Source organism: Mauremys mutica, chromosome 3 (genome assembly GCF_020497125.1).
Source record: "Mauremys mutica isolate MM-2020 ecotype Southern chromosome 3, ASM2049712v1, whole genome shotgun sequence".
In the NCBI taxonomy this organism is placed as follows: Eukaryota; Metazoa; Chordata; order Testudines; family Geoemydidae; genus Mauremys; species Mauremys mutica.
Window position 1 is genome coordinate 212,171,244 of NC_059074.1, and position 72,089 is coordinate 212,243,332.

The 72,089-nt window shown below is 44.5% G+C and overlaps 1 protein-coding gene and 2 long non-coding RNA genes across 3 annotated transcripts; 2 read left to right on the top strand and 1 right to left on the bottom strand.

The window, feature by feature from the left end:
• Positions 1-6,934: 6,934 nt before the first annotated feature.
• Positions 6,935-10,910, bottom strand: LOC123366489. Its single transcript, XR_006578106.1, has 3 exons — positions 10,694-10,910; positions 9,346-9,466; positions 6,935-7,524 (listed from the first exon to the last, which is right to left on the bottom strand). It is a non-coding gene; the product is annotated as an uncharacterized LOC123366489 (long non-coding RNA).
• A 16,051-nt stretch (positions 10,911-26,961) lies between these two features.
• Positions 26,962-32,185, top strand: LOC123366488. The gene is made up of 3 exons (XR_006578105.1): positions 26,962-27,107; positions 30,204-30,308; positions 32,118-32,185. It is a non-coding gene; the product is annotated as an uncharacterized LOC123366488 (long non-coding RNA).
• A 9,000-nt stretch (positions 32,186-41,185) lies between these two features.
• Positions 41,186-56,686, top strand: LOC123366487 (centromere protein F-like). The gene is made up of 7 exons (XM_045010006.1): positions 41,186-41,205; positions 44,944-45,076; positions 47,260-47,438; positions 49,458-49,539; positions 50,332-50,415; positions 51,262-51,446; positions 56,379-56,686. Exons 2-7 carry the CDS (start codon positions 45,070-45,072, stop codon positions 56,580-56,582), a joined length of 741 nt encoding a protein of 246 aa, XP_044865941.1. The 5' UTR covers positions 41,186-41,205; positions 44,944-45,069; the 3' UTR covers positions 56,583-56,686.
• Positions 56,687-72,089: the final 15,403 nt, after the last annotated feature.

Genomic DNA, 72,089 nt, shown 5'->3' on the forward strand with positions numbered 1-72,089 from the left:
CACATATCTACACCAGCGACACCATCACAGGACCTAACCAGATCAGCCACACCATCACCGGTTCATTCACCTGCACGTCCACCAATGTAATATATGCCATCATATGCCAGCAATGCCCCTCTGCTATGTACATCGGCCAAACTGGACAGTCTCTAAGGAAAAGGATAAATGGACACAAATCAGACATTAGGAATGGCAATATACAAAAACCTGTAGGAGAACACTTCAACCTCCCCGGCCACACAATAGCAGATCTTAAGGTGGCCATCCTGCAGCAAAAAAACATTAGGACCAGACTTCAAAGAGAAACTGCTGCGCTCCAGTTCATCTGCAATTTGACACCATCAGCTCAGGATTAAACAAAGACTGTGAATGGCTTGCCAATTACAGAACCAGTTTCTCCTCCCTTGGTTTTCACACCTCAACTGCTAGAACAGGGCCTCATCCTCCCTGATTGATCTAACCTCGTTATCTCTAGCTTGCTTCTTGCTTGCTTATATATACCTGCCCCTGGAAATTTCCACTACTTGCATCCGAAGAAGTGGGTATTCACCCACGAAAGCTCATGCTGCAAAACGTCTGTTAGTCTATAAGGTGCCACAGGATTCTTTGCTGCTTCTTCAGGGACAGTGTTTCTGATTCAAGAAGGATTATGGCCTATGAACTATGGGAGGAATGCCGTACTTCCGCAGTTTTAAGGAGACAGCCTTTGGCTTCAAAAGTTTGTGACCCAAACCAATTTATTATTCCTGCTTCTTGAATATTTGTATTTGTTCATTATTTTTTTTTTGGCCAGGGGAGGAAGGGTGGCAGATGGATGGTACTGTAGCTATTTATTGGTGCATACTGGCCATACATTTTACCCTGCAAGGGCATCCACCTATTAACCACTTGTGAAAGGGACCCAAGGTTAATGTCACAGGTGACAGATAACCAGGAGACCTCAGATCAGTCTGTGACAAACATAACAATAATCTCAAGGGCTAAAAGCTCAGTGGAAGCGGAGTCTCTCCTTTATAGTGCCGATTTAAAGGGGAAGCAAGTGGAAGCTTGTTCATGGTATGGGAGAGGTACCAAGCGGTGACTCTCTGATCCCAGGTGATAAACTCCTCCCAGCAAAGTACCGACTCGGGGGCTACAAGGCAGAGCTGCGGAGGAGGAAGAAATAGACGGGGTCCCCGGGATGTGGGAGCTCGCTACACTCAAACTTTCCCAAGCCTGGCCTGAGGGCTCTCTGCTCGCTACAGTGATATTTCGTCCCCTTCAAAAGTTCCCTTGGGGAAGCTGTGGGAGGAAGGGGCCCTGGCGAAGACCAGGAGCAGGTCTTGTGTCTCGGTGGTGGGGGTGGCTGTTGGCTTTTCCTCCACCCCATTGCGCTCCCCCGGGGGCTCCCAAGTCAGCGCCCACCAGTTTGGGATTTATCTTTCCTAGGCGGACCTCTTCCCTTAACCTCCTTCTCCCCGCTTCATCCCTGCAGCATCTGCCTCAGCCTGGTCCTTGCGCTGCCGAAAGACTGGCAGCCACACACCGAAAGAGGCTGATGCACACACCTGGCGCCTGAGCGAGTCACTCACACAGCGTGATAACAGACACCCAGTGATCTCACACACGGCGATCTCATGGGGTTACACACACATGGTGATCTCTCACACACACAGACAGCGATCTCACACAGGATGATTATACACAGATGGAGATCTCACACACACACACACACACACGGTGATCTCACACAAATAGGGTGATCTTACACACGCAGCCAGGCTCATGATCACACACAACAGACAGGCTGATCGCACACATGGCAATCCCACACACACAGCGATCACACGCACACACAGAGCGATCTCTCTCTCTTACAGGGCGATCACACACACACACACACGCTCGTACACACCCCTCCAGGGACAGGGAGAACGCCAGGCTCCGCTCCGCGCGGGATCTGAGCGCAGCAGCAGCAAACCCGCCCTGGGTCTGGGCCTTTCTTCTCTCTCTTTTTCCATGTAGTCAAACAGCAGCTCCCCAAGCCCTGAACAAAACGCCTGCCCATGAAGCGAGGAGGGCGCCGGGGCTGTGAATAAGAAGTGAGTACTGGCACAATGGCGTGTGTTTCTAGATCGCAGTCTGGCTGAATGCTGCATGCTCCCTTGCTTTCCCAATGCCTCCTCGCAGGAGGGACCCAGGGCTGCTCAGTCCCCTTCTTTGCCCCCTTCTTTCCTGCGCCTCTGTCCCGGATTTTGCAGGCTCGGTTAAACACCCCCCTGGCTTTTGTTTCTATCACTTCTCCTTTGTCTAAGGTGGGTGTAGCTCCCCCTGTCCGGGAGGGTGAGGCTGGGCTCCGGACCATTTCTCCAGCCAAACCCCGCTCTGCAAGGATGCCTTTTGCAAGCGCTTTAAACCCAGGGCATCTTGGCGAGCTGGCTGCTGGGGAGAGGGGGAGAGGAAAGGGGCCAGGGCTCGTTCTGGCTGGAGCATCCCCTGGGTGGATCAGTTTAGCACGCCTCGCAGCCATCCTGTTCTCCTTTGTTAGTGCAGTCAGTGGGCTGCAGGGGGAGTGTCGCAGGAGAACTGGGGGGGCAGGTCTGCCCTTCTTCATGGTGCTAGGATGCGTGTGTGTCTGTCTGCACATGTCGAAGCCAGGCAGAAAGAGGAGCATTTTCCTCGTCTTCAGCATGAGGCTTGGTGTAGCTTGAGGTGCTTCCAGTTTTGGGTTTGGAGACAGAAGGTTGTGATAATATAATAGGAAAAATTCCGACTGGCAAGGGGAGCTCTGACTGTAAGGAAAATGTGACACCCCCCCCCCCCATCACAAAGCATGTCAACCCGAGGAGAGAGTGCAGCTGGAAGGAGCAGTTATTAAATCAGGTGTCCTTCACAAACTTAGCCACACACACCGATTTTTGTCCAGGGGCACATCAATAGCCTCATAGGGTGTTCCATGCCCACTACACTCGAAGGGTATTTGCATGCTGGTCTGGTGCTTCCGGTCAGTTAGAACCAGATTCTAGTTTTCTAGTAGCTGAACAGTAACTATATCACAGCTGTGCACTGACCTGACTGAACCCCGAGGTTCAGGTCCAGTGTATTAATCTCCTAGGTCTGCCTTTCTTCTGACCTGTATTGCACGATTCTGTTCGAATGTGAGCTCCTCTAACCCTGTAGGTTAACCTCCAGCGGGTACTGGAGTTCCTATCCCTGTGGAAAATGACATTCCCTCCCTCCCTCCTCTGGGGCATGCCCAGCTTCCAGAGACCTGGGAGAGAGACTTTTGAATCTACATTTAGAAGTAGGCCTTCCCCACAACAGTTGAAAGTGGTGTTGCAGCCATTCAAAATATATTAATAATTTTACATATTGTATTGTTGTTGCAATCTTCCCTCGGGAGACCTTGAAGTGTACTTGATGTGGATTATTCTTATATAATTACTAGTGTAGTTACTTGTAATCACATTTGTTATGGGGCTACTTGATAACACACGCAGGTGATCATTACTGTCCCAGTGGGTTTCTTGTAGCAGTAAAAAATCAAATATCCTATAACAAAATGATTGACTTTTCCAACACACATGCACATGTGTTCCTGGTATTTCCTAAAAGGGTTTAGCCAACGCTTTCAAACTGCATGTTAGAACTACGCTTGCAGAGTATTTATAGAGGCGATATATCTATAGTAAACAATGCAAGTGTGTGTATGCATGAGTGTACATATAAATAGCATGTTATTAGTCCTAGCAGTAACTGAAACCCGTCATTCTGTAGTAATATAACATGGTGTACAAGTGAAATGCATTTATAACACAACTATCTATGAACTCTATTTTGAATTAGTAGGATCTCTGTAACCTTCTGGCAAGAAGGATGTACAGCTAAATACACCTCTAGCCAACACTGTGGACGTTAACATTCTTTTTCTGTTTTATTAGTGGCGGCACCTGACTTGCTGGATCCCAAATCTGCCACTCAGAACTCCAAACCACGACTATCATTGTCTACAAAACCCACAGTGCTCTCGTCCCGAGAGGAATGTGATTCGGCTACTAATGTTAGGAAAGGGAAGACAGTCTCAACGATCTTTCTGGTGGTTGTTGTATATTTAATAATTGGAGCTACTGTCTTCAAACCCTGGAGCAGGCACATGAAACTTCCCAAAGAGCCACCATTGTGATTCAGAAGCAGACGTTTGTATCTGAGCGTTCCTGTGTGAACGCATCGGAGCTCGATGAAGTAATTCAGGTCATTCATGCAAAAAAGTAACTTGCTCCTATGTGTTAGAAGGATGAATTCTTCTATAGCAATAGTTCTGTAATAACTGGGACACCACGGTCTTAGCATTTGAGCTGCAAATCTAGCAAGATGGCTAACTTAAGACAGAAAGGTTGGCAATAGCATTTGCAAACGAGGCTTCAGCTGAAAAGTCATTGCTAATGTTTTTATGTTCCGTATGCATTATAGACAACTTTTAAATGGAATGCTCCTGTGCCAATTAAATGACTATTGATTAGCAATATGTCTAATTTAATAGTTCACAAAGGAATGGGTGTATTGGTTGAGCCTTATATGCTTTGTCAATATTGGGAAAGCAGAAAAAGAAAGTTGAGATTTATCATTACTTTGGCAAACAATTCTCTCTTTATCTGGACATTTATTTCCACAGTTTTTTTGTTTTAAATACAGCAAAATAATATTAGCTAGCTATTTCCATTACAAATCTTGATATTTTTTTTTTAAATTCAACATCGAAAGGCTAAATCCTCAGCTGGTATAAATCAGCATCACTCTGTTGGAGTCAGCTTATACTACCTGATGATCTGGCTCATCATATTCTCAGGTGTTTCAATTGGCACCGTGAACTCAGGGGCTGTACCTTATGACTGGAGCATTGCAAATTTAATACTTCTATTTTAGAAAGGGGAAAAAAAGGATCTGGGAAAGTACTGGCCCATTAGTTTGGCCTCAATTGTATGTAAGGTCTTAGAACATATTTTGAAAGTAGTTAAAGACATAGAAGTAAAAAAGGCAATTGGGATAAAATACATGTTTTTACAAAAAGTAGATCGCTGAGAAGGTAACTGATTTTCTAGACAAAGGAAATGCATTAGATGTAATTTACCTGGATTTCAGTAAGGCATTTGACCCAGTTCCACAGGAGAAGATGGGGATTAATACAAGAATCAAAAGGTGGGTAGGGAACCAGGTAAAAGGGAGACTACAAATGGTCATACTGAAGGTGAACTGTCAGGCTGGAGGAGGTTACTCGTTGAGTTCCTCAGGAATCATTCTTGGAACCAATCTTATTTAACATTTTTGTTAATGACCTTGGCACAAAAAGTGGGAATGAGCTAGTAAAATTTGTGGATGACAGAAAATTGGGAAGTATTGCCAATACAGAGAGGACTGGAACGTCATACAAGAAAATTTGGATGACTTTGAAAATTGGAGTAATAGACATGGGATGAAATGTAATAGTACAAAGTGCAAGGTCATGCACTTAGGGACTAACAGCTAGAATTTTTTGTATAAACTGGGGACATATCAGTAGGAAGCAACAGAAGAGAAGAAAGAAAGGGATGACTATGTGCTGTCAATATGATGCAACTTAAAAAAGGCTAATGCAATTCTAGGCTGCATCAGGCGAGGTATGTCCAGTAGAGTTAGGGAAGTGTTAGTACTGTTATACAAGGCACTGATGAGACAACATCTGGAATCCTGTGTGCGGTTTTGGTCTCCCATGTTTAAGAAAGATGAAATCAACGTGGCACAGGTTCAGAGAAGAGTTACTAGGATGACCAGAGGCCTGGAGAAGCTACCTTACAAGAACAGACTTAAGGAGCTTGGCTTGTGTAACCTAACCAAATGAAGGCCGAGGGGAGATCCGATTGCTCTCTATTAGTAAATCAGAGGGATAAACACCCGGGAGGGAGAGCAGTTATTTAAGAGCAGTTAAAGTGGGTTTTTTTACATGGTTAAAGCAAGATTTGTTTTATTCTTTGGGTGGTAAAAATTGTGTCTGAATTCCATTTATGTATATAACATATTAACCAACTGTGGCGGGGGTTTTTTTTTTGTTTTTGTTTTGGTAGCACTGGGGAATCTGTCCCTCTTGTGGGATTTGCAGAATCTAAGGTTTTTGCGGATGGGAGTGGGATAAATATAAAAGAAACAATGCAGGAGCAGGTGGAAGTAGATATTGCAGGGCAGGATGGGATGGGAGTGGGATTAAATAAAGAGTCCCATGTAGGGCTTTACATCAGATGAGTGGAGCTTTGGAACATCTTTCCCAAGGGGCGTAGTGGGGGACAAAAATCCTAACTCGTTTCAAGAGTGAGGTTACTGAATTCATGGAGGAGATGGGATGATGCGATTGCCTACAATGGCATCTGGCCCCTCCGCAACAGCTATTAGCAAATATCTCCAGCAGCACTAGATGGGGAGGGCTATGAGTTACTAGAGGGAATTCTTTCCTAGGTGTCTAACTCAGGGGTGGGCAAACTTTTTGGCCCAAGGGCCACATCGGGGATCAAAATTGTATGGAGGGCCAGGTAGGGAAGGCTGGCCTCCCCAAATAGCACGGCCCCTGCCCCATCCACTCCCTCCCACTTCCTTCCCCCTGACTGGCCGCCTCAGAATCACCGACCCCTCCAGCCCCCCTGCTCCCTGTCCCCTGACAGCCCCCTCGAGAGACCCACCACCCCTCGGGACTCCCCCCCATTTAAACCCCCTGCTCCTTGTCCCCTGACCCCCATCTACACCCCTGCCCGCTGACAAGCCCCCTGGACTCCCACAGCCGATCCAACCACTCCATCCCCTGACTGCCCCGACCTGTATCCACACCCCCGCCCGAACTGCCCCCTATTTCCCTTGGAGTCTCTGCCCCATCCAACTCCCTCTGCTCCCTGTTCCCTGACTGCCCCCCACCCCGTAACCTCCTGCCCCTTATCAAATCCCACATCCCCCTGCTCACCACAGCCAGTCACGCCGCTGCAATGCTCCCCGACAGGAGCAGCGGGCCGGAGCAGTAGGGACGTGGCTGCTGGGGAGGGGAGACAGCAGGAGGGGAGCAGGGATTGGACAGGATGGGCCCATGGGCCATAGTTTGCCCACCCCCAGTCTAGCTGGTAAGTCTTGTCCACATGCTCAGGGCCTAAGCAATCACTATATTTGGGCTTGGAAAGGAATTTTCCCTTGTATCAGATTGGCAGAGCCCCTGAGTTATTTTTTTATTTTTTTTGCCTTCCTCTGAGTTATCCACAATGGGGTGTGGGGTTGTCATGGCAGATTGACTGTTCGCCTCTCTGGCCTTCTGAGTTTCTTTGCTTTCACATGGCCCTGCTGCTAGTCCCTGTTGCCCCTCTTCTTCTGCATCCCCCAGGCAATCTGCTCAGAGGTGTCCACGTTTCTGTGGCTGCTCCGTAGCTGTGCTTGCACAGCCTCTTCTTCCCAGAGGCCCAGGAGAGCCACTATCTCCAGTTTACTCCAAGCTGGAGCACATTCGGCTGGGCAGTTGCACACTGGAATGGAGAAATGCTAGGGAGACAGTCAAGAAAAAGGCATTTCAAAAAGTTGTGGAACTTTAATGGGGAAGGGGGCGTTCTGGTCTCAGTGGTCCCTGGACAATGGAGTTTGCAGTTGTGACTAGAGCAGTCAGCGTCAGGCACTGTGGGATAGCTGCTGGAGGATTGTTAGGACTGACAAAGGTAATGCAGCACCTATACTTGTGCAGCATTGACCTGGGTTCAACGCCGCTTGGGGAGGTGGTGTTACTGTGTTGCTGTAATGGGGCGCTTACATCAGTGGGCAAGACATTTAAGTGTAAACACATGCACAACTAGGTCGACACAAGACAGCTTACATCAGCCTAACTTTTTAGTGTATGCCAGGCCTAAGCGCTCATTTTCATTTGGTAGCACAATAGCTTCTCAACAAAGAAAAATCTATATCTGATTTCCTGGCAATTATTTGCAGTGCTTCCTAACTAATACACTTTTTTCTCTCTTAATAATCTCAAAAATCTGATAACTTTATTTGCCATTACATCAAAGTATAGTTCTGCTTGAAGAAACAGGTCATCCTACAGCTGCGTCAATATATGTAGTAGTTGAATTCATGTTTACATTTGAGTGCTTGCCCATGGTGGCAGAAACAGTGCTTACAAACTCAGCTATTTTGCTTTCCGAAAACTGTAAAACTTGTAAAGAGAAAAGCACAGCAGACACCTAAAATGAAGGTATAATTTTTCTCAGCAGAGAAAGCGAGGCATTCAGAGCGAACATGTGTTAATGTTTTGCATGCATAGCAACACATCAATGGAAAGACCTTTAACAAATTGTTTTTGTGTGATCATAAAAATAACATAGTAGGAGGCATCTTTCTGAAATGCATCTCAAGCGTGGGACCAGTAGGGTAAAAATTATCCCTGTAGGAGATGGAAGTCACTTGCCTATGTCTACACTAGCACTTTTGTCAGTAAAACTTCTGTTGGTCAGGGGGGTGAGGAAAAACACACCCCTGACCAACATAAGTTTTGCTGACAAAATTGCCGATGTGGATTGCGCTGCAGCGGCACAACTGTGCTGCTGTAAGGTCTCTGGTGTAGACAGACACAGCCTAAGGAATCACAATGTCAAATTAGAAGTTATGCTCCAGATAGAAATTGCTAATCATGGTTCCAGAGGCCAGAATGTGATGCAACATTGTAAGAGAGTAAAATTCTTTCTAGCCCTGTCTGAATTATTATGAAAGTGAGGAGTAATTTTTAAATCTATAGTCTTTATTGCATTCAACTAATAAAAATCAAAATTTTGAATCCTAAGCCTTTTAAAAATCAGTTGTAGTAATGTTCTCCTTGTGTTTCAGGTTCAGTGATATACACTTTGTATTAAGGAAAAAAGCAGATATAAAATGAGCTGGGTTGTGGAAGAATGGAAAGAAGGCCTTTCCACAAGGGCCCTTCAGAAGATTCCAGAGCTTGAAAGTCAACTAGGCAAGCTTAAAGAAGAATGACAGCAAAGACAGTTTCAGCTTGAATCGCTGGAGGCAGCTTTGCAAAAGCAGAAGCAGAAGGTAATAGTCTTAATGCACCATGTAACTTTTAATACAATTTTGTTCTGCTCATATCCATTCAAAGTGCTGCTGCAAAGATTCCCCTGCCTGCCACTTTGACCATGTCACTTCTCTCGGTGCCCCTCCATTCTCTAGTGCAACAAACAAGCTGCTTGTCTTCACTTCCTAGCTCCTTCATGGCCTACCCCAACGTAGACATCCTTTTTTTCATTCACTATTGAAATGTCAACTCTAGCCTCTGATTGGCCCATAACACATCCATTTGTTAAATTTTTAAACAAGTACCTTTGTGTTTTCTCCCATGCTGACTGTCGACTTATGCTTGGGAAGAGCCCCCCATAACCATCTGCAAAGTCCCCTCATCTTCTTTCAAAGCCCTCCTTACAACTCTCCTTTGCTGTGGTGCCTATAAAAAACTTGACATCAGTTAAGCAGTGGTCTCAGTACACAAGCTGCCTATCCTAGTGACCAATGTTGTCTCATTGTTTCCTTGTACGCTCCCTTTTTTTATTGTCTTGTACATAAATTGTAAGCTCTTTGGAGTAGGGATTGTCTTTTTATTCTATTTGTACAGCGCCTGACACAGTGGGGTGCTGGTCCACGACCAGGGCTCCTAGGTGCTCCGGTAATAGCAAACAGTCACCTATACTACGCGCCTAGAATGCTGTGCAAAGGTTAATCTTATGAGGCAAAATGGAAAAAGTAAAACATTTAAAAATATCTTTATGTAAATTGATCGTATAAGGTGCTTTGTAAAACAAATTATTTCTACAACTGGATATCTGCGAACACTCGTCACTTCACATAAAATATAATTTTTATAAACATTCCAAAATTGTCATGTTGATAATTTGTGCCCAGTTTCTCATATCAGATACTCATTGGTACTTTGTGAAGGATTAGCTCAACTGTTTTTGTACCCAACAACAGGCTCGTGCAGAATTTACACCAACTTATCTATATGAACGTGGTGGTTTTAAAATACTGGAGTACGCTCTGTTGTGATGGCCTGTTAAAAATTGCTGCTTTTATTTTCATAGATTCTTAGGCCAGAAGGGACCACTGTGATCATCCGTTCTGATCTTTTATATAAGTCACAGACCCTCCCAGAAATAATTCCTAGAGCAGATCTTTTAGAGAAATTTTGACTTAAACATTTAAAAATATTCTGTACAACAGTAATAATTCCCCACTTATGCATCATCAGCATAGTTTGAACCCCAAACCGTCGTCCTTGTAGCACAGACGGTTTATCGCTTGAGCTAAAAGGACTAACTCTTCGGTACAGAGCCTCCAATTTAATCAGGGCTTTAGTCACAAAAAAGCCATAACACCTAGATTTATAGCTGATAAGATTAATATCTGCATAACGTCATTGCTGCCATCAAACAATTGACATGTCAGTAAAATGTAGACTACTCACTAACAGTTTTTTGGTGCTAATACTCACTCTGTGAGCAGTGATTGACACCTGTGTAAAGTAGTGAAGGAAAATTACACTAGCCCAATATTCAGGCCTTGCTGTATATTCAGTCTTAAACTGTCACTGGCCTCTTGCTCTGGCAGTACTTTTTTGGGACCATTCGAAGTCCAATATCTCAAACGATCAGGGATAGGAATGTATGCCGTATACCTTGCAAAGTCCAATGCTACATAACGCAACACAGATCATGAGAGAGAGGATCTCAAGTGGCATTATTCTGATTCCTATCTTGCATCCCTCCTTCAAATCAGACATGGCTGTTCCAGCTGCTATCTTGAGGAAACACAACTTGAGCATTGGTCTGTAACACTAGTCATTCAGGAAATACTGGTTGCGAACACTGACAGATTTGAAGAGAGAGGAGCAAGATGATGATCAGAGTCATATGGCTTTTAAGTTTCGCTCTTCTGATGATGTGCAAGGGCTGTCAGCACTTTACTGGTCTGGAGAGGTGCTTTTTGTAACCAATAAAATCAAATTAGGTTGAAAATGAAAAAAATGAAGGAGCAACACTAAAAAGAGAAAACCAGAGCTTGATGGAATTGTGTGATGATCTTGAGAAAACGAAGCAGAAAATGTTACATGATCTTCAATAAAAGAATCACAAGTTAATTATTAAGCAGGACAACTAACTTCAAGCAAGAAACAAATTGAAAGACTAGAACGGAAACTTAAAAGGTGAGACCTTACTGTTCTCCTTTAACGTAAGTGTGGCTGTTATCCCATGTAAGTATTATTTTGCTTAGACATGTAAATGACTCTCAAATTACTGTCTTTGTCCACTTTATCTTACTTTAACTATACTCCATATTTAAATAGACGTTTGAGTTTGTGGCCCAAATTTTCAAACCTGGGTGCCTAAAACAAGGTTCCTGAGTCTCACATTGTTATACTTATAAGAAGCACAAGACATCTTTATAAGGAAGAAGGCATTTATCGAGAATACTAAATTAGCATATGCTTTTCAATCTCTCTCTCTCTCACACACATGTTTCTAGTTACCAGTCCAGAGTCTGGATCAATCTAGTGGCCAGCCAGATTGGTCGCAGAGGGGAGCAGGGCTCTGTCAGTTGCGATCTGATGCTCCAGGAGTGTGGCAAGATGAACCCCCAAAGTCTCATGGCCAAGCACCCTATTCTCAGAGTTCTTTTTCTTTGTTGAAGTCTATGGATTTTGCTGTGTCAGTTTGTGACCTGGTTACTTCTTATTTGGTGTGTCTTTTGATGTAAACATTCCAATACACCTCCGAGAGGGTCATCCTGTCCTGGTTCCCATTTAATCAGTTGTCCTTAGGGCTGCCAGCCTTTACCTCAGAGTTGTCAATTGGCCTTTCCTCAATCATGGCTACGCGTTGATGGTTCTTTGGCATCAACAAATCTCAAAGTGTCTTCGCTTCTCCTTTCTTGACCATCTGGTTAACAATGGCCTTCACACCTTATCTTTTCCTGATGCACACATTCCTTACTCACAGAAACAGATTGAGAATACAAACAGTAGTATTTTATATCCAGCAAAAAGGCACTGCAAATTAAACCTTGCTAAGTTTTACAATCAATAACCAAGACAATTTACACTGAGACCCAGGCCTTCAATGTTCCTCTAATCTACTTAACATACACACAATACAGAATCCTGTCTCTTACTAACTAAATTTGAAAACAAAGAGCTAAAGAGGGCCCACTTTGTAATGCATATTGGAAAACAGAATCTCATAGTCCCAGAGGGTCATTTTTTACAGCAATTTGCTGAAGGCTGTGGCAAAACTCAGCCACTTCAGAGAGGAGTTTCCCTGCCACACAAAGGAAAAGGAGCTGAGGCAGTGGTAGCAGAAGGTGAAGAAAAGAGAAAGTTTGGAGCCACCTGCATGACCTCTCTCATAGTGAGCTGGGTGCTCTATTCTGGACCTTACCTCCTCCCTTAAACTCTGTGGATACTCTGTGTGTCCTGGTGAGGAGAAAGAAATCCCTCCCTGGAGCAATGCATGAGCAAGAGGTATCTGGCCCTGACCAGGAAGGGGACAATAAGGAGGGATACAGCAAGGCAGGTGACAGCCAGGAGCTGTTCATACCTACCCATGACATGCACCAATATGTTTCCTCCTTGGATAACGGGAGATTATGGTAGGCGAAAGTGATTTATATCCCTTTAAATAAACTATTGTCTGCTGATTTGCCAAAAGTTAGGGCCTATGAATATGTGTGCGCTTACACTGTCAGTTCTTGCCAGACAGTGAGGTGGTGTTTCCCATATATCCACCACATACCCTCCGACTATGGCTGCAAACAGTCAGCCATTACTCCACATTCCCCACCTTGTCAGTCGTCCGTAATAGACTCTGGTTTGGGTTTTTACATTCTCAACCCTCCCAAATTGATCTGCCCCTCACCTAGTTTCTATCAGGTGCTGGACTCAAATCCAGATCCAGTGCCCACATTATAATCAGTGTCCTAAAAACGTCTCTTGAAAACATGATTTTTACTGATTTTACTGTTCTCGGCCTCAATAGCGGAGGCCGAGAACAGAAGCAAGTAAACACACGTCAGCTGGCGCTCCATCCGTTAGTATCTTGCAGTATTTTGAGGTACAGACAGAGCAGCCTGTTAATTTTTACACACAAAGCTTTCTGGTTTGTGGGCACAATTTCACAGAACTCATTGTCAGTGAGTAGTATGTGAGACTTGCCCAAACATTATGTTGAAGATACGCTTTGCTCAGCCCACCGTGATATGGCACATCCCCATGCCCCTTTGCCAGGACCTCTGAGGGGGATTCTTGCAGAAAGCAGCATGGCTGCATACTGCCATGGGCAGACCAAGGCCTCTTAAACAGCTCTTTCTTTGCCACTTTCAGACCATCAAGGAGCATGACTTCCTGAAACAAGTGCAGCTGTCTTTATGAAATACTATCCTTTTTCTATATCAGAAAGAACCCCACCTCCTCCCCAAGGCACTGGGTTAAGATACCCTGATCTACTCTCCATGTAAGGTCTAGCACTCATGATGGTTTAGTAATTTGGAGGCAATCCACATAGTTATGCTGTACAGGGTGGGAAAATCTGAGTAGTTGCAACAGTTATGTCAGGGAAGGCTGCCTCCCTTCCTCTCCACCTAACAGTTCTGTGTTTATCAGTAACCTTGAGAGTGGGGCTCTCCTCAAGAGTCTCCCTAACACCTGCACAACTGTCTGGTCACTGTCAGAGCCAAGAGGATGCGCACAGAGAAGGACATGCTCTGTGAGATTCTGGAGGTCTAAAAGTGAAATTCAAGGGCAATAAGGCAGTGGTGTGAACAGCTGCTGAAGGAGTAGAGGGAGGACAAAGATGCAAAAAGAAATGCTGCTGCTAATGATGATCCAGCTGCTCAAATGAATTGTTGATTAAGAATCTCACTGCATTAGTTCACCCACTCCAAAGCATGGATAAATATGGGGTGTTGGCAGGGATCATAGACACCTCATCCCCTTGTGCCAGTTCCCGCTGTACTCTACTCTCATGGACAACATGTCAGGGAACGAAGAACTTTGATTACACGTACAGTCATCTGTGATGCGCTGACATCCAGTCTGCATGTTGTACTTGTACCTAGTCAAGTTATATAGCTAGCAAAGTCAATTATCAGTTATCTTTTTTTTTGTATGTCTAGCATGCCATGGTGGTAATAAAGTACATACTTGAAAGTTGGTGCAACTTTATTGTGACTTTTTGGTATTGCAGTGCTAGAAAGTAATATAACCAGAAAGGCTTCCATATCTCTAAACAAAGTCAATGCATGTATATTACAGAAGTGCTAGCCTTTATTGAGTCTAGAAATACACCACCTGTACTGTGACAGCATTTCTATGACCATCAGTAATCTTCCACACTTCAACAAATGCCTGAAAAGTCATGAATGTCACAAATTCCACACCTGTTCTATTAATAGCTTCATAGAAACAGGGTTCGGCTATTACCTACTGTTGAAGTAAGGTTTTAAAGCTTCCTTTACTTGAACCGTGTTAGCAATGCAACTCTTAGCTAGCCTATTTTAGATCCAGCCCGTTCACCTCACTCATCCACCCTGGCAAGAGGGTCTCTCAGAGAGTGCTGCATGCTGTGCAGTGCATAAGAACTGAGAATGGTTTACTTGTTGATATGGAGCTTTAGCATGAGACCCCTCCACCTATCCTGTCGTCTTCCAACTCTGCCCACTTCACATTCCTTCTTCTGCAGCACAGATAAGAGTCAGATCTTTCCTTGTTTCTGTCTAGCTTGATAGTATATGGTTTCTTAAGCCAGAGAATTAAGGGTGGGACGTTTCCATAAATTATGATTGGCACAGAAATGTCATTAATTCCAGTTGGATGGAGTGGGGTGTCTGCTTTCAATATGTCAAAAAGCAGAGGGTTTCTAAAGCCCTGGTTGTCCTGAATTTCTCTGAACCAGCCAGTGTTTGTCAGTAGCGTGACCCTTATGATCTACCAAGGCCTGCATACATTATGAAAGTACTTTTTTTAATATGCTCAGAACCTGGGAAGGGTGGGCACAGAATGGGGATATTCCCCACCTATTACCCCAGCACATTTAGAGAAACCCAGCTTATTGAATCCACTTCTTTTTTTTTTTGCACAACGATCTAGCCTAACTACCCCGTACAGCAGGGTGTGCTTTATTGTCTTGCATACCTCAGTGCTAACTGTCCTTACCATTGATCTTTTTTTGTAACACCAAATTGATTACAATTAACAAATTGTTTGATATTGGGGACCCTGTGTCAGATTGCAAACTCCATGTTGAATGTGGGTCTTTTAGCCTCTGTTTTTTTAGCTCCATCTTGGACTAAAATTCCAAGTGGTAAGGGCCTGGGACTATCAATGATAGGCTGTTAAACTTTGATGATCATTTAAATGGAGCTCCCTGGGACAAAGCAAGGGCTACCATCCAGGCTAAACTATCTTTTCACCATATAAATTCTAGGAAAAGCAGCAAAGAGTCTTGTGGCACCTTATAGACGAACAGACGTTTTGGAGCATGAGCTTTCCTGGGTGAATACCCACTTCGTCGGATGCACCCACGAAAGCTCATGCACCAAAACGTCTGTTACTCTATAAGGTCCCACAAGACTCTTTGCTGCTTTTATAGATCCAGATAACACGGCTCCCCCTCTGATACTTAAATTCTAGGAGTGATGGTAACTAAGCAACAGAATCTGTGGTCAGGTACTTTCATTAGCTGATGAGGCTGATTGGGAGTCACCTGACAAAGAAGCGGGAGATACTAAAAGAGGGTTTCTGACGAATCCTGGGGAGGGGGGGCAAGGAGAGAAAGGACTACAGATACTCCATGATTCAGGGGAGAAACCATGTGCATGAGGGCAGAGAGAGGAAGAATCCTGAACTAGAGGACTCGGACCTAAGACCAAAGAATGCTCTAGGAGTGGTGAGGAAATTGAGGCAGGGAATTGTGTAAAGGGTTTTATTATTTTTTTGTTCAGATCTGTATACTTATTGTGCTTGCTAACAGAGTGTTTTTAGGAACCCTTGTAAAGTCAGTTGAACACAGATACACAACTACATATCATTGAAGAGGTGAACTGTGTACCTGGAGTGCCCACAATGTTGAAGCTCTGGGAAAAGGGTGTGTTTAAGTCTGTGGGGTCAGTGCTGGCCTGGGGGCTTAAGAGAGCTAGGTTGTGTGGTCCTGTAACTGGGAAGTGGAACTAGGAGCCTGTGCCCTGGGAGTGTACCAGCGAATCTAAGGGAAAAGGCCATTGCTGCAGCCTTTTCAGGCCAAGGGAAGCTTAAGAGCACAAATCAAGCACATTGGGACCCAAAGGCAGCAGTCTTGTGAATGTCCAGCAGAGGGAGCCTTATCAGAGCTGTGACTGATTTTAAGAGGGGATAATCGTTGTAATTGCTTTTAATCTGTATCCTTTTTGTGTCTAATTCTTTTAGTTATGAGTCTTCTGAAATATTAAACCTTCAGTGTAATTATAAAATATAAGCTAATTGTCTCTTTCATAGAAGAAAGAATTTAAACAACCAAGTATCGCTAGAAGTGAAAGTACAGGTTCCAATATTTGAAGGTGTCGTATTGTCATCTAGATATACTTTTAGTGATATATATTTATTATGCTAATTTTATATTCCTCGAGTAACCAAAATTGCCATTCAATGTGCATTTGGTGTTCTGAAAAATGCAGGATTGGGCCCTATTTGTTTCTGTAACTAATTCCTTGCTCTTCTAATTCTCTTTTAAACAGGTACAAATCTGAACTGGAGAGAAGTCAGCAAACATTGATTACAGGAGACTTATCACTCAGGAGGACACCACAGAAGAATTTTTCTGCTCCTTTAACACCAAATCAAAATCACAAAGGTGACTCCCCTTCCCCCCTAGTATGCAATTGAATAAAATGTAAATTCCTGTGAAAGTCCAGGTCACTCCTGAAAGCATAAAAGAAAACAAAAGGTGAATGAAGAAAACAGCTGACCGTGTGTTTGGCTTATAATCTGTTCATGTCTATAATTTTCCAATATTTGAAAATTAATTCCCATGAGTGACTATGTAGGAATTGAAGTGAGCATACTTTGTGAGTCCAAGACTATGCTTTGTCTTGATTCAGGGGAGGGTACAAATGCAGATACTAATATGGACGTAACACACGGACGTCCTAACTAATTATGTTCTATAACAAAATATTCAGATAAAGTTTTCATTCAAAATAATTGAAATTCAGTTTTGCCGGCTGGTGAATCGGGGGCTCGAGGGATTTAGTAGTAAGTGCTCAGAGTCGGAACTGCTTACCAGTGACAAGGTACCATCACACAATTTGCTTGAGTTTAGGGTTGTGAAATTCAGACTCTACAATACAAAACAAAACCCCACAGATTTCATGGACACCAAAAGAAGGTACTGCCAAAAGCGTGCATTTGGCTGCCTAGCTGGAGTTGGAGATCCCCAGTCCTTGTTCTCATTTGAAAGCTGAGATTTCAGATGCTTTTGGAAGAGGCAAAGCATTCTGGCTATGGTGTTCCTTGAGAAAGTGGCTGCTACAGTTATGTAGGAATTAAAGTGGAGAGAAGCAAGATGTGACTTTAGGCTGAGATTTTCAAATGTGTGGTGAGTCCCCTTAGCAAGAAGTTAGGTGTCCAACTCCCACTGATTTTTCTTTTGAGCTCCTTTGAATCTTAATGCCTGATTTTTAATTCATGCTACAAATGAATGTTAATGCCAGCGGAGCGATGGGAAAGAAATCTTCATTCAGGAGATATTACAATATACATTTGTACCCCTGGTATTGGTTCCTCAGTCTAGTGGTTGCAATTTCATTGTGGCACTGAGTTCCAGATCTCAGTTTTCAGTCTCTGAACTGTTCAGTTTTAGAAAGGGAAAGATTATGTATGAAATGAGGCAGATTATTAGCAAATATTCACTGTCAATTTGTAGATTTTAAGTTTGAAGAACTCCAAGAAAAATACAATAAAGAAGTTGAAGAAAGAAAAAAGCTGAGAAATAGCCAGATTAAAGTATGGGGCTAGAGTATCTCAGCATTAGAATCTCATTTAATGTGTGAAATGGAGAAAGGTGCAGTTCTTCAAAATTAGCCATATGATTTTTCAGGGAAAGTGGTAACATTAAATGTGCTCATTGTTCATACCATTGAGATTAAAGTGTAGATTTAAGAAGAGTAAGCAGGGGGTATGGTTAATTTCCTGACAGCATTTTTGAAAAGTTAGTACTAATTAGAATACACAAAAAGGACCTTTTAAACATATTGTTTTCATGTAAATAATCACACGACTGAGAATTTCTCAATACTTAGTTATAAAGAGGGATAGAATTTATATGGAATGTTTATGTTTTTTAATTTAAAATCTGAAAATGATCTCTTATGTTTTCTGTTTTAAAAGCAAAACAAACAAAAAACCTAACCTACTCACCTTGGGCACAGTTGTTTTACCACCTTAAGAATATTTATACTACTTCAACATGCTTACATCCTTTTTTTAGGAAACGTGTACTGAAAACCTACAAACAAAATTAATGAAATACATGTACAATCACTTTCTAGTAAATTTAGAAGTTGATTTACACGATAAACTCAGTGTAAATATCCAGGAATATTCCCATTACTGTTTTTCAGTAGGTGCTTCCTTTGTAGCACTTTTAAAGACTGATAGCGCTCTGTAGCGAGGCGAAGACTCACCGCTGTGGCACCTCCTGCTGTTCGTCTCTTTCCAGCCTTCGGAGCGCTCTCTGCCGGCGGATGTCTCGCCAGCCTCAGGCCCCATGTCCCTCCCAGACCCCGGTGCCCTTTTCCTCGGGGTTCTGCCCCAGCAATACCCCCACTCTCTCTGGGTCTCCCCTCCCAGGGGAGCTGCCAACCCTCTAAAACCACCTTGCCTCAGTGGTTACTGCCAGTCATCCTCTTGCCCTCACTCACTGGGACAGACCGCAGTCTTTAATGGCCACTCATTATTGGCAAGGGGTTAGGACCAGCTGCCTCTGCCTATTCCTGGGCTGCCCCTCTGCAGCACCAGGACCGCCATAGACCTCCATCAAGACCCGCAGCCTGGGGAGTTGCAAGGCTAGAGCTCCCCAGCTCCCCTTGCCCTTTCCCCCAGCTCTGCTCTGCTTCGGGTACCTTGCTTGCAGACAGCTCACCCCTCTCCCTCCAGGGCTGAAGAGAGAGTCCTTCAGGTGCTGGCTCACAGGCCTCTTATCAGGGCCAGCTGGGCCCTGATTGGGTTGGCCACAGCTGTGGCTGCTTCCTCAATCAGCTTGGCTTGGCTGTTTTGAAGCCCTGCTTTGCTGGAGGGGGGAAGCTGCTCCACTACTGATGTCAGGGATTCCATTCTTGTGAATTTGGGGGAGCAGTATTGGGGCCCTTAGGGCTTTAGTCAAAAACCCCATTCAAATGCTCGACATATTGGAAAACCAAGTTCAGTAAGTACCAATAGCAGCTTTCTTGTATTTTTAGAACAGAATGGTCTGATCCAGTCGGGCCACTGGTCCATCTAGCCCATTATCCTGGCTGCTGGAAAGAAAAGACACACAGCTGTCCTTCAGCCAGCAGTCAAGAAACCCTTTAAAGAGAGGTTTTACTTCAGCCCATTTTCTATGGGGACAAGAGGCAATTCCTAGTCACAGTGGCTTAAGATCAAAGAAGACAGATTTCAACAAGTTCCCTGAAAATTGTGGTAATTCTTCCGTCATCAAGCAGTTAAAAACACAGAACCAAGGCATCTTGCAAGTGTAGTTATGACTTTAAATCTATTTTGTAAATAAGAACGTCTTATTTTTTTTTAAGATAATTAAAACCCTCTGTGTTTAAGGACTTCATTGAAGACTGTTTTATATATAAAATGGGGGTAAAATACCTACTCAACGTGTAAGACTTTTGGAGATCTCTGGGTAAAAAACACGATATACATGTTTATTAATTATTTTCTTAGTTTATAAAGTTTTTCCAGTATGAAAAAATTAACTGAGCTAAGAAACTGACTTGTTTTATTGTGTTTTTGAATTTAATTCTTTGGCAGGTTCTGTAGAGTAATCTGTTCCATCAAGAAGTCATTTTTCATGGAGATCCTTGCCTGCTTAAACTAGAACCATAGTAGAATGAGCATCTGGAGCTTCTTCAACTGAGAAGTCTTCTGAGCTCAAGCTCTCTAGTGTAGCCACTCTAAGCCGATGGGATAGAGGTCTAGAGGTCTCCCGTTGGCTTAATTCCTCCGGGCCCCGCAAGCGATGGCAGCTGTCTCCTGCCGACACAGTGCTGTCCACTCCGATGCTTAACTCTGTAAGTTATGTCGCTCAGGTGGGTGACTAATTTCACACGACTGAGCAACAAACCTTATGTCGACTTAAGCCATAGTGTCAATGCAGCGGTGCAGGATACCCACTTGGAAGTCTTTGTAAACATTCAATAAACGCTATAGGAAGAACCTTCTCTTCAGCAGATAAGGTGACAGGTGACTTAAGGCCATTTCATGTCTTCTGCTCTGCCATTCTGTCTTTGCTCTTCAGATTTTCTGTCAGTAAATTTTGTTACCTTGTTGGAAGTGTTTGGGACAGTGTCTGTATCCTCCATTTTTTTTCAGTGAATGGATGGGTCTCCTTTCTTAGATTTCTGCTTTAATCCAATTAATCCAAAATCGTTGGCAAGTGGTCTTTGAAAAAGATCATTTTTAAATGGTAATGCTGTTCTGCAGGACAGTTATCTCAGTTCAAACACTCACCCTTTGCTTACTGTTTAAATGGGAAGAGTTTTCATTCAAGGCTTAGCTTATGTGCGTGGTCGCATTGTAAAGTTAATTGCAAACCTAAGATGAAGTTTCAGCTTTGGAAGCCTGAAGGGTTGGTTTGTTTGTTTGTTTGGGGGTTTTTTTGGGTGTTGGGGGGCGGGGGGGGGAGGAAGGGGATGGGGCAGGGAGAAGGGTCAGTGACCAAAAAAAGGAAAATTCTCAACTGCCATTGGCTGCCATCTGTTTGTTCGCAGATAGAGTACCAGTGGAATAGGTCCTCATAAAAGAATGATCAGATCATTCATTTCACATGCTAATAATCTGAAATTGATGATTACTGTTCTTCATGTGCAAAATTCCATTGAAGTCTGTGGAAAAGAAACTATAGATTCTGAGCCTCCCCAAACACACACACGAGTATCATGAGAAAAGCAGTTTTGATTTTTAGATAAGTGGTTTTAGTGATGTGAAAAAAAAGACCCTATATGATATTTACAAAAGGCACCTTCCAAAAAGGGAGACATGCATTGACTAAGTTAAATGAACACTATTGGGTTAAATTTGGCCCCAAATATAGGTTTCTAATAGCTTTTCTTCAGAAGCAGCTTTTTCAAAACTGAAGACCAAATAGAAACGTTTCAATAACGTTTTAGAAAATTCCAGTGGAGGTAGTTCTTATAAACAAAGAGCAGTGATTCTCAAGCTTTGGTACTGGTGACCCCTTTCACATAGCAAGCCCCCCGCCCCCGTATAAATTAAAAACATTTAAAATATATTTAACACCATTATAAATGCTGGAGGCAAAGCAGGGTTTGCGGTGAAGGCTGACAGCTTGAGACTCCCCCACATCATAGCCTCACGACCCCCTAAGGGGTCGCAACCCCCAGTTTGAGAACCCCTGACAAAGAACCTCTGCAAAATTTGTGGCCTAAACACTGCAGTGTTGTGCCAATGCATAAGAATCAGAAAATGAAGCTAGTAAAAAACAAAGTGAAACTGATCTACAGCCACTATCCAAGTTCAAAAAATAAATATGAATTGTGCCAACCAGACTTTTAAAGGCCTTTCAATTTTTCCAATTTGATAATAGATTTTTAAAATGTTTTTATATTGCTACATATTTAACCTGATAAGCAGTTTTAAAAGTTTTTTTCTAATTTGCATCTTATCAAGTGGCTAATTAGAATGTGTAGGCTGCTTTAAAGTACTAATACTGTAAGTACAGTGAAACCCCGTTATAACACGATGTTTGGGGTCCAAAGAATTCCACGGCGATAAATGCGGGGTTGCGGTATAGCGGGGTTTCAAGCCGGTCAGTTTAAGTCAGTGGTCCCCAACGCGGTGCATTGATGTGCGCCGCCTAGTGCCTACTGCCCCTAGTGCCTAGTGCCTGAGCAGGGGAGAGAAGCCGCGGCCCCGCGCCTGCCGGGGACAGAGAGCACCGGCGCCCACAGCCCAGGAGTTCTGTATCCCCAGCAGGCGCGGGGCTATGGCTTCTGTCCAAATGGATCATGAAATCTGGTCTTTTGTGTACTTTTATCCTATTCTATACAGATTTCATGGGGGAGACCAGTGTTTCTCAAATTGAGGGTCCTTACTTCTGTGCTGCCTTCAGAGCTGGGCTTCCAGCTAGCAGCTGCCACTCTCCGGCCTCCCAGCTTAAAGGCGGCGCCGTCAACACCAGCAGCACAGTGGTAAGAGTAGCAGCACCACAACCCGCCACCCCTCCACAGTAACTTTGTGACCCCTCCCCACACACCTTTTTGGATCAGGACCCCTACAATTACAACACTGTGACATTTCAGATTTAAATAGCTGAAATCATGACATCTATGGTTTTTAAAAGCCTATGACCGTAAAATTGACCCAAATGGACTGTAGGCCCCTACCAATAATATTCCCTAGAGGAAGATTGACACCTAGTGGCCAATTGTGACCTTAAAGGGACACTGTCATATAGTTTAATATTTTCAGCCTAAACTGCCATAAATTCAGGGGAAAGTTACTTGGATTCTAAACTATCGCAGGCTCAGTACTTGGGTAAACTCGAGTCAAGGATGAGAGTGCCTTACAATAAATTTGTAGTAATTAAAAATAACAAGTATTAAAAATACGGGAAATTCAAAGTTAAGTTAAACGTAAATTGCAACCCAACATTTATCAATTTGGAAATGTATAATTCAGGCTCTCAAACAACCTCAACTCTGCCTCTTCAGTGACTCTAGCCTCTAATCTTTCTTCCTGGAAAATGTGCTGTTTTCAAGTCCTTCACATAAGAGTTTGCGAGATAAGATCTCCAGACTGAACTGGTGTTTTGATCAAGGGCTTTTTGTACTGGCTCCAGGACAATTTGTAAAAGCCAGTGTATTATTGGTTTAATGAACAGACCACTGCTATCCCTTTGCAACTTTTTTCCCTTCGAGTGGTTATCCATTTCCACAGTTTGCTGACGGTGTTCAATGCACCCCACTCACCCATGTTCAGAGTCTCATGCACGTTGAGCGTCCTCATATCCTGCACCGAGGGCATAAAAGGGTGGAGCAGGCCAGCCACCACTCAGTTCCTCTCATGCCTCCTGGCTTTGAGATGAACATGGGCAGTGAGCAGTGCTAACAAAATACCTGGCTCTTTTTAAATCTGTGCAGCGTGTAGATAGAGAGAGCTAGTTGTTGCCCATTAGCATTTTGGTTTTTTAACCAGAATGGCTATTTCTTTCTGGTGTCAGGATGGCTTCTTTTAAGTCCCCTGGATTTACATACTGCCCATCAAACACGGGCACTATACCCTGTAATGTTTGGCATTTTCCAGGAACATTCCCCCAAACAAAATACATATTTGCAAGTCCTTCACTTGCAGGACCTGCAAATCTAGAGAAGCCCTGCTCCAGATGTACTTAATGGGTAAAGCAATGAGAGTAGCTTCAGGCCCTGGGTCAGATAACCATCCTGTAAATGCCTTCTCTGCTCCTTAGAGTGCTAGTACTGGGTCCCTCACTTCCTGGGCCTCATCAGCAACATCCTCTTTCAAAATCTGGCATGTTGAACAAGAAGCTTTCTGTGAAAAAGGTACAGGGCACGGAAGAGTCCACAGATGATCCCAGACTAAGATCTCCTCAAAGAGAAGGATGGAGAACTCCAAGCTTTTATGCAGACCCAGCTTATGCTTATGCTTTATCTTATGTCCGGACAAAGTGTCTTTTGGACACATGCTGTGTTCCTACTGACAGTTGTCACAGACTTGCATCTGAACCAAGGCCGGCTCTAGCATTTTTGCCGCCCCAAGCAGCAAAAAATAATAATAAAAAGAAGCCGCGTTCGCGATTGGTGGCAGCTCTACCGCCGCTTCTTCTACGGCGGAAATTCGGCAGCAGGTCCTTCGCTCCGAGAGGGAGTGACGGCCCCACTGCCGAATTGCCACCGAACTGCCGCACGTGCCACCCCTCTCTTCATTGGCTGCCCAGGCACCTGCCTGCTACACTGGTGCCTGGAGCCGGCCCTGACCTTGCCTACTTTTCAAATGTTAGGCTGTCTTTTATTTTGATCTTAACTCTGAATTACCTTGGTTTCTGATGCTTCATTTTGTTTGTTTTTGATAACTGCAGCATTACGAATTTAAAAAAAAACAAAACTTACATGTACTGTCAACTTTACTCACAGAGTTTAATGATTTGTTTTGTTTGGTTTCTGCCTGGGGATTTTCTTGATAATTTCTTTAAGACATTTTGAAATCTTTCCCATGCAAAGAAAGAAAGCTGGCAGAGAGCCCCCGGTGTTATGCAGAGAACAATGGGGGAGCTAAGAAACAGGGAACATTGTAGTACTTGAAGTATGATAGGGGTCCCTCAGGTTCTGTGGGTACCAGGAGAACTGGAGGTTCTGGTGGAGCTACTGAACTTTGCAGGCACTCTGAGTTGAGATTAGTGGAGAAACTCTGAGGGGTGCAGGAATGCCTGAGAACATGGGGAAGTTAGTCCAGCTGAGTGTTTTGGCCTCTGCCAATTGCTGCAGCTCCACAATTTCCATGTGTATTGGGTAGAACATTGTAACTCATGCAAGTCATGGATTCCATGATTCTTCATATTTCTCTTTAGCTTAACTCTTTTCCCATCCCCTTTCTGCCCCTCCATACACACTTAGATTAAAGAAGTTATGTTGCCGTGGGGAAAGGCACCACCACATATGTCTTCTGGAGGTGTGATGGTTGTCACCTACTCTTTGCTGTCAGGGATTTTATCTATGCATGCAGATTCTGCTGCCTACTTAAGAATGTTAGAAAATGCTGCTGCTTGTTAGAAAATTCTGCTGCTTCCTACATCCTATATACAGGATGCTGAAGATTATACCATCATATGAATGGGGGTTAAGAATTTGCCTCTGCAGAGGTACGGTAATGGCTGTTCTTTGCTACCTCTGTAAGGACCTCATTGAGAGAAGGTCTTGGCTGGGAGAGTAGGTTGAGGCCAGGGACAATGAGTCAGTCCAGGGTTATTACCATGTTTGTATACAGATGTTCAAGTAAGTGAATAATGAGAACTTTTCACCTGTGAATAGGCCCTCTCCACTTCACTGACTGATAGCAAAGTGCAGAGGAAAGATTGATTGGTTGCTACTTCTGATGTCACAATGATGCTACTTATGAATCACCTGAGTTACTGAGCAAATTGCAGAGGAAAGATTGATTGGTTGGTTCTTCTGATGTCACAATGATGCTATTTGTAAATCACCTGAGTTACTGGCATAGCTCTGTCACCATAACCTCTAGATGTGACTGTTGAGAGCTTTTCTTATTATAGTCTAGCTTCTTTACTTGAGTTTGAAATCCGATTGAATTGCAAATTATATTAGTAACTATGGAATATATGAAGAGTTTGGGGTCTTCTGTCATTGAAATAATCAAAGCCAAGAATAAGGTGAGAGAACAAGCAGTGAATTTTATTAATATTGTGATTTTGAAAAAAGAAATTTCTCTGGCAAAGTAAGAAACTATTTTATGCAAAAAATTAATGTAATCTAAAGTGTAACTCTGCTAAACTTGGAAAGTAGATTCATTTATTATACTGTGAAACAGGGATTTTTAGTTCCACTTTAAATGCAAATGTCAACATGTTGGGTGAAAACCAAATCCACTTCAATTTAGGCTTAAACAATTTATTTTAGCCTTTATTATATATGTTTTTAGACAATGCTACTATCACGTATGAATTACATAAACATGCAAAAAAAGATAAGTCAAGACAAGGAAGTGCTCAAGTTATCTTTCTTGGGGACAGGGTGACTCTTTTCAAATCTCTGCTATGCTTGGCTATTTTTCCTCTGTCTCTTCTCCACTATTATGTCAATCATCTAATTTTTTTTAATCCTCTGTTCTGTAACTTTGCGCAGACTCAGTAGAGGAAGCTACCTTATCCGTGTCTTTATCCATATATATTCTACTCTAACCCCCTAATTAAAAGAGTTGCCTGCATAAATCACAATAACTAACCCAGATTAATACATTTTTTGCTTATCCTGCTAAAACGTACTTCTATCTGTGTAGTTCCCAACGCAGCTATTCCTTGCTGTCACGCTCCCTGGCTGCATGCAGTTGTACTTATAGTACAACTGCAATTTTTATTCTTCGTACTCATCTGTTTCTGTGGCCTTGAGTTTTTACTTGTTAGCTGGTTGAATGGGCAGGTGGGGGATGAGGGATTGTACCTGACTTGTACAATTTTGCTGCTTGTTAGAAAATTCTGCTGCTTTCTACATCCTATATACAGGATGCTGAAGGTTATACCATCCTGTGAATGGGGGTTAAGAATTTTCCTCTGGAGAGGTACGGTAATGGCGGTTGTTTGCTACCTCTGTGAGGACCCCATTGAGAGAAGGTCTTGGCTGGGAGTAGGTTGAGGCCAGGGACATTGAGTCAATCCAGGGTTATTACCATGTTTGTATACAAATGTTCAAGTAATTTAACAATGAGAACTTTTGACCTGTGAATAGGCCCTCTCCACTTCACTGATTGATAGCCAAGTGCAGAGGAAAGATTGATTGGTTGCCACTTCTGATGTCACAATGATGCTACTTATGAATCACCTGAGTTACTGAGCAAATTGCACAGGAAAGATTGATTGGTCGGTACTTCTGATGTCACAATGATGCTATTTGTAAATCACCTGAGTTACTGGCATAGCTCTGTCACCATAACCTCTAGATGTGACTGTTGAGAGCTTTTCTTATTATAGTCTAGCTTCTTTACATGAGTTTGAAATCTGATTGAATTGCAAATTATATTAGTAACTATGGAATATATGAAGAGTTTGGGGTCTTCTGTCATTGAAATAATCAAAGCCAAGAATAAGGTGAGAGAACAAGCAGTGAATTTTATTAATATTGTGATTTAAAAAAAACTTGTTAGCTGGTTGAATGGATGGGTGGGGGGATGAGGGATTGTACCTGACTTACTGAAAGCTAACAGCTCTCTTCTATACCCTGCTATCTGCTTGGTCAAGAACTTTATAGATGAGACACAAAAACCAATTTTCTGATTTACAGACTGTTTCAGCAAAATCTGACAATCTCAAGCAGCAGAACTACCTACAAAAAGCAAACATTCCTATTTTCTTCCAGAATTGTATATAATAATTTCTCTAACATTACTTAGTACACATTTCACTAACACAATTCATTACACAGTTCTCCAACAAAGCTTAACTATGTATGTGCTTGCTAATGGTGGATCCATAATTTACAGTTGAGCTTTAGAGTTACAAACACCAGAGATACAAAATGATCAGTCAACCACACAAATCTCGTTTGGAACTGGAAGAACATAATTAGGCAGCAGCAGAGACACATCCCTTCTACCCCGCCCCCCCCCCTGCAAAAAAAGGCAAATACAGCACTGTACTGTGTTAAATTACTAAAAAATGAAGGGAAAGCAGCATTTTTTCTTCTGCATGGTTAAGTTTGAAAGCTATGTTAAGACAATGTTCAGTTGTAAACTTTTGAAAGAACAACCATCATGTTTTGTTCAGAGTTACGAACAACGTCCATTCCCGAGTTGGTAACTCTGAGGTTCTACTGTATATTTAAGTCCACCATTTCCCTATGCCCTTAAAAGATTTAAATAGCTTTATATGAGCTAAAACATCTCATACTTTTGCTTATGCAGCACCAGCACAGGCAGAAGTTAATAAAGCCTATTAGTAGAACTGTATTGCAGTCTGTGAGGCTGATGCATAAACAAGAAAACAGAACAGTGCTGTCCACTTAGAGTCACAGACCTGCATGATCCAGGACAGATTTTTTCTCTATCCTTTGGACCCTCTAAATTCTGGTGGTACCTCTGGATCCCTTCCATGACAGGAAAGAATTCACACACCTTACTGAAGCGTTTTAAAGTGCTCAGAATGCAAGATCTTGGGTCCTTCCAAGACCTCTCCGTTTTGCTGCAGAAGAATCAAGGGGGAAAAGGCCCTCTTGTATTCAGTGCAAGGAAGCCAAGACATTTCTGTGGCTATAGTACTGATATAATTGAAACGTTGAACTAATTTGCATTAGTGGAGCAAACGTGTGTTAATCATATAAAATGGATTTTTTTTTTGCTAGCTAAAACAGATGCCAACCAGGTGTACACTGATAAGAGTAAAGAAATAAAGCCAGTCAAACCCAGCCTCTCATTAAGAGGCAAATCCTTATTTGGTCCCATCTTTCCATATCCATGAAGAGGCCTACACTTTGCTATATGGGATAGGGTAAGCAAGATTTCAGCAGCCTGCACAGCACTTCCTTTCTCTGCAGGAGCTTCCTTGCCACTGCATGAAGTGGTTGTTTGGTTTAGTGGGTCAGCCACTGCATTGATATACTGGACAACGTAGCAGGAGAACCATGGAAACTAGTGGATCATCTGCTGCTCTATGACTTTTGGGATTAGTGATTGGTTCCTTTTTTCCCCTACCTTTTCATTTTTTTTATTTTTTTTTTTAATACCAGTTACGTGGGTGTGTGCTGTGGGGAAGAGCTGCACCTTGAAAACTTTTCCTTTATGGATAAGTTGCTCTGATAGACTGAACAAATAGCAGGCCAGCTCTCTAATGAGGCAGCCAGCAATGCAGTATTGTTATTGCGGTAGAGTGAATAACGATAACAAATATCTAAGAAACACAGATATTTTATATATCCTAAAGCCATTTGAAAGTGTCATAAAAAGACGTTTTAACAGCACCACTGTCTCCTTCTTTGAAAATCATTGGCTTTTCACCCTATTTAACATGGGGAAGTTAGTCCAGCTGAATGTTTTGGCCTCTGCCAATTGTTGCAGCTCCACTATTTCCGTAGAACATTGTAGCTCATGCAAGTCATGGATTCCACGATTCTTCATATTTCTCTTTAGCTTAACTCTTTTCCCATCCCCTTTCTGCCCCTCCATACACACTTAGATTAAAGAAGTTATGTTGCCGTGGGGAAAGGCACCACCACATATGTCTTCTGGAGGTGTGATGGTTGTCACCTACTCTTTGCTGTCAGGGATTTTATCTATGCATGCAGATTCTGCTGCCTACTTAAGAATGTTAGAAAATGCTGCTGCTTGTTAGAAAATTCTGCTGCTTCCTACATCCTATATAAAGGATGCTGAAGATTATACCATCATATGAATGGGGGTTAAGAATTTGCCTCTGCAGAGGTACGGTAATGGCGGTTCTTTGCTACCTCTGTGAGGACCCCATTGAGAGAAGGTCTTGGCTGGGAGTAGGTTGAGGCCAGGGACAATGAGTCAATCCAGGGTTATTACCATGTTTGTATACAGATGTTCAAGTAATTTAACAATGAGAACTTTTGACCTGTGAATAGGCCCTCTCCACTTCACTGACTGATAGCAAAGTGCAAAGGAAAGATTGATTGGTTGCTGCTTCTGATGTCACAATGATGCTACTTGTAAATTACCTGAGTTACTGGCATAGCTCTGTCACCATAACCTCTAGATGTGACTGTTGAGAGCTTTTCTTATTATAGTCTAGCTTTTTTACATGAGTTTGAAATCCGATTGAATTGCAAATTATATTAGTAAATATGTTCAAAATAGTTCAGTAATTTTTTTCTGATCAATCAATGTGCCGATTCTCTGTAAATTTAAAGTTGCATTGAATTTATCTCCTGTGCCTAAACACTTGTTAAAACTTTAGCACACACTTGTCTTCTAGTCAAGTGTAATCTGTTCTCAGTTTGGTATGGGATACCTGTGTGAGTGTTCACTAAGTCATGGAACACTGTAAGCAGTTTTGGGGCAGAGACCATGACTTCCTCGTATGTATGTCGTTTTTTGTTGTTGTTTTTTTTTAAACAGTGCCTACTAAAGTGGGATTTCAATCCTGATTGCGGGGGCGGGATTGCTATTGTAGTACAAATAATAAATATTACCCTTGCATCACTGTGATTTATGATTAAACTTTGTACAGCGTGAAATGTTGGAGCAAAAAATAGACGACCTACTGAGCCATCAGAGACAATTTGTCGAAAATAATCGTCGGTCCTTAGAACAGAAAAGAAAAGAAAAGGAAAAGGTAAGCCGAGACCCATTTTTCCACAAGTTTAAAGTTGCCTCCAGATTGCTATTACCAGAGTGAACAAGTTGTTCATTGAGTATTTGTCCATGTAGAAGAAAAAACGCTGACGATTCCATATTTGATGTGTGCGCGCCCCATGCACGCTGTCAGAATTATTTCCCCGTAATGGTACCCCTAGGGCCGGCTTTGGCAACCTCTGGAGCCCTGTGCTTATGCGCCGGTACATGGGGCCCCGCTGGTCCCACGCCCTCTCAGTTCCTTGAATGGATCTGTATTTGTCAGTGAAACAATGCACTGGCCTACCACGAATTAAGTTGACTAAAGCCATGTTCCCTAGCTGTTGATAATAGTAGTCTGGTGGTTATAACTTGGTAAGAGGAAGTGAATCCATATTTCTTCAAGGTAGGCTGGGCAGGCAGGCTTCCAATTTGTTCACCTCTAATTTATAGTTCGATGACAAAAATAAAATCAGAAAAAAGTTTGAACATTTTGCTAATAATTTGCTCACTTCTTCCTGAGTTTGACCCTCCCCGCCTGCATTCTTCTGCTCCTGGCAGGCCAACCCAGGGTAGGAGTGGGTCTTTGGAAAGGGACTGAGGGCAGAGAGGCTGAATATAATAAGGGGGTGGGGAGACATAAAGGTTTGGGGAAATGGATCACTGGGATCCAAGAGGGTGGGGACTTCATAGGATGGGTCTCTGGCTGGCAATGAGAGTGGGAGCAGGCTGTGGGGGTGCGTGAGGACATGGGATGGAGCAGATGTCTTGCTGGAGGATAGGAGGGTGCTTAGGAGAAAGCAGAGGGGAAGCACTAGCACTTCACTACCTTCTCCAGCTGACAAACCTGCTATGATTTGTTAGAGGGGAGTCCTGCAGCTGCTGCCAAGAGAAGTTTGGCAGAGAGGTTTGTTGCCAGGAGACGCCCCTAGTGCTTTCCCTCCCTATCTTCCTCCGCTTTCTGCTCCCCCACTCAGCCCTCTCTTTTCCTTACCAACCCCAACACCCCCTACTAAACGTCCCGTGCCCCTCATAGCCCTATTGCCCCATATAAATCCCCTCTCAAATTCATGTAGAGCCCCAACCATAAGGACCGTGGGGCTGGGAAGAAGCCTCAAAAACGAATGATACCCAGATGGATATCTACTTTGCATCTCCTAATGATTGCAGGAGATGGGCTAGATTCCTGAGGATCTTAGGAGGTGTGCATTAGTGAAGTTCTGCTCCCCCAGACCTGAGGCGGGAGGAGTCAATGCCCCTCTACAAACTTCTGTTGCTGCCCAGTCATGTGTTAAGTCAAATTGAAAATAACTAAGGCATTTTCCTCATGAAAAACATTGTGACAGCAATAAGCTAAACATGTAATCATAGCAAAGAAGGGAATTCCCCCCACCCCAAAGGATCATGGTTATTGGGGCTTAGTCTGGTTGCTTAGTTGTAATGCTCAGTGTTGCTATGGAGATCTACTTTTGAATCCATGTATAAGCTTCATTCCATTATTTGCTAGTATTTTTTTCATCCACCTGTATTGGTGTAGCAGATGAAGTAGGCTACTCTGATTGGCCAAAGTGAGTCATGGCCATTAGTGGCCATAACAGAATTTATGCTTTACTTAAAAATGGTTTTTAAACTCTTTTTGCTTCTGTCAGAGAGCGCTTTAGTGTAATTAGTAACTTTTTAAAGAGGCGATTTACAGTCCCTCCCCCGTGTTTTCCAGTGTTAATAGTTATAGTAACTTGACAAGAAACATGTAACAGGAGTGTGTGTTTCTCTCTCCTACCCCTCCCCCCCCAATCTTCTACATTTCTAGGAAGTATTTTGTCAGCTACATGACTTACTGGGAGGGGATCTCCCGTGCGACCAGATAAACAGGGACTTTGTAGCCCTGAGGATTAATCTGTTGGTCTGTATAAAATGTCTTTTTGATAAAAGTGTGTAGGCTGCATAGATTAATAGAAATTGCAATAGCTGTAAACGCAAGATACCTAGAAGCTTCTAAACCAGACATCCTGGCCTATTTCCTCTGTGACGCTGAAAGCAACCTTTAAGACCCTTACCCAGAAAGGTGATAATAGGAAACAAACCTACGCAAATCGTCTAGGGACTTTCTGAATATCTGCTAACCTTTCACCTAGTTAGGTGCAAAAGGACCTAACAAGTACACCACAAGATACGTAGATAGTTGTCATTAATACGTATACAAAGGTCAGCCTATGAAAACAGGTACCCTCACCTTTCCATGGGGAAAGCCAAATTTGGGCGTAAGAGGAAGGATTTCTCCCTATAAAAGGTGTGATAATCCACCATTAGGGCAGGCGATACACCCATCCTTCTATTCTCATCGCCTCACCCTGCCTACACCTACGAAAGCTGTCAACTAATGATAAGTCGTAGTGTTCTGTCCTTTCACAGCTGTAAGTATGAAATAATTCTTAATTTCTACTTCACCTCTAAAGCATCTATGCTAAGAAGGGTTTAATTCATAACCAGTTTCTTTATAACTATACTTCCTCTAGCAGAGGTGTGAAATTCACTCTAGTACTATTTGCTGCAAAGTGCATTAGATATCATATATCATATCATATCTCTTAAAGAACTGTGATATTTTGTAACTTTGTAATCAAACTGCTTTTAACATTTTACATTTACTTCTTGTTTTATTGGTTTTAAATAAAAGGTCTTGTTTGACTAATTCTGTCTCAGTATAGTTTTTCTGTCACATAACCCAATCTCCTTGTATTAAATTCTGTGAAGCCTGATTCAAGACGAACTTTTATCTTCTGATCACACATATTGGCGAGCCATACCTATATTATTAATATCTATCAATTATTACTAACATTACTAATTAATTAGAAAATTAATTATTAAATACAACTAAATTAAGTGGATAAATTCCACTGTCCCTACTAACCCTCCCCAAATCAGGCAACAGACTGGCGAGCCGCCAGGAGGAGATTTGAGGAGTGTGACAGGAATCCAGAGATATTTCTGGACCCTTTGGAGAGTTTTTCTTTGAAACACAATTACTTGAAACACAAGTAAGTAATAGTTAATTTCAGTACCTGAAATCTTACTCTTAAACCAGAGTCAGAATCAACTGTGGTTATTGCTGCTGGCAGCACGCCCAGTATTTCCGTTTTGTATTGTGGTTATACATCCAAAAGGTTTTTACTTTCACTTTTGCCTAAAGGATTTTAACTGTATTAGCTAACTAAATATTAAAGTAATAAAGTTTAAAAGTGATATATGTGCACAGAAAGGGGTTTTTATATGTTGAAGAAGTTAATGAATGGTACCGAATAAAATAATTCGCAGCCGCACCTGAATCCGGTGACCCACACTAGTGGTGGCGGGGAGTTAATAAAGCAAGGTATTCATAGCCGCCAGAAAGGCCGCAATCAGTCAGAACTTAAATAGTTCAAAGATACCTTATCTTAGTCCCATTAACTCTTCCGGACTGCACCTCTGATCCGTCTGCCTCAGTATTCCCCGATATTTGGCAGGTCCCGACAGAGGGGAAAGACCTCTCGATCTGCTATAAGCCATCGAGAGAAGAGAGAAGAGAGTATCCCCGCTCCCTCTATTTACTTGGGACTTTTATTATATAGTGCTTAAACCGGTGGTTAAGGGGTATTATCCTGTTGTTTTCTGTAAAAGGGACGCCTTTTTGTGTATCAGAAGTAAATCAACAGAGGTTTGATTCTAGTGAATATACTAGACTATACTAGATTCTAGTGAATATACTAGAAAAAGAAAGAGATAAATTCTCTATTTCGTAGTAAGAGTGTTAAAAGTGAAGATAGAACTGGAGTGAAGTGTGTTGGAATTTCTAGCAGTTTAGCTTTGGAAAACTTTGCTAGGAAATATATTCAGGAACATGGTGGAGGTTTGGAGCAGCTGAGAAATAGTGGAATGATTTCTGAGCAAAGAAACCCATGGGGTTTTGTGAGTAATGTATTTGAGGATGAAACAGAGCAGAAAAAGAAAAAAGCTAAGGTGGTGAAGGGAATAGCTGTTAAATGCTTGCTTGTAGCTTGTAGTTCATTGGGAAAGAAATTGGATAAAAAAATGGAGTTACTCAGGGAAGTTCAGCAGATGCTGGTAGCCTATAAAGTAGACCGTGGTCGGCTGTTGGAAAAGATTAAAAAACTAGAAAAGGGAAAAAATAGAGCAGAGGAGGTTAAAGAATTGATTCCCATCCCTATTGGTATGGTGGAACCAACAGAGGTAGAAAATCCTATTGGACCAGTGACTAAAAGTAAAACAAGAGAATTAGCTCAAGCAAACACAGTACCTTCAGAAGCAGGGTTGCAGATTGAATCTGTAGCGTCAGAAGAGGAAATTGGCAGTGCAAAAAAAACTGACAGTCTGCCAATAAGAGACGGAAGTTCTGAAGTGACAGTTCAGGAGGCGGAGAAAAGTGTCACAGTCAGTGAAGCAGTTAGTGACACAAACAGAGAAGCAGAGAAAGAGGAAAAGATTTCTGCTTCTGTAGAGACAGCTTCTGTAAGTGCAGAAGCAGTACCTTTAGAATCGGTCATTGTTCAAGGATTAGAAGAAGCCGTATCACAGGTAACACAGGTAGCTAATGCATGTGATGTAGTGATCTCTAAGTTACAAAGAGAGCTACAACAACAAGCAGGGAATAGAATTCCTGCTCCTCCACCCAATGTTACATTAGCACCATATAGAGTAGAAAATCCAGTCCCTTTGGGTGGACATTTATTGGCATTTGGGCAATCAACATTGCCTAGACCCCAGGAATTTCGTGGGTCCTCTACACCCCCGTGGTATATGCTGGTATCACCTAGTGTATCGGTAGAACGCCCTACCACGCCAGACTTTAGTGGACTAAGGGATGTCCTGCGTCAGTGTGGAGACACTTTAAATGTAAGCCATAGACATTTCATAAAAAATTATCCTAGATATCCAGGATTATCTCCAGTGGAAAGTTTTGATGGTTCAGATGAGGAAAATGTGAATCCAGGTAAAAGAAGGCAAGGAATAAAAATTGTAGATTTAAGCTCAGATGAAAGCTCAGATGAAAGCTCAGATTCAGATCCAAAAGAAGGAACTGCAGGTTCCAATTCTGATTGTCCTGTAGCAGTTGTTACAGATATTAAAACCTTAGACCTGGTAGCAAAGCAAGTAGGAATGATGGAGGATTCATCAGTTGCTATGCATGCACAACGTGTGCAGGAGACAGCAAAAGTGTTTGGCTTACCAAGGGAGGATTGGGTTAAAATCTTACAACTCACAGTGAATCGAGCATTGTGGAGTACTTTGCCACTTAAGTTTAGGGTAGGAGAGAAAACTTTTCAAGAGACAGTAGCCCTATTGGAACATAATCAGCACCCAGGGCAAGCTGGAGTAGCAATTCTGTCTAATTTAAAGCAGAAACCTAATGAAACTCCACATCAGTTTCATTTGCGGTTAAGTGCAGCTTGGCGGAGTCATATCAAAGAAGAAACAGATAAACTGCCATATATCAGTCTGCTTGTTAATAATTCCCTTCCTCAGTTAAGAGAAATGGTTAATATGCATATCACTGATGATATTTCTTTAAAAAGAACATTAGCCTTGCTGGCTAAAGCACATGCACAGGGAGGCTCTAAATTAGGTCGGCGTGGAGCCCCGGTTGCAGTACTTCAGGAACCACAAACTAATCCTACGGTGAGGATTGAGGGACCTCAACTTCAGCCGGGATTAGAACAAGGAGTTCCTAAATTCCTTAAGTATCAACGTTGGCAAAATGACCCTAACCCACGTAATAACCCTGGACCTTCGAGTGGCCAGGCCCCTCGACAGGGTTATGCGTTTGGATCCTATGCAGGAGCCCGGGATCGTGTTCCTTTCTTTTCAGATGCTGCACAGAACAGTTCACGTCTGCAGAAACCCAAATCACCGCCTTTGCACAAAACTGAGGACTCAGTTGTAAAAATGTTTAAAACAGTGCAACAAACGCTTGAGGCTCAACGACGGGCTATCCGAGAACTTCATGCCCGTGTGAATGAGCTGATGGATGATGGAAGGCCAAGGCTCAGCAACCTTGAACCGTCCAGTGGCCTCCGTCGATCCATCCCCTTTTTCCCAGTGGACAGCCACTCCTCCAGAATTGGCTGCCTCTGAGGAAATAGAGGAGGAACCCCTTAATTATCTGACAGCATATGCTGCATGACTACAAACAACCCCAAGTGTAGTCATAACCCCTTTGGGCAAAGATACAAGTGAAAAACCCACAATATCTGCAGTGATAGAGGGACTAGACAGAAATCTCATTATAGATACTGGAGCAGCAATCAGTATTCTCCATGTCGAGGATCCTAGATCCTCTCCTCTATCATCAGGATGTACCAAGACACTTGCAACTTTTGCAAGTAATCAGGTTACTACCACACTTTCTACACCCCTTGAAGTACAAATAGGTCACCTAAAAAAGAATCATACTTTTGCATTAATGAAGTTAGCAGACCCAAAGAATTCCTTATTGGGAACTGATTTCTTATACAAACAGGGATGTGTTCTTGATTTGTGTGACCAATTATTGTGTCTTTCAGTAGAACAGGAAAAGAATGACTCTCCAGTAGTCATACCTGAGTGTGGCATGGTATCTCCAGTGAAGGACTTTGAACCTGAAGGGTATAATTTGGACGAAATAGTGGCTAAACATGCAGACCAACCTGAGTTACAGGCATTACTGTACAAACATGCAGATGCCTTTGCTAAACACAAACATAACTATGGATGCATGGCCGTCACTATTGTTGTGGAAGGAGGAGAAATGTCAGCCCAAAAACAGTATCCTTACCCAGAACAAGCAAATCCATACATAGAAAAGACTATTAAGTCTTTGTTGACACAGGGAGTACTACAAAAATGTACTTCCACTGCAAATTCACCTATTTGGCCTGTTAAGAAACCAAATGGTTCGTGGCGTCTCACAATAAACTACAGACGCCTAAACCAGGTCACAGCAACTAAATTGGTACAACCCAAAATACCAGATTTAAAAGACATGCAAAAATTGGATAAGGACATAATAAAAGTAATTCTAAAGCTTTCCAAAATAGACAAAGAGGGATCACTAACAATAGACCCTTTGTACAAACGACATGAACAGCAGTTACAAGTCGTAGATGGAGTTCTCATGTATACAGGAGGTCCTTTCCCTGTGTGGGTAGTTCCAGCTCACCTACGAAGGGAAATGATGTACATGGTCCATGACACTCCTACAGGAGAACATCAGGGAGTGGACAAAACTGTCCAACGTCTTGCATCTGTAGGGTGGTGGCCACTTCTTAGGATGGATGTGCAACAATATTGTGAAAATTGTCTGGCATGTGCCCAAGCTAATCCTACTCCATCCAAAAGAAATGCGCCACTAAGATCCCAGGTGTATGAAGGTCCGTGGATGGCTTTGCAGATTGACTTTGTAGGTCCTTTGCCAAGGACCCAAAGAGGTAACCAATATTTATTGGTGATTATCGATCCTTTCTCAAAGTGGATAGAGGCATTTCCTCTTAAGGCCAATACTGCAAAAGCCACTGCCAAGGTCTTGGTAGAACAAGTCTTCTCTCGCTGGGGGATCCCTGCAAAGGTAAAATCAGACCAGGGATCACATTTTACAGGACAGTTCTTTAGGGATTGTCTTAAATTGATGGGAGTCCCGCAGAGACTACACATCCCATACAGACCACAGTCATCTGGGATGGTGGAACGAACCAATCGGACTATAAAGGTGATGTTGAGGAAACTGGTTGATGCCAATGGACGTAATTGGGACACCCTCATGCCTTTAATTTTAATGGCATTGAGGGCGACACCGGCTGCATCTACTGATAAAACACCTTTTAAAGTGATGACAGGCCGAACAATAAAATTACCAGAACATTTAATTTGGCAAGCTAGTGGCACTCAATTAGAGGGAATAAAAATGGATACCTACCTGCAAAATCTGCAAAAACATTTAAATCACATTCACTTGCAGGTAGCTGCTAAATTGGGAAAATCCAGACGTAAGGCAAAGGCTTACTTTGACAAAAACCAAAGAGAGAATACTTGGGAGGTAGGAGATCAAGTAATGTTATTGTCATATAAGTCACCAGAACATGGGTTGTGTAATCGATGGATTGGACCTTTCCAAATCATTGATAAACTCAGTTCAGCAGTATATAAGATCAAAATAACAGGAGGAAAGCATAATAGAGACAAGATTTATCATGCTAACCAGTTAAAGCTGTATCAATCATCCAGGTCACAGGAGCAACTTCCTCCTCAGGACTTAAGTGATCAGACAAAATCGCAACAATTGGAGCCCAGCAGTTTGCAACCATGAAATTGACATTGACATTTTTGACTTATTACACCCTTATTGTTGCTCTAAGGGTAGGACTATGCCAAAATCTTAAATCTAAAACCGAACTATTGCAACCCTAGAAAACCAGACGACCAGATCGTACTCAGTTGTCTGAGCCCAAGCAACAGAACATACCAACAAAGCATATGGGGAATATGTTGTAAGCACAATTACTAATGCATTGCGATCCTTAAAATTAGGAGAAGTCCCTGACTTAATTAAGGATAAACAACTAATAAGTTGGTATTGTCCTAAATGTTTTCAAAAGCTGGAAAAGGAAAGATCCACTTGTTTGGATGCATGCCAGCATTTGTCAGTGGGTGCTATGAAAGAGATAGGATCTGTGACACCTCACCCCAACCGAGACAGTTGTTCTCTTACAAAAAATTGTATAATGGCACGGTCTTTGTATGTTTCATTCACGGTCTCGTTACCAGTGTTTGACCCAGACAAAGATGTGTACAGGCAATTGGCTGCTATCCATTCTATAGGTCACCTCGAAGATGACATCTACAGGGAACGCGTTAATGCACCTCCCCTGGTAGTCTATCACACTCCAACTCAGACTTGGAAGGTACCACAGATGGCCTGTTGTTCTGAAAAAGGACCCCAGTATATCTGTAGGTGTAATGTGTTTGAAACAGACACTGTTTTGTGTGGACTACAGGGAGAGAAAGCACAGAATTCATCATCGTCATGCCTGGTGAGGCTGACCACATGGAAGACTCCGATGGAGAGGGTGACCTATGCTGGAAAAACCAATTTTGCGTGGTTACCAACCAAAAGAGGTACCAGTATGGTCCCTTGGAGTGTCCTGTCACAGAGCCAAATTTCTGTTTTACCCCAAAGCAACCCACGGTAATAGGAAATCAAGTTATTTCCCCTATTCCTATTTTTGAGAACATTACCATTATTCAGTCTAACCCTGATTACCAGAATTTAACTATTCAAAGTATACCTACTTTTCTGGCTTATATTCCACCATTAGGGTTGCAACTGAAATCCTTAATGACTCGTAAAGAGACTCACCTCATTCAAATTACTAACAATATGGATAAAGCCCAACAAGTTATTACCCAATTAATGAATGAAGGGAATGAGCCTGCAACAACTTCTAAAGAAAAATTCGGATTAGAAGTATGGATAATTATCCAAGGAATTGGAATTGTGATTAATTTCCTTATATTAGGTTATATGCTGTATAAACGCAACAAACCCAAGCCAAAAACTAGGCAGAGACCTAAACAGACACCCAGACAATCACCTAAACAAATGCACAGACGAGCACCATCTGGGGATAAAGATGAATATATATACATGGTGCCCATTCCTGATACCTACCAAAATTTGCCCAGGTATAAAACTAAAAAGGGCCCCACAGATGTTAAGTCCTAGGTGACGGGGTTTCTTTATGTAAACCACCCCGTCAAAGGGGGGCGTGTAGCCCTGAGGATTAATCTGTTGGTCTGTATAAAATGTCTTTTTGATAAAAGTGTGTAGGCTGCATAGATTAATAGAAATTGCAATAGCTGTAAACGCAAGATACCTAGAAGCTTCTAAACCAGACATCCTGGCCTATTTCCTCTGTGACGCTGAAAGCAACCTTTAAGACCCTTACCCAGAAAGGTGATAATAGGAAACAAACCTACGCAAATCGTCTAGGGACTTTCTGAATATCTGCTAACCTTTCACCTAGTTAGGTGCAAAAGGACCTAACAAGTACACCACAAGATACGTAGATAGTTGTCATTAATACGTATACAAAGGTCAGCCTATGAAAACAGGTACCCTCACCTTTCCATGGGGAAAGCCAAATTTGGGCGTAAGAGGAAGGATTTCTCCCTATAAAAGGTGTGATAATCCACCATTAGGGCAGGCGATACACCCATCCTTCTATTCTCATCGCCTCACCCTGCCTACACCTACGAAAGCTGTCAACTAATGATAAGTCGTAGTGTTCTGTCCTTTCACAGCTGTAAGTATGAAATAATTCTTAATTTCTACTTCACCTCTAAAGCATCTATGCTAAGAAGGGTTTAATTCATAACCAGTTTCTTTATAACTATACTTCCTCTAGCAGAGGTGTGAAATTCACTCTAGTACTATTTGCTGCAAAGTGCATTAGATATCATATATCATATCATATCTCTTAAAGAACTGTGATATTTTGTAACTTTGTAATCAAACTGCTTTTAACATTTTACATTTACTTCTTGTTTTATTGGTTTTAAATAAAAGGTCTTGTTTGACTAATTCTGTCTCAGTATAGTTTTTCTGTCACATAACCCAATCTCCTTGTATTAAATTCTGTGAAGCCTGATTCAAGACGAACTTTTATCTTCTGATCACACATATTGGCGAGCCATACCTATATTATTAATATCTATCAATTATTACTAACATTACTAATTAATTAGAAAATTAATTATTAAATACAACTAAATTAAGTGGATAAATTCCACTGTCCCTACTAACCCTCCCCAAATCAGGCAACAACTTGCAGCAAGCCAATGACGCTCTACGAGCAGAACTCGACAAAGTAGGATTTTTAATATCTGAACTATTCAAATGGATGTGGTGATGCTGAGTTTTTATTGTATGTAAAATTTAACTGTCCTCTTTATTGTGTTTGAAGATCTATACATGACTAATATTTAAGTGCAACTAAATATATCACAGGTCAGAGCAAGCTGCAGTATGTTCCTGTCACAGGGTGAGCTGGTCCATTAAAAGACTGGGGCACAGCTGCACCTTTTGTCAGGTTTAGCCCATCTCCCTGTATGATGGGAATAAATACAAGGGTCATGTGACAGAAGCATGCATCTAAACCGGGCCTGCTGGCAGGTAAAAGGGCAGCCTGTGGTCATTCAAGAGAGAGAGACCCCGCCCCCCCGCCCCAAAAGTTCAGAGAGAGACTCTCTCTCGTTAGTGCCCAGGCAGAGAGCCTGTGAAGAGGACAGGTGACAATTTTCCAGAACTCCAAGGCAGAAGCCTTTTGGGGGAAGAGAATTACAAGGAACTGGAAACTGTGTAGGGACAAGCCTCCATTGATGGACTTGCAGGATGCAGAAGTCCCAGCTAGGAGAGGGGTGGGACTACAAGGATGGGCCTGCTCTGATCAAGACCTGGAAAAACTTGAGGCATTATATGCGGAAAAGAATAATTGAGGCTGGTCAGGGTATGTTTGAGTCTTGTGTTATGATAATAAATCAACCTGCAAGAGAGCACTACTGTAAAATCACCACATGTGCTAGCTGGTTTGATGCAAGATTAAAGGTAAACTGAGGTAGCAGATGGGCCCAAAGGCAATCTGGGGGTAATGCCCTACAACCGTTCCCTTTAGCCTTGTTCTGATATGAGCACTGCTTCTTTTCTATCCACACTCTCTAATAGAAAACTGCTTTTTTATTTATGATAGACATGGTCCACAGTTACTCCAAACTTCTCTTTCTGTAGGAGGAAGCAGAACGTAGCTTATTCTTTTGGCTTTGTTTTCCTTTCTAAGGTATCTTTGGAGCTCATCATTTAAAGGGACATCAGGAATTTTTAATTTTTTAAAATAGATTCAATATAACTACAAATAAAATGTGATGTGTTTTCCTCATAGGCAATAGCAGTGAAACACCGTTTGGGAAACTACTCCAGTGAGCTTAACACAGAAGCTGTGCAGAGCAGAACAGGCTTTACTAGCAAACCAGTCAAAGGAACTGGAATAATTAATAATTTAAACTGGAAATCAGTAAGAACTGGTGCCATTTATGCCTTACTGACTCCCAGGGGAACTCTGCAAGCTCTATGTTGGAGAATAGTGTATTTCCACCAGAAGTTGGGTTTCGATACTGTCTTATTCTGGCTGTCCTTTTTTGGAGCATCTTAAAAGACTGTGACAAAGTTCCTCCTCTGCCTTGGTGGGTCCTGCACTTATTGGCGGATTTGCTCACCTCAGAGATTCAGGGCAGCCCTCAGTTTGGCCAGTTTTATGTCTCAAACCTGCCGTTCACTCAGCTAACCACATCACTTGCCAGCATGGGGAAAAGGAAGGAGAACAATCCCCACAGTCTCTGCTGACCCACCTAGTGGGCCAGGGAGACAGGCCAGGGATCTTCGCCTCTGGTGGGACCCACAGTCCAAGTCAACTCCTCTTATATCCAGTAGGAGGGAGGGGAATGAGGGGAACCCAGGCCCTCCCTCTACTCTGGGTTTCAGCCCAGGGCCCTGTGGGTCGCAGCTGTCTACAGTGTTACGTGTAACACCTGTGTGACAGCTACAACTCCCTGGGCTATTTCCCCATGGCCTCCTCCCAACATCTTCTTTATCCTCACTACAGGACCTTCCTCGTGATGCCAGATAGCGTTTGTACTCCTCAGTTCTCCAGCCGCAGGCCCTCTCACTCTCAGCACCTTGCGCACCCTTCACTGACTGAAGTGAGGTCCTTTATAAACCAGGTGTCCTAGTTAGCCTGCCTGCCTTCATTGGTTTTCAAGCCGTGGCCTGTGGGGGTCCACAGACCATGTCTAAGATTTCCAAAGAGGTCTGCACCTCCATTTGAAATTTTCTAGGGTCTGCAAATGGAAAAAAGGTTGAAAACCACTGTCCCAGAGGGCAAAGTGTGTGTGGGGGGGGGGGGGGAGGCGGGCGCGGGGAGTGTAAATATGAAAAATGGTGATGTTAGTTGTCATTCTAAGTTTCTGATGGAGTGAATTTCATAGTATTGGGCCAGCTCCTGAAAAAACCCTGTCTGCTGCATCTGCTAGTTTTACTTCTGATGTGTAGACAGTTGTTCCTGAGGAACACAGCTACTGAAGTCTGAGAGAGTAAGATGGTATATTGGGCCCATTTCCTTTACAGCTTTGAAAATAAAGATCGAGATTTGATTCAGTGTTCTGTTGGGGAATCAGCGGAGTGAGTGAAACATAGGACTGATGTACTCGAGTGAACCTGTATTACTGAGGAGGTGTGCTGCTGTGTTCTGTAACTCGTGCAGATTTTGCAGGGCAGAAGCATTCAAGTCTAAATACATTGGATTGCGATGATTCAAGCAAGAGTTAATGATGGCCTATGTGAGCTATGTTAGGTTGTTGGTTCCAGCTTTTTGTTGAATGCGTCTTCATCAGAGCCACTTGTGCTGAGTCACAGCAAGAGGGCTGGGCATTTCAGCCCCTTGAATTTTGTTGATACTTTGAACACAGGAAGCTGAGTATTCATACAGCTTTGAAACATTTGTCATACTGTCATAATGTCATACAGCATTGTCTGAAAATGTTGTCTCTTGACACCTGTGTCTTTTAGAATGATTGATAGCAGAGTGTGTGTGTGTGTGTGTGTTTGTTTCGGTATAGCAGTTGGATAGTTTGGACTAGGAGGTTGTGAGACAAAAGGAAAATAACTAGAAGCATCAACGGTTTTAGTTATGTTCTTTGGGTGACTTGGTTAAATAGCTGAAAATACAGACTTGCTGTGTCGGCAAGGTTTTAATTTGTTTTCCATCCAGACCCTCCCTTTTCTTGAATTTGGCTTCTGCGCACTGGTGCCCATCTGCTCGTAGTAAGTAGATGAAGAAATGATGGCTTGCTTCCAGTAGAGTCCCACCAGTGCCATGCCATCTGTTACCCAACAATGCAGGAGTTGGGTGGAAGGAGTTAGTTTCTTAGAAATAACTTTTATTTCAGCTCCCAGGTTGGACATAGTTGTATGGGGTATTTTAACTTTTCTTAAAATATTTGGAAAAAAAGATGCTTAGAAAATGTACTATCCCGAGCCCCCAGGTATTACTGACTAATAATACTTTACATCTAATGCTATCTTGCTACCAAGAGCAACTTCATATATTTGACTCATCCACACTGAGAGATGGGTGGTCTGAGAACAGGAGCTAGAACTGGAAAGTTCTCCTGTGTTCTGATACTGACTCCCCTCTGTGGCTTTGGGCAAGTCACTTAACTTCACTGACGCTCCGTTTTTGTGGGCTGGATTCTATCCTGTGTCAAGATCTGTTATGGGCAGGCACCAGAGAACTGGTTGCAGCTCCCTGGTTCCATATCCTGAGCCACCTAAGTACTGCTGTGATCTGTGCCAGCTGGGATATGTCCCAAAAGGATTGTCTGCCCCCTGAGGACTGCCAAGAGTGCCGTTTGTGTTCCTAACTCATGTATATGTTTAGAAACCAAAGTTCAACTTTCCAGAGTCTTCATGGGACTCAGATGGGTAGTATTCCACATCACACTACTCTCAGTTTATTGACTTAATCAACTGTTTTGTAACTAATGTTTTGTTGTAGGAAACGGAGGAAAAAAACCTTCTTTGCTTACAGTCTGAGCAACAATTGCAAAAAATCCAGCAGCTGGAAGCAGAACTAAAAACAGCCAGAGACTTCCTGAAGGAGAGCCAGAATTACGCTGAAGAGATGAAAAGTGAGCTACACATTTCTACCTTTTTAAATCCTGTTACAATCTATTACTTCAGTGTGGAGGTTCTTTAAATCTCATTATCAATGGTGATTTGAAGAATACCCAAGAAAAAAAAGTTCTCATTGTGTGATACAGTTAAATTAACTTTCAGCTAATACATGCAATTCTCTTTCCAAACTGAGATGGAACTTCTTTATACAAATATATAGTACTAACTCGTAAAATTATATGGTTTTAAAGCAATTTAAAATGAGGAATAAATATGTCCCAAAGAGAACTATATGGTCAGCACATTAAATACTACAATGTGCTCCTGTGTTTTAAAATCCCAAGCAAACAAATATACCTCAAACTATTATCCTTTAGCTTGTATATGGACTCCATCAAGCTTAAACGTGGTGAAATGTTACCTGCCGAGCCCTAATTTGACTTTTCCCTACATTTGTCCATTTGGTTGGGAAAATGCAATTTGCAGATTGAGGTTTAAGAGAACAGGTAATTCTGCTAAATAGCCATTGTAAAGAAGGAGACTGTTCCCACTTATCCCTGTAGAAGTCTAACCTTACTTAATGAGATTTCAAAATTAAATGTATGGACCCAGTGCTGCTCCCATTTTAATCAGTATTTTGCACTCTCCAATCCATGAGGCCATCCAAATAAGTGCTTTGTGTTTTGATCTTATTCTTGGCAAGGGGCAGCACTTTCGGCTAGCTAATAAAATGTAACGCCTTCTAAGTCCATTTTCTTGCTTTCGCTATCTTCTAGCTGTGGTTCTTAAGGTGTCAAATGGTAGCATTATCTCCATTTTCTGGAGGGAATAATTATGAACAAAAAATAAGTCAGAAGATGTTTGTGCTGTAGCTCTGCACTGCAACCAACAATACCTTGTCTTAATTGAAACATAACTGAATGTGGGTGCCCAGAGTCCTAGGCTGTCACCCATAACCCCCGGACAGTTCTTCCTCTCTAACAAGTCTCTGATTATCCTCTCACCCCTGCTGTGCCTCCTTCTGGTCATCCAGGGACTGAGCTCATTTCTAGCTGGAGCATCCTCTGCTGGTCACTATCCCTCTCCTCACTGGCCCCCATGTCCCTCCCAGACCCCGGTGCCCTCCCCGTCAGGCTCCTGCTCCCAGCAGAAATCCACTAGCTGGGTCTCCCCACCCCAGGGAATCCCCACCCCCTATTCTCCACCTTGTCTCAGTGGCTACTGCCAGTACCATCTAGCCCCCTTTCACTGAGGCTGACTGCAGTCTGTAATGGCCACTCATCATTGGCCGGGGGATTTGGACCTGCTGCCTTTCCCTGCAACTCAGTGGGACTTGGACAAGGCCCTGCGGCCTGGGGAGTTGCCAGTCTGGAGCTCCCCAGCTCCTCTGGCCTTTCCCTAGCCCTGCTTCACTCTAGTGCCCTGAGCTTCCCCAGCAGCCAGGTCCCTCTCCCTCCACACCCCCCTTTGAATCACCACCCTAAATAATCCTTCTCCACCCTAGGTGTTGACGTATTTCAAATAACTGTTGATTGCTATCATTTCCCTTCCCCTCTGTCTGCTCCTCTTTCTCACCAAGTTCTGGGTCTTGGAGACATTGAATTTCCCTTGTCCTGTAGGAAGGGAATGTGTAGTCTTGTTTCATATGGTAAGTTGGTGTTATTCAATAGAATTCTCTTTGCAATACAGGAAATCTCTTGTATTGCCCGTGTCTCTTAATTTTACTCCATACATCAGTTCATCAAACACCTTGAACATTTTTATCTATGCTGGACTTTGAAGAGAGGAAAACGGACAAATAGGGCACCAACATTCTTTATCTAGCCATTGGTACTGTTGCCTGTCAACCATGAGTTTCAGAATACAAGCCAGCGGACCTCAGTGAAGATTGGCTGTAGAAACAGTTACAATTGTGAAGCATAGAGCGATTTGAGTAGCAGTATGTTCTTTCTGCAAAACTGAATTCTGGCAATGCTAAAATTGTCTCAGCTATCCAATGTCATGGTTTGGGTATAAAGGCAGTTTTAGAACACATAAGTAATTATATTCCGAAATACTAAGAAAATGTATTGCTAGGTGAAAAATTGAAAATGGTCAATATTGCCATTTGATAGTGTTATCCATAAAAGCTAATATTGCATATTTGACATAGTTTGCTTTCACAAATTAAGCACTTAATTTTTTTTTATTACTATAGAGAAGACTTTATCTCAGGAAATAGAATTGAAAGAGAAACAAGCTGAGATTACCCATCTGCAGCTGTCTGCAGCTGAGTTGGCTTCTTTAAAAAAGGAAATGATTAACATCAAGGCTCAGCAAAAGACACTGAAAGAGCAACTTAATATCACACTTCACGAAAATGAGCAACTGAGCAAGGTAATAAAAAGAAAGAATGAATCAGTAGCACGTTACTTAGTTCATGACAGGGAAAAAGGAAACTATTTAAAATGATTTGTCCTATATCTTAGTTGAAATGGTACAATACGGAAACTTACAAAGCCATGTTATTTTCAGTCTCTGTTATCAATGCCGGATAAGAGCAATAGCAATATCCTTTGCTGACAGTTAATAAGGCATTTAGCTTTTAAGAGCCCAAATATTAAATTGTGTCCTTTTTAATATCTATTCTCAATTCTAATATAACATTTGCTATAACTTCTCCGTTAGTAGCATGGAAATGTGATTAAATCTGTTATCTTATCAACTTCTGGCTATCAAAGATACAGGAGGTCTTTAGCGGGACACCTGAAAACATGATAAAATGTGCACGTTTTGTCTGTTCTTTGGCCCAGGTTTTCTCCTCATTGGTAACAAAGAGGTGATTCCTCTCCCCTGTAGAACTGGGAGGTGGACCAGTGTTGTTGCTGAAGGCCTCCGGACTAAGCTCCACCCTTCACCTCAGGCCACCAGAAAGTGTGTCCACCAGCAGAACAAGTTGGCGGTTCAGTTTCTCCCAACAACTTTGTTTTCTAATTAATTATTGTTCATTTTTCTGCCATATTGATTTCATTTCTACTTCTTGCTCCTCTTTCCCTTTCCTCAAGTAAGTTCTCTGGATCCGCAAACACAGCACCTCTCAGTAACTCCCTTTGACCACTATTGCCGTGCTAGGAAAGCCCTGCAAGATCAAGCTAAGCCCAAGTAGTTCAGTGGGCAGCTTTTTAGGAGTCTTAGAGGGTAACCTATGTCTTGCTGCTACAAGCCACCAACCCTTGCTCTGTGAGGGGACGGGGCTTTGTTGGACCAGCGCCCTAGTGCCATGCATGCGTCCATCAACACACCCATTGGAAGCCCTGACTCCATTGTGAGAAGGCTTGATCAGGAGCATGAGGATTCTCAAGGAGATGAGAACCCCACATAGTCTGCTCAGGAATAATACTTGGAAACTCCGTATGCTCTGGGTCCCAAAAAGGCAAAAGGAATCGCCCCCTTTGTAAGGAAGTAATACGTACAATTAATGAGCAGGTTGAATACACATCAGGCTTTAAATCTTTTCTCTTGCCTTCCCACTCTTAGGGCTGGTCTACATTGTGGGGGGGGGTGAGTGTCGATCCAAGATACGCAACTTCAGTGATTCTTCTTATGACAGCACTGTTCTTGCTAATAATTTAGATGGGCGTGTGAACAATTCCACGTGCCACTGCAAAGAGAAATTCTGATACTGACTATATGAAGTTTTATTTGTAACACGCATCGGTTGGGTATTTACTGCCAAGCAGAAGGGGAAAAGTTTTTAAACCTGTCCATCTAGGTGCATTTTTTCTTATCAATTCCCTCTGCATTTTCTAGCCTGCAATCTTTTTCTACTTCCATTTGTGGTGAATGAGGGACTGTAGTTCTATGCTCTCGCTTCAGAAATAAACACATTTAAAAGCACTCATGTAGCACAGTGTGGAGCCGGTGTTGTGGCAAGCAGGCATTGAGTTCCAGTACTCACTCCATGCCCAGCTGATGGAGCACTGTGCTTGATATTTACATTATCCTGAAGTGCATTTTATACGGCTGCCAGATATCCACCCTCCATTTATTTTGGCACCCCAATGCACATAGGGTGGACAAACATGCCTGGACCACATGCTTTTCGGCTGGGTTCTGTCATTTGGTTATTTTGAATATTATGTTTAGATTATGATTTCTCTATCAAGGAAATCTACACACACGTAGCTTTCCAATAAACATGACTTTAATGTTTCTCTGTTGGAATTAGAAGCTGCTATAATTCAATTGTATATTACTAAGTGAACTCTACTGTACAAATTCATATTATAACTTTTGTTTGGATTTTAAGTTGCACTGAACTTTTAATGGTAGGTGAGATGCCATTAGTGAGAGTATAATGCTTAGACAGAAGAATAAATTTTCCAATTAGCAACTAATTTTTTTTTTATTTTATAGCTAGACAGTCTGAAGTCTTTAGATCAACGGAAGAAGCAAAATGGATTCTCTCACACTAAACTGAAGACATGGATGCAATCCTGTAAGCAGCTGGGAAGGAAAAAGAAATGTTTCCGAAACAAATTGCTGACCATAATGCTCTATTAAAGGAGCACAAGCCAAGTCTGGGGTAGTTGAAGAAGGAAATGCTCCACTAGAATGATTGTAAGGCTGCAAATCATTCGTGGAAGTCACGGTTTCTGTGACCTCTGTGAATGTTGCAGTGCTGGTGCAGCTGATCCCAGGAGCCCAGCAGCTGGGGAAGCCCAGGAGCCAGCCGCGCTGGCCGTTGCTCAGTCAGCCCCAGGCACGGTCCCTGGAGCAGCAGTCTGGGACTAGTGGTGGTGGGGCCTGAGCCACCCCTTTCCCCCTGCACCAGCATTGCCCTGCTCTCTCTCTCCACTCCCCAGCAGTCTTCAGGAGCGTCCCCTCTCCCAGGCGGTGAGATTTAGTCCCAGGTATTTTCAGTAAAAGTCATGGAGGGGTCACGGGGCCCTGACTTTTTGTTTATTGCCCGTGACCTGTCCATGACTTTTACTAAAAATACCCATGACTAAAACAGCCTTAATCATGATCCTGTTTCTAACCTTAATGCATTTATTTAGAACACATATTTTCAAAACCTCCATTATTACATTTGATTCAGATGAGGGGCCAGATCCTCATAAATCAGTCTAGCTTCTGAAGCTCTGGTATAGTTGACTGTGGTTGCACAAGCACACATCTTATGTACTTCATTAACAAATGAATGACTGAGATCATTGCATTCTAAACGCATCTTTCCAGAGTCTCCTTAAAGTTATTTGTACAGGTAACGACTCTTTCCTTTGGTCAGGTGCTGATGAGATGACACAGTCACTGACCCAGGACAAGGAGCAAGAGTATGAGCCAGACGGACTCCCGGAGGTGGTCAGAAAAGGTAATTGTTACTTCTTTAGAGGAGAACGGTCCACACTGGGGAGAGTGTGCGCGCGCTTATCTAAATAATGGTGTTGTCATAGGTGTGACTTGGAAGCATTGTAAAAACGTGGACATCATTGGCCAAATTCAGCCCTCGTATAGGTTGCAAGAGAGGGATTCTAGGCCCAGCCATTCCCAATATAAAACACCTTTTTCTTCTGGTTGATAGGAAGGGGGGAAATTTTTGCTTAAACATTTTTAGCTAAATGTTTTTTCATTGAAATGTGCTGCATTGTCAAAGCCAAAATGTATTACGGAGATGTATTGATTCGGACAAAGTTTTTGCTGAGCAGGGAGGAAGGCCCCCAAATTGAAAGCCTGATGTTTTTTGATTCAATTTCATTTTATGAAAGCATTTGAAAGGCTTATGTTTTCATTCCAATCTAGAATAAAAACAAATTCTGAAACCTCGAAAGGGGTCGCAAAACAGAATTGTCTCCCTCTGGCCGGCTCTATGTAGAACAATAGAAGAGACATCGTTTTCAGATGGAAATGATTTTCCAGTTAACGGTGTCCCTTTAAAGGAAAAAGAGAACATTTGCTTGGGGAAAACTCTTTTTGCCATTTTAGTAGAGTTGCTGTTGCACAGATCCACACCCTTGCCTGAGTTCACCTATAAAATTCTAGGAACACAAGATAGTCCTAATAATTCCCCCATTCTATTTTATTCAGTGAGTAAATGCCATTTTACTTTCTTAAATTATTACCAGTTGTCATCTCCATCTTGAATTGAGCAAGATCAGATTGATTGGAACAATAAAGTAATTTAATCAACTGTGGTTCATGGCTGTTGTTTATTTTTCAGGCTTTGCTGATATTCCTTCTGGGAAAACCAACCCCTGTGTTTTGCGCAGAACAGCGCTAAACCTAAAGACCAGTCCCCGTCTTGCTGCTCAAAGCCAAAATTTGTCACCATATGGCCAACATTTACAAAAAGGCAATTTTGTCAAGATCTCTAAACCGACAGGTGGTGGCAGCAAATCACCAAAGGTAACTGATCGTCAAAATGTATCTGAATGTGCAGGGCATGGGAAATCCACATAATGTATTTATCTCTCCAAGTGAGTTTGAAGATATGCCGTGTTATTCATACCTCCTTTTATCTGCCATGAATATAGTGAAGACAAGGTCATCAATGTAAATAAAATGAATAAAGCTTGGCACATAACAAAGATCTGGGCATAATGGTAAACTTAAAATTGTTGGTATGATCAAATCTGTGATCTCATGCCAAGTGCTCATTAACTTGGTAAATGGGAATGAGGTCAATCTTCCCACTTTAATGCTCATCCCAAATATTTGATTATTTCTTGAAAGGCCTGGATGCCTAGAGCAGGGGGGGGGTGCTCGTGCATATATGGATTACACGCAAAAGCACTCAAAAATTCGTATATGCTGGAATTAAGGCTCCTTGGCCCAATCTCCCTGCTCAGCCAGCCCCAGTTCTCTTAGACTCATAGACTTTAAGGTCAGAAGGGGCCATTATGATCATCTAACCTGACCACCTGCACAACGCAGGCCACAGAATGTCACCCACCCACTCCTGTAACAAACCCCTAACCTGTGTCTGAGTTACTGAAGTCCTCATATCGTGGTTTAAAGACCTGAGAGAATCCTCCAGCAAGTGACCCGTGCCCCATGCTGCAGAGGAAGGTGAAAAACCTCCAGGGCCTCTGCCAATCTGCCCTGGAGGAAAAATCCTTCCTGACCCCAAATATGGCGATCAGCTGAACCCTGAGCATGTGGGCCAGACTCACCAGCCAGACACCCAGGAAAGAATTCTCTGTAGTAACTCAGATCCCACCCCATCTAACATCCCATCACAGACCACTGGGCATATTTACCTGCTAATAATCAAAGGTCAATTGCCAAATTAATTGCCAAAATTAGGCTATCCCATCATACCGTTCCCTCCATAAACTTATCAAGCTTAGTCTTGAAGCCAGATATGTCTTTTGCCCCCGCTACTCCCCTTGGAAGGCTGTTCCAGAATTTCACTCCTCTAATGGTTAGAAACCTTCGTCTAATTTCAACTCTAAACGTCCTAGTGTCCAGTTTATATCCATTTGTTCTTGTGTCCACATTGGTACGAAGCTTAAATAATTCCTCTCCCTCACTGATATTTATCCTTCTGATATATTTATAAAGAGCAATCAGATCTCCCCTCAGCCTTCTTTTGATTAGGCTAAACAAGCTAAGCTCTTTGAGTCTCCTTACATAAGATAGGTTTTCCATTTCTTGGATCATCCTAGTAGCCCTTCTCTGTACCTGTTCTAGTTTGAATTCATCCTTCTTAAACATGGGAGACCAGAACTGCACAAAATATTCCAGATGAGATCTCACCAGTGCCTTGTATAACGGTACTAACCCTCCTTATCTTTACTGGAAATATCTCGCCTGATGCATCCTAAAACCGCATTAGCTTTTTTCATGGCCATATCACATTGGCGGCTCATAGTCATCTTGTGATCAACCAATACTCCAAGGTCCTTCTCCTCCTCTGTTACTTCCAAATGATGCGTCCCCAATTTGTAACCAAAATTCTTGTTCTTAATCCCTAAATGCATGACCTTGCACTTTTCACTGTTAAATTTCATCCTGTTACTATTACTCCAGTTTACAGGGTCATCCAGATCTTCCTGTGTGATATCCCGGTCCTTCTCTGTGTTAGCAATACCTCCCAGCTTTATTAGCACAGTCCCACTTTTTGTGCCAAGGTCAGTAATAAAAAGATTAAATAAGATTGGTCCCAAAACTGATCCCTGAGGAACTCCACTAGTAACCTCCTTCCAGCCTGACAGTTCACCTTTCAGTATGACCTGTTGTAGTCTCCCCTTTAACCAGTCCCTTATCCACCTTTCAATTTTCATCTTGATCCCCATCTTTTCCAATTTAACTAATAATTTCCCCTGTGGAACTGTATCAAGTGCCTTACTGAAATCGAGGTAAATTAGATCCACTGCCTTTCCTTTGTCTAAAAAATCGGTTACCTTCTCAAAGAAGGAGATCAGGTTGGTTTGGCACGATCTACCTTTTGTAAAACCATGTCGTATTTTGTCCCAATTACCACTGACCTCAATGTCCTTAACGACTTTCTCCTTCAAAAATTTTTCCAAGACCTTGCATACTACAGATGTCAAACTAACAGGCCTATAGTTACTTGGATCACGTTTTTTCCCTTTCTTAAAAATAGGAACTATGTTAGCAGTTCTCCAGTTGTCCAGTAGAACCCGAGTTTACTGATTCATTAAAAATTCTTGCTAATGGGCTTGCAATTTCATGTGACAGTTCCTTTAATATTCTTGGGTGAAGATTATCTGGGCCCTCCAATTTAGTCCCATTAAGGTGTTTGAGTTTGGCTTCTACCTCGGATGTGGTAATATCTACCTCCATAGCCTCATTCCCATTTGTCATCCTACCATTATCCCTAAGCTCCTCATTAGCCTCATTAAAGACTGAGGCAAAGTATTTGTTTAGATATTGGGCCATGCCTAGATTATCCTTAACCTCCACTTCATCCTCAGTGTTTAGCGGTCCCACTTCTTCTTTCTTTGTTTTCTTCTTATTTATACGGCTATTGAACCTTTTACTAGTGGTTTTAATTCCCTTTGCAAGGTCCAACTCTACATGGCTTTTGGCCTTTGCCTTTCTAACGTTATTCCTACATGTTCTGACCTCAATAAGGTAGCTTTCCTTGCTGATCACTCCCGTCTTCCACTCCTTGTAGGCTTTCTGCTTTTTCTTAATCATCTCTCTGAGATGCTTGCTCATCCAGCTTGGTCATCAACTCCTGCCTATGAATTTTTTCCCCTTTCTTGGGATGCAGGCTTCTGATAGTTTCTGCAACTTTGACTTGAAGTAATTCCAGGCCTCCTCCACCTTTAGATCCACAAGTTCTTCAGTCCAATCCACTTCCCTAATGAATTTCCTTCATTCTTTAAAGTTAGCCCTTTTGAAATAAAAAACCCTAGTCCCAGATCTATTTTTGTTTATCCTTCCGTCTAGCTTGAACTGAGTTAGCTCACGATCACTCGAACCAAGGTTGTCCCCTACAACCATTTCTTCTATGAGGTTCTCACTACTCACCCAAACCAAGTCTAAAATGGCATTCCCTCTTGTTGGTTCTTCAACTACTTGATAAAGGAATCCATCAGCTATCACATCCAGAAAAATCTGAGCCCTACTATTATTACTAGCACTTGTCCTCCAGTCTATATCTGGGAAGTTAAAGTCTCCCATAATCACACAATTCCCATTAATGTTTACTTCATTAAAAACATGAAAGAGGTCTCTATCCATATCCAAATCAGATCCCGGCGGTCTCTAGCTAGCCCCAAGCACCTCAGGGGAGGTTCTAGTAGCTTTCTTTCCCATTGTGATTTTTGCCCACATAGACTCTGTCTTATCCATTCCATGACTTCTTATTTCTTTACAGTTAACCTCATCATTGCTATACAATGCTACTCCACCACCTTTGCCTTAATTTCTGTCTTTCCTAAACAGCACATAGCCTTCAATACCTGTACTCCAGTCATGACTACTATTCCACCATGTTTCTGTTATCCCTATAATATCCGGTTTCACTTCCTGCACCAGTAGCTCTACTTCCTCCATTTTGTTACCTAGGCTCCTCGCATTAGTGTACAAACATCTTAATTTTTGCCATTTGGCTTCACTGACATTCTTTACCCGGTTAGGCACAGACATTCTACTCCCAGTATCACCTATTAGACTGGTATCTACACTACCCTTCCTCCTTATTTCCATTCTCCGACCCATGGCTGTATCCTTTCTTTCTTTCTTTTCTTCCCTCTCAATGTTAAGAAGGGAGATTACCCTTTTATGGGAATTTTGGAGATTACCTGGACATCCCAACCATCTTCCCCAAATTCCTAGTTTAAAGCTCTCTTAATCAGTTGTGCCAGCCTCCATCCTAGAAGTCTATTTCCCTCCTTACTCAGGTGAAGTCCATCCCATGGGAACAGTCCTCTGTCCATGAATGCCTCCCAGTGGCCATACATCCCAAAGCCCTCCTCATAGCACCACTGCCTGAGCCATCTGTTGATCGCCATAATCTTTTCATACCTTTGTTGCCCTTCTCTAGGAACAGGCAGGATCCCACTGAAGATCACCTGAGCCTCAATTTCATTAAGCGTCTTCTTCATTTTCCAACTCTGCAAACCTGTTCCTGAGCTCTATTTCTCCTTCACTGGCCCGTCTTTTTCTCTGCCTGGTTCTCTTAGTCACGTGCTTCCACCATCCACTTTCCTCACCCAGCAGTCTCCCCTCAGAATTCTTTGGTCCTGCTTCCATCTGCAAGTCTGAGCTTTTCCCTTCAGCCTCCTCATGTCTTTGCTCCATCATCCGCTCGAATCCCCTTCTAAACTCGACCAGAGTTTCCACCTGCATCTCCAGTCCTCAGACCTTTTCTTCCATCAGCTCTATCAGTTGGCACGTCAGGCAGACAAAACTCTTTTCAGGTACCCCCTCCAGGATCATGTACATGCAGCAGCTTCCATATCCAGTCAGCCTCATTCTGTCTTTCACTGCTGCCTCTGTATGGGTCATAGCCTTCCCACCTAAAACCTGTAAGTCCAGGAAACACAAACTGAAGCAAACCACCACCACCTACAGCAAAACAAACCCCAACAGGCACCAGAACACCAGCAGAACACCACCCACTCCCTTCACTAGCCTGTCAATTCCTCTGCCTAAGGAGTAGGTAGTTGCTGTAAAGCATTCTGCATAGCGCTGTTGTATTTTCAGCGTGATAACTATAAACATTGAAGATTCTTGCTTTCAGCGTGTGTCTGCTAATTCATATTATTCAGTCGCTTGGAATGGGTCTTTCACTTCCTGCTGGTAATTAACAAGGTTCTCCCATACCACTAAAGCATGAGAATTTTTTTGTTTGTATTGCAGGTAGATGATACTCAGCAGTGCCAAACGGAAACAGCTATTGAACCTATGGAATCAAGATCTCCTCTTTGCATGAAGAAGCAACACACAGAAGCTGTTGCTGAGAACTCAAGGGAGAATCTCCACACACACCAAGGCAGATGTTCCTTGAGCACACAAAAACTACCTGATGAAAATGAACACGACAAAAACTGTATGGTACAGTAAACCTGAGTAGTATAAGTAGTATACCATGAAACAAACCCTGACCGCACCCCTTGACCCCTTAAACTCTGCCCCTTGACCCCTTAAACCCCACCCACCTGTCACCAGAAGTCCTGCTCCATGGGGTATTACTCCCAGGGTCAAGATACCACATGACCAGAAGCAAGGTGTGTCACGTGACCATCCTCTACCACTCAGGAAGGCTTTCAGCCGCTGGGGACCACCCCAAGAGGAGATTTGACCAATCAAGGCAAGTTCTGGGGTGGAGTGACCCATCTGGATGTGGGTCATGTGACCCCTCTAAGAACTCCGCCTACTTCCCTCTACCAATCAGGATGGGGTTCACCCTGATAGGACCTCCCTCAGAGGAGATTTGACCAATCAGAGTGAGTTCTGGGGTGGGGTGACCTGTTCGGAAGTGGGTCATGTGACCCCTCTAAGAACTCCTCCCAATGCCCTCTGCCAATCAGAGAGCAGCACCATTACCCCATAAGTCCCAGCTCCGGGCAGAGGAGGCCATCTCTTACCAAGGACACGTGTTTTAGAAATTGTGGAAAGGCTACTGAGAGGAAACGTGGACTCCTTTACCACCCCCATGAGAACTTCGGGCTTTGTTTTACCCCCGAGCACCTTTAGACCATTGATGGATACCTTGGAATCTGACCCCGAAACCCTTATTAGGCACCCCAATGAGTGTGACGGCTTCTCATTGTTCACGTTCCTAGAAATGGAAAGTGCTCTTGGCTTGGGGGAGTCACAGGCAGACAAGGTGAGCGGAAAAGAGGTCGCTCAGGTATGGGCGCCAACTTATATGGGCTCCTGGGGCTTTAGCCCCAGGAATATTCACAGTCAGGGGCTCTGCTCCAGCAATATTTGGAGCTAGGTTTCTCCCCTGCTCTGGGCAGCCAGGGAGCCAAGAGCCTTTAAAATCACAGCTGCGGCCGGGAGTCAGAGGACTCTGCACTGCCCGCTGCGACGGGGAACCCAGAGCCCTTTAAATCCCAGCCGCGGCCGGGAATCAGAGGGCACTGGGCTGCCTGCAACCGCGGGGAGCCCAGAGCCCTTTAAATCCCAGCCGCGGCCGGGAATCAGAGGGCTCTGGGCTGACCGCTGCGGCGGGGAGCCCAGAGCCCTTTAAATCTTAGCCTCGGCCAGGAATCAGAGGGCTCTGGGCTGCCAGCAGCCGCGGGGAGCCCAGAGCCCTTTAAATCTCAGCCGCGGCCAGGATTCAGAGGGCTCTGGGCTGCCAGCAGCCGCGGGGAGCCCAGAGCCCTTTAAATCCCAGTCGTGGCCTGGAATCAGAGGGCTCTGGTCAGCCGGCAGCCGCGGGGAGCCCAAAGCCGTTGAAATCCCAGCCGCGGCCGGGAGTCAGAGGGCTGTGGACTGCCTGCTGCAACGGGGAGCCCAGAGCCCTTTAAATCCCAGCCGCGGCTGGGAATCAGAGGGCACAGGGCTGCCTGCAACCGCGGGGAGCCCAGAGCCCTTTAAATCTCAGCCGCGGCCAGGAGTCAGAGGGCTCTGGGCTGCCAGCAGCCGCGGGGAGCCCAGAGCCCTTTAAATCTCAGCAGCGGCTGGGAATCAGAGGGCTTTGGGCTGCCAGCAGCCGCGGGGAGCCCAGAGCCCTTTAAATCCCAGCCGCGGCCGGGAATCAGAGGGCTCTGGGCTGCCTGCTGTGGTGGGGAGCCCAGAGCCCTTTAAATCCCAGCCGCGGCCGGGAATCAGAGGGCACAGGGCTGCCTGCAACCGCGTGGAGCCCAGAGCCCTTTAAATCTCAGCCGCGGCCGGGAGTCAGAGGGCTCTGGGCTGCCAGCAGCCGCGGGGAGCCCAGAGCCCTTTAAATCTCAGCAGCGGCTGGGAATCAGAGGGCTTTGGGCTGCCAGCAGCCGCGGGGAGCCCAGAGCCCTTTAAATCCCAGCCGCGGCCGGGAATCAGAGGGCTCTGGGCTGCCTGCTGCGGTGGGGAGCCCAGAGCCCTTTAAATCCCAGCCGCAGCCGGGAATCAGAGGGCTCTGGGCTGCCTGCTGCGGCGGGGAGCCCAGAGCCCTTTAAATCCGAGCCGCGGCCGGGAATCAGAGGGCTGTGGGCTGCCCGCTGTGGCTGAGAGCCCAGAGCCCTTTAAATCTCAGCCGCGGCCGGGAGTCAGAGGGCACAGGGCTGCCTGCAACCGCGGGGAGCCCAGAGCCCTTTAAATCCCAGCCGCGGCCGGGAATCAGAGGGCTCTGGGCTGCCAGCAGCCGCGGGGAGCCCAGAGCCCTTTAAATCTCAGCTGCGGCCGGGATTCAGAGGGCTGTGGGCTGCCCGCTGCGGCGGGGAGCTCAGAGCCCTTTAAATCCCAGCCGCGGCCGGGAGTCAGAGGACTCTGCGCTGCCCGCTGCGGCTGAGAGCCCAGAGCCCTTTAAATCCCAGCCGAGGCCAGGAATCAGAGGGCACTGGGCTGCCTGCAACCGCGGGGAGCCCAGAGCCCTTTAAATCTCAGCCGCGGCCAGGATTCAGAGGGCTCTGGGCTGCCAGCAGCCGCGGGGAGCCCAGAGCCCTTTAAATCCCAGTCGTGGCCTGGAATCAGAGGGCTCTGGTCAGCCGTCAGCCGCGGGGAGCCCAAAGCCGTTGAAATCCCAGCCGCGGCCGGGAGTCAGAGGGCTGTGGACTGCCTGCTGCAGCGGGGAGCCCAGAGCCCTTTAAATCCCAGCCGCGGCCAGGAGTCAGAGGGCTCTGGGCTGCTCGCTGCGGCTGGGAGCCCAGAGCCCTTCAAATCCCAGCTGCGGCCGGGAATCAGAGGGCTCTGAGCTGCCTGCAACCGCGGGGAGACCAGAGCTCTTTAAATCCCAGCCGCGGCCGGGAGTCAGAGGGCTCTGGTCAGCCGGCAGCCGCGGGGAGCCCAAAGCCCTTTAAATCCCAGCCGCGGCCGGGAATCAGAAGGCTCTGGGCTGCCCGCTGCGGCGGGGAGGCCAGAGCCCTTTAAATCTTAGCCTCGGGCAGGAATCAGAGGGCTCTGGGCTGCCAGCAGCCGCGGGGAGCCCAGAGTCCTTTAAATCTCAGCCGAGGCCGGGAGTCAGAGGGCTCTGGGCTGCCCGCTGCGGTGGGGAGCCCAGAGCCCTTTATTAAATCCCAGCCGCGGCCTGGAATCAGAGGGCTCTGGTCAGCCGGAAGCCGCGGGGAGCCCAAAGCCCTTTAAATCCCAGCCGCGGCTGGGAATCAGAGGGCTCTGGGCTGCCCACTGCGGCGGGGAACCCAGAGCCCTTTAAATCCCAGCCGCAACCGGGAATCAGAGGGCTCTGGGCTGCCCGTTGCGGTGGGAAGCCCAGAACCCTTTAAATCTCAGCCGCGGCCAGGAATCAGAGGGCTCTGGGCTGCCCGCTGCGGCAGGGAGCCCAGAGCCCTTAAAATCCCAGCCGCGGCCTGGAATCAGAGGGATCTGGTCAGCCGGCAGCCGCGGGGAGCCGAAAGCCCTTTAAATCCCAGCCGCGGCCGGGAATCAGAGGGCTCTGGGCTGCCCGCTGCGGCGGGGAGCCCAGAGCCCTTTAAATCCCAGCCACAGCCGGGAATCAGAAGGCTCTGGGCTGCCGGCTGCGGCGGGGAGCCCAGAGCCCTTTAAATCCCAGCCGCGGCCGGGAATCAGAGGGCTCTGGGCTGCCTGCTGCGGCGGGGAGCCCAGAGCCCTTTAAATCTCAGCCGCGTCCGGGAGTCAGAGGGCTCTGGGCTGCCCGCTGTGGCAGGGAGTCCAGAGTCCTTTAAATCCCTGCCGTGGCCGGGAATCAGAGCCCTTTAAATCCCAGCCCCTGCCCGCTGATTGCCCCCTCCCCAGACCCGTGAACCAACTGCCCCCAGGACCTCCACCCCCTATCTAAGCACCACTGGTCCTTGTCCCCCGATTATCCCCTCCCGAGACCCCTGCCCCTATCTGCCCCTTGGGACCTCAGCCCCTATCTAAGCCTCCCTTCTCCTTGTCCCCAACTGCCCCCTCCTGAGACCCCACCCAACTTCCCCCCAGGACCCTCCTACCTGTCCCCTGATAAACCTCCTGGACTCCCATGCCTATCCAATTGCTGCCTGTCCCCTGACTGCCCCTCCGAACCTCTGCCCCATCCAACCCCCCCTGCTCCTTGTCCCTTGACTGCCCCCTGGAACACCCGACCTCTTCTCCAACCCCCAAACCGCTTACTGTGCCACTCAGACCAGCGTGTCTGGCTCCGTGCAGCTCCAGACAGTTGCTGCCATGCTCCCCCATGGAGCCCACAGCCCTCTCCCACCCCCAGCACCTGCCTTCCAGATTTGAACACCTCAAAATTCAGGAGTGCTCAAGCTCGGTTTGGGCAGCTTTTACTTCATTTCTCCCAAATCAGTTTCCCCTGCAAGGTGCCAACTGAAGGTGTTGGAGAACACAGAGATCGGGTGGCCTCCTAATGACTGGAAAAGAGACAGAGGCCGGAGGAGGGAGTGTTAGTGCCTGTGCGGACTTCTGGGAAGTGCACGGTGTGGAAGGGGATGCTGGGATGCTTTGGAACAACTCCATACAAGCCAGTCAGGACTCTGGGGGAGCCTCCTCTCTCGGAGCAGACTGTCTCCAGGGCAAGAAGCTTACACCTTCCTGGGTCTGACCTCGGAGCATTCAGCTTGCCCTTCCACGTCATGCGCTTTCCACAGCGAGTCTGCCCAGGCGGGTCCTGGGGCAACCAGAGGTCCCTGCACCCCAACTCCGCAGTCAGATGTGACTCTCAGCCAGACAGTAAAACAGAAGGTTTATTAGATGACGGGAACACAGTTTAAACAGAGCTTGTTGGTACAGAAAACAGAACCCCTCTGTCAGGTCCATCTTGGGGGGTGGGGAGCCCAGAACCAAGTTCAGGGTCTCTCCCCATTTCCCCAGCCAGTTCCAAACTGACACTCCCTCCTCTGGTCTCTGTGTCTCTCTTCCGGACAGGGAGGCCACCTGATCTCTTTGTCCCCAACACCTTCAGTTGGCATCTTGCAGGGGAAACTGAGGCACCCACACAGTATTCAGAGAAAATATTAAGAACATTCCCACTTCATCACAACAGGTGCAACAAAATATAATACTGTATATTGAAGTAGGCAAGTGCTGCTTCTGACTTTCCACTTTTAATTGACCCTTGTAATCTTGTGGCACTGACGCGTTGTAGCTTCATTTTATATCGGCTTACAGGGCGGGAGCGGGGGGGGCACCACCATTTTGGGCCCCACCAAAAATTATACAAACCTGCCGCCTATGCAATGAATGATTAAAAAGCGATGGTCAAGGATAGGGTGTAATGGGGCTAAGAACCAGGGATTGCATAAATTAAAAACAAGCAATGGGGTTCTTACACTGTTCGTTTTCTGAAAATCTCTCAACAGCTTGACGATGCTGTGACAGTACCTCCCATAAAGCTTTATGGAAATAATGCTTGGCATATGTAGCATAAACACATTCTATGTAACACATCTCCATAAAGGTTATGATCTGCTGAATGTATTAATCCTATTTGTATGCATGTATCATTTTTGTATTCAAAGTTATGAATGTTGGCTGTGTACTGGCTTGATTTCTAAATAACCTTAGTAGAGCATTTGGTCAGTTCCTGGGGAAAGGAATGTTGAAATTAAGTACCTAATCAAGAAACACTGAAAGGACAATGGATCTTGGAATGCTCCAATCCACAGAAGAAGTCTACTTGAGGAAGTTCAAGGTAGCATGTAAACAATGGATGCTCCCTGTAAAAACTGTGAGTCATGCATGGACATGTGACTTGCCCATGTGACTCCAAAACTCCATCTTGGAGCTGGACTTGGCACAGGAGTGAGGAGGGGGTCTCCACCCACAAGAGAAAGTCTATTTAACCCCTGGGAGAGCCCTCCATTTTGCCTTCAGCTGGCTAAAGAGAGAGCCCCCACCCTCACCCCAGGATACCTGAAAGAAATTGGAACAAAGGACAGTGGCTGCGGGGGTGTGAGTGATTGCTGGACCCAGGCTAAAAGGAGATTAGTCTGTCAAAGGGAGCATTTTGGAACTGGTGAGGATCTTATCCGTATTCAGTTTGATTAGATATAGATTTGCACATTTTCTTTTATTTTGCTTGGTGACTTTTACTACATGGATCCACTTCAATCCTACTTTCTGTCTTTAATAAAATCACTATTTACTTATTAATTAACTCAGATATGTATTAATACTTGGGGTAGCAAACAACTGTGCCTATGTCTCTATCAGTGTTATAGAGGGCGAACAATTGATGAGTTTACCCTGCATAAGCTTTATACAGGGTAAAAGGGATTTATTTGGGTTTAGACCCCATTGGGAGTTGGGCATCTGAGTTTAAAGACAGGAACACTTCTGTTAGCTGCTTTCAGGTAAACCTGCAGCTTTGGGGCAAGTAATTCAGACCCTGGGTCTGTGCTGGAGCAGACGGGAGTGTCTGGCTCAGCAAGACAGGGAGCTGGCAGGGAAAGCAGGGCTTGAAGTAGTTTGGGAACATCAGGTGGCAGCTCCCAGGAGATTTCTGTGATCCAGCCTGTCACAGTGGCGTAGTCAGCAGAATCTGTGCACATCTGATTGCTTTGAGGTACTGGTAGTGATTCTAAGTGAGTTTTGAGTGTGGTCGGTGGCTGGAGAACAGACCAAGTGGTTACTGGTTTGTTATTTTCTATTTGCTTATTTTGGGTAAGGGAAGTAGGGACAGAAAAGGAAGCAAAATAAGTAAGAGAGAAGATCTGAAGATGCTAAAACTGCACAGGGTGCAAGTTGCCCAGAAAAGCTGAACACTGGGCACTGTGAAAGTCTCTGTTAACAAAGAATCCCCTGAGCTGAGTGCATCCCACTGTCCGTGAACTGCAGAGGGGATGTGGCCCAGAAGAAGAAAGCAGGAAAATGACTAGCCATGAAGCAGCTAACAAAGTAGAGTTGGCTAGACTGGAAGCAAAAGAGAAAGAAAATGAACATAAAAGACTAATGGAGAGGGAGGAGGCTGCCCACGAGAGAGCTATGGAGGCAGAGACAGCAAGGGTGGAGGCAGAAGCAGCTTCCCACGAGAGAGCTATGGAGGCAGAGACAGCAAGGGTGAGGTAGAAAAAGCCAGGGAAGAGGCTGCCCACAAGAGAGCTATGCAGACCCAGAGAAAGGCCCAGAAGCATGAACTGGCTGTAACGGAGTCAAAGAGACAAAACCCTCCACCTGCTGGCTCCACTTCCCCAAAAATTCATAAATGGGAGCAACTGTGTCCACAGTATGAGGAATCCAGCGATATCGCTGAATATTTCATCACCTTCAAGAGACTGGGCATCCTGCATGCCATCCCTGAAGATCAAAAGCTGACCACATTGATAGCAAAATGGACTGGTAGAGCTCTGGGCATAGTCAGTAAGATGCCTATTGGATCTGGTTTTGAAAGAGTTTCAGATTACACCTGAAACCTACAGGGTGAAATTCAGGAGTCTTAAGAGGGGATCTGGATTGAGTAATGTGGCTTATGCCAATGAAATGAGAGATTTGGTAGACAAGTGGGTGTGGGGGAAGGGCATTACAAGCTTCGAAGGGATGTGTGATCTGGTTACTCAGGAACACTTCCTGAATACGTGCAGGGAATATGTAAACCAGTATGTGTGGGACAAAAAGGTGAATGCAGTGGGTGAATTAGCTGGGTCTGCAGACTCTTATGAGCAAGCACAAGCTGCAATCAAACATAAACCACTGGGAGAGGGGTACAGGGTTGGGGAAAAGCAGAATCACCATTTTACCCCTGGGAAAAAGGAGGCTGGGGAACCTCCCAATTCCACTGGAACTCGTCCCAAATTTCCTGTGCAAGCAGAGGAGCCCAAGAGGTGCTATGATTGTAAGTCAACTGAGCACCTGAGGACTAAGTGCCCCTTTTTGAGTAGAAACAGGCAACAAGTAACACATGAAGCTGTAGCTTCTCAGAGCCAGGCTGTGGCCTCTTTCCACCCAGGATTTGTAAAGCTTGCTTCCACACAACCAAGCAAGGAGCATATGCATGCTGTTCAAATGAATGGTGCAGTGCTTCTTGGACTGAGGGACACAGGTGCTGAGATTTCTGTGGTCAGGAGGGACCTTACCCAGAAGAAGGATTTGTTGCCAGGTAAAATGGCAGAATTAGAGCTGTTAGCGGGTTACAAAGTCTTTGCACCTTTAGCTAAAGTACACATGCAAACTAAGGATTTGCAGGCTGAACCGACTGTTGCAACGGTGGCACACAATTTTGCACCGTTTCTATTGGGAAACGATTTCTTTAGTGTGGCAGAATCTGTCCCAGGGCTGGTTAGCAGTCGGGGTCGGTGCGGGGTGAAGTCACATGGACTGCTGGGGGAATAGAAGGGTGTCTCCTAGATTCCTCTGCAGCAGTAAAGAATGCAGCTTTGGGGGCAGGGATGGTTCTGGCCAGTTCCTGTAGTCCCAGGGCTCAAGGAAAGTTCCAGAGGGAGGGGCTGGACGAAGCCAGCTCTGTCCCGTAATCATCTCCCCAGGGGAGGGGAGGAACCACCTTGTAACAGGGGGGCCACCACAGCTGCTGACTGCCAGGAAATTGCAGGTCAGCAGAGGGCAGGGCCTACCCTGGGGTGCATAGAGACGTGTGTCCCAAAGGTGGAAGTTGGGGTCCTGGTGACCACAGTGGTGGAAACAGACCCCAAGATCTCTGTAGCTGGAAGCAAACCCAACCTGAGTGAAAAGGGGGGAATTTTGCTGGCCAGTGAAAAGTCTGCCATAGCTGGTAGCTGTGAGCCCACAGTTGGACCAGGGTCACCTTCCCTTTCGGGGGACATAGGAGTGTCTGACCCAGAGGGGAGCCCAGAGAGGGAAGCCCAGATGGAAGGGGGGGCAGAGAGTCCACCCACCTTTTGTGGGAAGGGACTTTCCCAGGAGGAGGGTGAAAAGTTTGCATTTAAAATGCCAGCCCCCTCTCCTATGGTTCATGTTGTAAGGGAAACCTTGGGGTCAGATCTCCTGAACGGGGGAGTCCATCCAGCTGGCCTGTTGGGAACAGAAAGTGGGGTGCCCAAGGGGTCCAGAGCCCCCCATTGAAAGGTGGAGTTCTTGCTGCACCTGTAAGAGATAAAACTCTCTCTCCAAGATGGGGGTGGTGGGGAATCTCTGCATGGGTGGAACTTCCCAAGGGAGTGCGGTCCAGCCCAGAGACATTCCAGAGGGAGGGGCCGAGGGCAGGCATGGTGGCAGTGCAACCTCTCCTTGCCAAAGGCTCAACCACGTGCCTGAATTAAAAGCCTTCTCCAAAGAGGCAGAGTGCCTACCAGAGGCTACAGAGAGCTGGGAAAATACAATAGACACTAAAGGAGTCAAACTGAGTGAACGAAGCCTGTCCACCGTAGATTTGCTGTTAACCTTGTGTCTTTTGCTAATTCACCTATGGGATAAAACAAAGGAATTTGTACTAGTGTTAAACCCTTTAAAGATGTGGGACATACCTGCTTTGTGGAAGAAACTGTTGTACATGCTAGGGATGGTGACAGGAGAGCCCCACAAGCATGTTACTTTTCAGCCTACGCCTGTAAACAGTCTGGAAGCTTGGAACAGCAGCAAAAGCATAACAGCCCCATGCTGCTGTGTAGAAGGGGAAACTGAGGCACACTGCCTCATGGCATTGGTGGCTAAATGCCAAAACGCCTCCACTGTAACAGATATCGCTGTCTGCGTTCTGTTAACAATACTACACCTCAACCTGTTTTCTGGCATCTGAGGACCAGGACCCCCAAAACTGGCTAGGACCCTTAGGAATGACATCACATGGTTTAAAGGTACTTGAAAGGAGTGTAACCAAAAACAAACAGGGATTTTACATGTACTGCCTCCGCCATGGACAGTGTCCAAGTCTCTGGCAGTAAGCTCAGGGGGAGGGTGTGACGGTACCTCCCATAAGGCTCTATGGAAATATGCTTAGAATGTGTTTTATGCTACATATGCCATGTAACACATCTCCATAAAGGTTATGATCTACTGAATGTATTAATCCTATTTGTATGCATGTATCATTTTTGTACTCAAAGTTATGAATGTTGGCTGTGTACCGGCTTGATTTCTAAATAACCTTAGTAGAGCATTTGGTCAGTTCCTGGGGAAATTAAGTACCTAATCAAGAAACACTGAAAGCACAATGGATCTTGGAATGCTCCAATTCACATAAGAAGTCTACTTGAGGAAGTTCAAGGTAGCATGTAAACAATGGATGCTCCCTGTAAAAACTGTGAGTCATGCATGGACATGTGACTTGCCCAGGTGACTCCAAATCTCCATCTTGGAGCTGGACTTGGCACAGGAGTGAGGAGTGGATCTCCACCCCCCAAGAGAAAGTCTATTTAAACCCCTGGGAGAGCCCTCCATTTTGTTGTCAGCTGGCTAAAGAGAGAGCCTCCACCCCCACCCCAGGATACCCGAAAGAAATGGGAACAAAGGACAGTGACTGCAGGAGGTGTGAGTGATTGCTGGACCCAGGCTAAAAGGAGATTCGTCTGTCAAAGGAGCATTGTGGAACTGATGGGGATCTTATCTGTATTCAGTTTGATTAGATATAGATTTGCGCATTTTAAGCTGCATACAGGGTAAAATGGATTTATTTGGATTTAGACCCCATTGGGAGCTGGGCATCTGAGTGTTAAAGACAGGAACAGTTCTGTTAGCTGCTTTCAGGTAAACCTGCAGCTTGGGGCAAGTAATTCAGACCCTGGGTCTGTGCTGGAGCAGACGGGAGTGTCTGGCTCAGCAAGACAGGGTGCTGGGGTCCTGAGCTGGCAAGGAAAGCAGGGGTAGCAGTAGTCTGGGCACATCAGGTGGCAGCTCCCAGGGGGTTTCTGTGATCCCACCTGTCACAGATGCCTGTCTAGAGGCCTTTGAGAACTTACACGTCGGTCGCCCTGTGGGAGTAAGTCTATTGTGCATCAGCTGTTTTTGCTCATGTCTGCGACACAGATCTCAAGAGGAAAATCTGGAAAAGGACAAAATGGAAGAATGAACCGGCTCAGACTTCCTTATGGTAGCAGTCACCCCACCAAAGCTCCCAACTTCCGGGGGGGTGTAATATAGTTATTTAACAGAGCCGTCTGTGGAGACATGGCATGTACCATGTTTTACTCACACAAGTATGGAGCAGGAGACACATTCGTATTGACACATTTAAATAAGTTTTATTAATTGCCTGCTTTAACACAACCTTTTAGAGCCGCCTGTAAAAATGGATGCCATGACCCCTACCATAAGGGAGTCTGAGCTGGTTCCTGTTGTCAGTAGCTACTGGTGTGGTGCTCCCTGCAATGGACACAGCTCAGTCAGTGGTGGGGCTTTCCACTGCACCCTAGGCCGGACAAAGATGTGCTCTCCGGTACGTATTCTTATACACAGGTGCAGAACAGATTACTCATCGCTCCTGACGCATTGAGGTGCAGCCCCTTTGCGCGTTACTGCCTTTCTCCTGGCACAGGTCGTTTCGAACAAATCTGTCCATCATCTTATCCTTCCATATTGTCTGTTCATCATATTGGGCTTTTATACTGTCATTAGGCTGGGTCTGCCTGTTCCTTGTTATCTGTGTGGGATGTGTTCGTACCCAGCTGTTCTGGTGCTGTCTTGGCATACGTTCCTAAGAACATAAGAACGGCCGTACCGGGTCAGACCAAAGATCAATCTAGCCCAGTATCTGTCTACCGACAGTGGCCAGTGCCAGGTGCCCCAGAGGGAGTGAACCTAACAGGTAATGATCAAGTGCTCTCTCTCCTGCCATCCATCTCCATCCTCTGACGAACAGAGGCTAGGGACACCATTCCTTACCCATCCTGGCTAATAGCCATTAATGGACTTAACCTCTATGAATTCATCCAGTTCTCTTTTAAACGCTGTTATAGTCTTAGCCTTCACAACCTCCCCAGGTAAGGAGTTCCACAAGTTGACTGTGCACTGCGTGAAGGACTTCTTTTTATTTGTTTTAAACCTGCTGCCTATTAATTTCATTTGGTGACCCGCTAGTTCTTGTATTATGGGACTAAATAAATAACTTTTCCTTATCCACTTTCTCAACATCACTCATGATTTTATATCATATCCCCCCTTAGTCTCCTCTTTTCCAAGCTGAAGAGTCCTAGCCTCTTAAATCTCTCCTCCTATGGGACCCTCTCCAAACCCCTGATCATTTTAGTTGCCCTTTTCTGAACCTTTTCTAGTGCTAGAATATCTTTTTTGAGGTGAGGAGACCACATCTGTACACAGCAGCTGAAACCCTTCCTCTTCTAGCAGCCCTCTTTTTGCCAATTTCTGTGAGCAGGGCCTGCCTCTGGCTCACAGCCTAAATTTGCTTAGCAACATCTTGACCCTTACTTCAGATCAGGCCTCAGGCCTCATCTTACTACAGTTCATTCTTCCATTTGTCCTTTTCCAGATTTTCCTCTTGAGCTCTGTGTCTCGGGCACGAGCAAAAACAGCTGATGCACGATATATTTACTCCCACAGGGCTACTGCTGTGTAAGTACTCAGAGGCCTCTAGAAAGGCATCATCGAGCTGTTGAGAAATTTTCAGTAAAGAACAGTGTAAGCACCCTACTGCTTGTTGTTAATTTATGCAATCCCTGGTTCCTAGCCCCATTACACCCCATCCTCAACCGTCGTTTCTTAATTATTCATTTAACCGAGCGATGTCTTTTCCATTCACCTTGTCTGCTGGAGACTTCCCCAAGCCATGATCGCCTTCCACCTCGAAGGGGGTGGACAATGAGAGGCCTTCACACTAATCGGGATGCCTAACAAGGTTTCGGGGTCGGATTCCAACGTATCCATCAACGTTGAGTGAAAGGGTCCTCCTTGGAATTGTCACTGAGGTAGCACTTTCTCCACACAAGTCCAAAGGTGCTCGGAGCTAAAACAAAGTCCAAACTTCTCACAGGGATGGTAAAGGAGTCCATGTTTCCTCTCAGCAGCCTTTCCACAATTTCTAAAACACGTGTCCTTGGTCAGAGATGGCCTCCTCTGCCCAGAGCTGGGACTTATGGGGTAATGGTGCTGCTCTCTGATTGGCAGAGGGCGTTGGGAGGAGTTCTTAGAGGGGCCACATGACCTACTTCCGAACAGGTCACCCATCCCAGCACTCACTCTGATTGGTCAAATCTCCTCTCAGGGTGGTCCTATCGGGGCGAACCCCATCCTGATTGGTAGAGGGAAGTAGGTGGAGTTCTTAGAGGGGTCACACAACCCACTTCCAAATGGCTCACTCCACCCCAGAACTTGCCTTGATTGGTCTAATCTCCTCTCAGGGTGGTCCCCAGCAGCTGAAACCCTTCCTGATTGGTAGAGGATGGTGGGAGAAGTTCTTAGAGGGGTCACACGACCCCCTTACAGACGGCTCACCCCACCCCGCAACTCACCCTGATTGGTCAAATCTCCTTTCAGGGCACTGCTAATGGGACAAAACCAATGGGTAGAGGGCAGTGGACGGAATTCTTAGAGGGGTCACATGGCATACTTGCTTCTGGTCATGTGGCTACCTTGACCCCAGAAGTAATATCCTCTGGGGCGGGACTTCTGGTGACAGGAAGGTGGTGTTTAAGGGGTCAAGGGACAGGTTAAGGGGTCAAGGAGCAGGGTTAGGGTTTGATTGATGGTAGGGCCCTTATACTACTAGCCTGCAGTTATATCACTTCAGATTAAAGTGACCATACGTACTGGTTTTACCAGTACAGTACTGGTTTTTTGGACATTGAGATGTAACCAGTACAGTTTAGGACTACAAAATCAAAAATGATTAATTTATCAAAAGATGGAGTACATCAAATCAATCCTTGATAAACCAGCCTAAATCTGTTTTATTTTACACGACGGTTCTCGTCGTTGGATCTCGGCAATACTCAGCATTCAGCACACGCACTCTCACTATCTTGTGGCCGCGGCGACTCTTCGATAATACTCCCGCGCATTACATACAGCCCGACCGTGGGAACTCGATGATGACGTCATCACACAGAGCCTGCCAAAATCGACCAATTCGGTGTTAGCTTCGGACTATAAAAGGCCCTCCGCAGCACAGGACAGGCACCAGTGATCTGGCATCTTCGGACCGTGACACTGGCCCTCAGAGCTCCGTGCTCTCTTGGTTACTCGAGCTTTTCGCTCCGCCGTTTTCACGGCGCACCTCGCTGCTTCGCCAGGACCCGATGACTTCGCCCCTTTGGACCAGGACCGGCGTCTACGCCCACCTCGATCCTGGACCGGTGACTTCGCCCCCTCGGACCAAGACCGACATCCAACGAAGTTTGTAATAATTGTTTATTTTTGGACACCCATGGCGCCAAAACGACGAAAGTGTGTCTTCAATGACAAGTTAAAATCGAAATATACATTCATCAAAGCAAGTACTAATAATGACAATAGTGAGGTGGAATGTGTAAAATGCAGAAGTATATTTTCTATTGCAAACAGTGGAAAAACCGACATTGAAAACCACATACAAACAGTCAAACATAAATGGGCCGTGTCTGCAGCAATTGCAAGTACCAGTGTGACATCATATTTTAAGAAAAAACAATTTGAAGATGCTGAAAGAAAACTAGCTGCAGCTGAAGGTTTATGGGCGTACCACACAGTAATGCATAGTCACTCATTCCGATCAATGGATTGTACCTGCAAACTGATTAAAACATGTTTTGATGCCAGGTTTACATGTTCTAGAACAAAATGCGAGGCAATAGTTACCGATGTGCTGGTGCCTTATGCGAAACAGTTATTGGAAGAGGATTTAGATGCTGCAAATTTTATTTCTATTTATTCATACTTTTATATATATACAGTATGCATTAATGAATTGAAAGAATTTTGTGAATTCGTGGACATCGAATATAAGAAAGTCTTGGGATACAGTGTCACATGATGGTTGGCGTTACGACCCGCGATTGAGCGCGTCCTACAAATATATCCTGCCTTAAAATGATATTTTGCCTCAAACGAGAAGAGCCCCACAATTATCACAAATTATTTTGATAATTCAGAGACAGAGTCTTGGCTTTACTTTTTGCATAACGTGTCATCAGTGTTCCACAATGCTATTTTGAAAATAGAAGGACAGGAGATTTCTATTATAGAAACTAGCAATATTTACAGTGACTTAAAAACAAAATTAGCTGACAGAAAAGCCAACGTTTTCTTGCCGTTACAGGTGCGGCAAAATTTGAAGCAGCTTGAGGAAGAAGGCCTATTAAAACCTGCTATTTTCAAAGAAAAAGTGGAGGAATTTTATGACACATGGATTCAATATCTAGAGGAATGGGAAGGACCTATTAAGCATACCGAAAAATTCAATTGGGTTTTGTTAAACACTAAACTCACCCATGACAACTTTCAAGTTTGCAGTGATTACATTCTTCAGTATTTTTCTGAAATCAATTTAGTAGAAGATGAACTGTTTGATGCAACCTGCTTTGTCCTGCGCTACATTACAGATGAAAAAATTACTCACTGGAGACAAAATTCTGTACCACTATCGAACAGATGGACTGAAATCTTCAAAGCCTTCAGTGA

Excerpts from the sequence above, each read along its gene's own strand:
- LOC123366487 (XM_045010006.1), top strand. Across the intron at positions 50,416-51,261 it reads CCCGGAGGTGGTCAGAAAAG|GCTTTGCTGATATTCCTTCT; the intron begins GTAATTGTTACT and ends TTTATTTTTCAG. Across the intron at positions 51,447-56,378 it reads GTGGCAGCAAATCACCAAAG|GTAGATGATACTCAGCAGTG; the intron begins GTAACTGATCGT and ends TTTGTATTGCAG.